At 40.4% G+C, this 72,089-nt stretch overlaps 1 protein-coding gene across 1 annotated transcript; it reads right to left on the minus strand.

Moving 5' to 3' along the window:
• Positions 1-9,321: 9,321 nt before the first annotated feature.
• Positions 9,322-38,956, minus strand: MDFIC (MyoD family inhibitor domain containing). Its single transcript, XM_058190576.1, is given in 8 exon segments — positions 9,322-9,479; positions 17,858-17,870; positions 18,792-18,889; positions 20,343-20,350; positions 36,766-36,881; positions 36,884-36,944; positions 36,946-37,011; positions 38,901-38,956. Coding segments are annotated over 8 exon segments (576 nt in total).
• Positions 38,957-72,089: the final 33,133 nt, after the last annotated feature.

Genomic DNA, 72,089 nt, shown 5'->3' on the forward strand with positions numbered 1-72,089 from the left:
GTGGAAACACTGCACTTGGAAATTATTTTAAGTTTATATCAGGAAATGGTATGAAAACAATGTTTATCGATCATAAAAAGGAATATTAAGTTGTTTATGAGATCCACTTTAGTTTACTGGTTAAAGCATTAGGCTAGAAACCAGAAAAGTTCTATTCCTTCTAGTCTTGCCTTAGGCATAAAACCAGCTGAGTGACCTTGGGCCAGCACTTTCTCTCAGTCTTAGCAAGCAGGTAATGGCTGAAATCCTGCCAAGAAAACTGGTCTAGGCAGTCACCACAAGTCAAGACTCTTGAAGGCACCCCCATACAGACAAAATTTGCATACTGTTAAGCTTTGCATCAAAGAATTCTCTTTCGCTTTTAGAAATGAAACTTTGTTGTGGATATAGTATAGCTTCCTTCATCCAAACCGTCTTAAGATGAGAATTTGCCCATAATTGCAAAAGTCTTCAGTTTTCTTTCCACTACAATGTCAATGCTATTGTAAGATTGTTTCTATGATTTAATCTGCGCCATCCAAATATAATTCAAAGTCTGAAAGTCAAATATACTGGAACTTCTGCGATTCTGCAAGCAAACCAACACATTGGAAATCTACACCATCCACACATCGTCTTTTTTAATATGAGCTGAAAGTAGTTGTAATATTTTTTCATTGTATGATATACTACAGCACTCCTCAATTTACAATTTATTTATTTATTTATTTATTTTATTTGTCGTAACAATATATACAAGCATTGCATAAAGGATTATATAATATATAAACATATATATGAGGAGAAACGAGGTACTATAAACATATATATACATAGGGGAAGAAACAATAGGACAGGAACGGTAGGCACATTTGTGCTCTTAGAGTCCTCTTAGGAAAGTGGTGAGGTCAACCGTGGATAGATTTTGAGTAAAGCTTTTGGGGTTATGAGAAGAAACCACAGAGTCAGGTAATGCATTCCAAGCATATACAATTCTGTTACAGAAATCGTGTCACTAAATGAACAATAGTTCATTTAGTGACTGTTCAAAGTTACAATATTAATGAAAAAAGTGACTTATGACTATTTTTCATACTTGCGACTATAGCAGCATCTTCATGGCAACATGGCCAAAATTTGGATGCTTGGCAACTGGTTCATATTTATGACGGTTGCAATGTCCCTGGATCATGTGAACACTTTCTGCCACCTTCTGACAAGCAAAGTCAATGGGGAAACCAGTTTTATTTAACAACCAGGTTATTAACTTAACAATTGCAATGATTCACATTAGACATAATAAACAAAATAAATAAACTAATTTACAAAACTAATAAACAAAAACTCTCTAGGGGGAAAAGTTAAAGTAGAGTTAAAATAAGGTACATCATTACTAAATGATATGCTTATCATTTAAAATAGATTGTACAAATGTCTTCCTATTTTATATGCAGAATGGTCAGCCAAGACATCTCTAAGATTAAATCTTAGCTTTATAAATCAATATAATAAATAAATGATACGATAACCCATTCCCCTCGTGAAAAGAATCAAGTGTAAAGATATCATAGGGCTGTTCCTAATTTAGGGTGTTAAAATCATATTTCAAAGGTACTAGATTGACAAAAGTTGCTCTTAACCCGTAACAGCTCTATAAATGCAACATTACAATATTGTAACTAACAAAATAAAAATACTATATAAGTATACATTGGGAAAAATGCAATTATTAAAAAGCAAACACTGGAATTTAATCTATAAGTTTCTCAAATTGAGTTGGTAGACAGTGGAATCACTGCCACTACAAATGGAAAAATGTAATTCCTGTCCTATAGTAGATACTACTATCCAGTTCAGCTAGTTAGTAAACACATAAAACTGTAATAAAAACATGGGTAATAGAGGGAGGGTAGATGTTTGTAATGTAAATGTATGCAATTTAGGATTATAAATGGAATGTGCATGGTTGACCTTAGAATGATTTAAAAATACACCTTTAATGAAGTAATCAATGATTTTCTCATAAATGCAGCTGAAGCCTACTTCATCTTTTTTGAAATCAAGGACTCAGTTGTAAGTAAAGCAACAAAAGGTTGGCAGAGTGATTTGAAAACAAGTATTACAGGGCACAAAGGCTCTGACCCCAAAACACTTTATGTTAAACTGATTTTGCATTTCATTTAAAGGCTTCTAAGTACATGTTATATTTTACCCCTTGGATGCTATGAGAATGTTTACTTCTAAATAGATAAAGGTTGGCCTTGGTATAGAAGCTGGAAGTAAAGTGTTAAAATATATAATATAGATTCTTGCTTAGTTTTTAATTGTATAGTTTTGTGTGGAAACATCTCAGTGCAAAAAATAACATGCATTTAGAGAAAGCTTGAAGTATAACAACTCTTAATATTTTAGAACAATACCAAAATTTGAGAGTGGAACAGTGATGTCAGTCCACAGCATGGTAGACAAGCATGGAACGTTCAAAGCCATACTGCAATTTGCTGAGAGAGATTGTCAGGAACTGAGAGTGACATTATAGTCAAAAATCCAGGTCACACATCACTCCAATCCACCCAGTGCATCTCAATCTTGCTTACTTTAAGCTATACGGACTTCAGTTCTGGAAGTTGAAGTCTCAAAGATTGATAAATATTGCCCTAATAATTTGGTTTGTTGGTATAATAACTTGGTATAATTTCTTCAGTGATCTGCATACTTCATTTGCAAACAATGATGTATGGTATGTAACTAAATCTTTTCTGTTCTCAAGCATTCTGATAAGTAGACCAGAGGTTTTTTGTTTTTGTTTGTTTGTTTGTTTGTTTTGATGCCTTTGAGTCAGTGTTGACTTCTGGCAACTGCCAGCATTAGTCTTTACAGTATTTTTTGCAAGGTTTTTCCCCATCCAGAAATGGTTTGCCATTGCTTGTCTTCCAGGGCTGAGAGTAAACAACTGGCCCAAAGTCCCCAACTTCCTTTAAGCCTAAGGCAGAGCTAGAACTCAATCTCCTGGTTTATAGTTTGGTGCTTTAACCACTACATCAGACCAAAGAGTCATAGACCACCTTTAAGACTAACACACACTTTTCCCTAGAAAAGGAGGGTTCCTCTAACTTACTCAATTATAATGGAGTTACTTAATCAATTCAATGTGCATGAGTCAGTCGATAACGAATTGGTGGATAACTGTGGTTAATAAATCAAAGGTAATGTGTTGTCTATCATTTCAACACAATTTTCTAAACCAAATTGAAAGGAGTAGAAGAAGATTCATGACAAGCTATTTCTAAAAATAAAATCCTATGTCATCTCCGGACCCCTACATAATTGGATAGTTGTGTTCCTGTCAAGCAGACAACAAATGGTCAAAATAGGGAACGCCCTATCAAATCCTGCACCTGTTAATAGTGGTGTCCCCCAAGGCAGCGTTCTAGGACCAGCACTCTTCATACTATACATAAATGACCTTTGTGATCATATTATAAGCAACTGCATTCTCTTTGCTGATGATGTAAAAATATTTAACACCACAGACAATTTTTATTTATTTATTTATTTATTTATTTATTTATTTATTTATTTATTTATTTTTCGTATTTGTATACCGCCCTATCTCCCTAGGGACTCAGGGCGGTTCACAGCCAACTAAAAATATACATATAAATACAAAATAAAACATCAGTCAAAAAACTTATTAGAAATGGCCGAATAATTAAAAATGACAATATACATAATAAAACCCATTTAAAACCAATTTAAATTTTAAAATCTAATCCAGTCCTGCGCAGATAAATAGATGTGTTTTAAGCTCGCAGCGGAAGGTTCGGAGGTCAGGAAGCTGACGAAGTCCTGGGGGAAGTTCGTTCCAGAGGGTGGAGGCCCCCACAGAGAAGGCCCTTCCCCTGGGCATCGCCAGCTGGCACTGCCTAGCCGACGGCACCCTGAGGAGTCCCTCTCTGTGAGAGCGCACGGGTCGGTGAGAGGTATTCGGTAGCAGCAGGCGGTCCCGTAAATAACCCGGCCCTAAGCCATGGAGCGCTTTGAAGATAGTTACCAAAACCTTGAAGTGCACCCGGAAGGCCACAGGTAGCCAGTGCAGTCTGCGCAGGAGAGGTGTCACATGGGAGCCACGAGGGGCTCCCTCTATCACCCGCGCAGCCGCATTCTGAACCACCTGGAGCCTCCAGGTGCTCCTCAAGGGGAGCCCCATGTAGAGAGCATTGCAGTAGTCCAGATGGGACGTCACGAGAGCGTGAGTGACCGTGCATAGGGCATCCCGGTCTAGAAAGGGGCGCAACTGGCGAACCAGGCGAACCTGGTAGAAAGCTCTCCTGGAGACGGCCGTCAAATGGTCTTCAAAAGACAGCCGTTCATCCAAGAGGACGCCCAAGTTGCGCACCCTCTCCATCGGGGCCAATGACTCGCCCCCAACTGTCAGCCGCGGTCGCAGCTGACTGTACCTGGATGCCGGCATCCACAGCCACTCTGTCTTGGAGGGATTGAGCTTGAGCCTGTTTCTCCCCATCCAGACCCGTACGGCTTCCAGGCACCGGGACAGCACTTCGATAGCTTCGTTGGGGTGGCCCGGTGTGGAAAAGTACAGCTGAGTATCATCAGCGTACAGCTGGTACCTCACACCGAAGCCACTGATGATCTCACCCAGCGGCTTCATATAGATGTTGAACAGGAGGGGCGAGAGAATCGACACAAGTGAGGCATCTCGGGGCCGACCTCTGCCCTCCTGTCAACACCGTCTGTGACCGATCGGAGAGATAGGAGGAGAACCACCGATAAACGGTACTTCCCACTCCCAATCCCTCCAACCAGTACAGCAAGATACCATGGTCGATGGTATCGAAAGCCGCTGAGAGGTCTAATAGGACCAAGGCAGAGGAACAACCCCTATCCCTGGCCCTCCAGAGATCATCAACCAACGCGACCAAAGCCGTCTCAGTGCTGTATCCGGGCCAGAAGCCGGACTGGAACGGGTCCAGATAGACGGTTTCATCCAGGTGCCGGGGAAATTGACATGCCACCACACTCTCTACAACCTTCGCCGTGAAGCGAAGGTTGGAGACCGGACGATAATTACCTAAGACAGCTGGGTCCAGGGAAGGCTTCTTGAGGAGGGGCCTCACCACTGCCTCTTTCAAGGTGGCCGGAAAGACCCCCTCCAACAAAGAAGCGTTCATAATCTTCTGGAGCCAGCCTCGTGTCACCTCCTGAGTGGCCAGCACCAGCCAGGAGGGGCACGGGTCCAGTAAACACGTGGTGGCATTCAACCTACCCAGCAACCTGTCCATGTCCTCGGGAGCCACAGGGTCAAACTCATCCCAAACAATCTCAACAAGACCGCTCTCCGGCGTCCCACCTGGATCCACCCAATTTTGGTCCAGACCGTCCCGAAGCTGAACGATTTTATTGTATAGATAACCGTTAAACTCCTCAGCACGTCCCTGCAACGGGTCATCCCACTCCCCCTGGTGAAGGAGGGAACAAGTCACCCGAAACAGGGTGGCCGGGCGGTTATCTGCCGACGCAATGAGGGAGGAGATGTAGCAACGTCTCACTTCCCTCAGTGCCACTAGGTAGGTCCTATTATAGGACCTAGTTAGTGTCCGATCAGCCTCTGAACGGCTGGACCTCCAGGAACTCTCTAGGTGTCTTCTCCAGCGTTTCATCCCCCTCAGCTCCTCGGAGAACCGAGGAGCCGGTTGGGATCTACGCCGGGTCAGAGGCCGCAAAGGCACGACACGGTCTAAAGCCCCAGCCGCAGCCCGTTCCCAGGCCATGACTAGTTCCTCAGCCGTGCCGTGAGCCAGACCCTCAGGAAACGGCCCAAGCTCCATCCGGAACCTCTCCGGGTCCATCGGGCGCCTGGGACGGTACCAATGTATTGGTTCCGTCTCCCTGCGGTGTGGAGTGGCGGTCAGAAAGTCCAGGCGAAGGAGAGAGTGATCTGACCATAACAAAGGTTCCGTGACTACATCCCTCAAGTCCAGATCCTTCAACCACTGACCAGAGATAAAAATCAAGTCCAGTGTGCCTCCCCCGATGTGAGTGGGGCCATCCACTACTTGGGTCAGGTCCAAGGCCATCATGGAAGCCATGAACTCCCGAGCTGCTGTCGATGACATACCGGAAGATGGCAGGTTAAAGTCCCCCATGACTAAAAGTCTGGGGGTCTCCACTGCCACCCCAGCAAGCACCTCCAGGAGCTCGGGCAGGGCAGCTGTCACACAGCAAGGAGCCAGGTACGCAATAAACAAGCCCATCTGACACCTATGATCCCACCTCACAAAGAGGGATTCACACCCGGCAATCTGAGGTACAGTGGTCTCCCTCAGCTCTAGACTCTCTCTAATAACAATCGCCACCCCCCCACCCCTACCCTGAGCCCTCGGCTGATGGAATGCACGGAAACCCGGTGGGCACATTTCAACAAGGGGCACGCCCCCCTCAGTGCCCAACCTGGTTTCCATAATGCCTATAAGATCTGCGGCACCCCCCTGAATAAGATCATGTATACAATGCTCCTACCCTTCAAAAAGACCTTGACTTTGTGTTGGAATGGTCAAACAATTGGCAACTCCAAATTTCAACCAACAAATGCTCTGTCTTACACATTGGCAAAAAGAACCAGAACACAAAATACAAGCTGAGTGGACATGACCTTGTAGATGACCCTCACTGAAGTACTCATATCTAATAATCTAAGTGCCAATGTCCACTGTAACAATATCACCAAAAAGGCATTAAGTGTTGTAAACCTAATCTTGCGTAGCTTCTTCTCTGGTAATATCACACTACTAACCAGAGCATACAAAACATTTGCTAGACCAGTTCTCGAATATACCTCATATGTCTGGAACCCGCACTACATATTGAACATTAATACAACTGAACGTGTCCAGAAATATTTCTCAAGAAGAGTACTCTTCTGCTTGCAACAAAATACCTTATGCCACCAGACATAATTGAAATTCTGGGCTTAGAAAACTTAAAACTACGCTGCCTTCAGTATGACCTAAGCATAGCTCATAAAATTATCTGCTACAATGTCCTACCTGTCAATGACAGTTTCAACTACAACAATACATGAGCACATAATAGATACAAACTTAAAATGAACCGCTCCAAACTTGATTGCAGAAAATATGACTTCAGCAACAGAGTGGTCAGTGCCTGGAATGCACTACCTGACTCTGTGGTTTCATTCCAAAACCCTCAAAATTTTAACCTAAGACTGTCTGCTGTTGACCTCACCCCATTCCTAAGAGGTCCATAAGGGATGTGCATTAGAGCACCAGCATGACTACCATCCCTGTCCTAATGTTTCCTCTATTTGTATCTATTTTATGTATCCAATCCATGTTTATACTTATTACCTAATACGTTACAAATAAATAAATATATAAATATATATATATGTGGGACACATCACTTCCAGGAATAAAGTAATTATTTTTTCTGAAATACTATTGAAGATATTTGTCTCAGGCTTTTACAATCTAAGATATAGCTATACTGTAGAAGATGTGCTTCAACCTTTCAAAATTTATAATTAAGAGCATACAGATTGATCTTGTTTACTCAATGTAAACTTTGTTTAAATTTTGTTTAAAATGTTGGTTATTTGATGATCTTTATATTCTGTCAGTATAAATGACACTGCATCCACCCACATTTTTCAGAATCAAAGGGTTGGGCAGAAGTTACTTCTGCTCTTCCCCTAACTCATTTGCCAATGCACTAAAACTCAAGATCAAAGAATTTTATCAAAAGATATCTCACATCTATCAAAGACCAAAAAATAGGTGAAGATCATGAAAAATCAAACAGAAGGCCCTCCTGGGAATGAAACAATTGTTGCAGCACTCTATGAAATAAGAATAGTTAACTTAATTTTCAACATATGCAAGCAGGTACATTGAGAATACTGTAAATTTTCTTGCCGCTAAAAACTTAGCAGCAATTATTGATAAATCACTATTTCTAATTCAGATTTTAATTTTCATTTATCATAAAATGGGTTATTTTTTAAATGGAAATAATTAATAATTGACTGAGATCAAGAAAATGCTGACATAAATGAGAACAGGTAAAAGGATCTCTATAGTATATATAAGCTATTAATTACAATAAAAATTCCAAGAGACATAATTCTGTTCTTTATTAAAAACATTGGACTAGATTTTAATTACTCCATGAGAAGAATTCCGGAATATTTAAATCAAGATATGTATTACCTTTTTCTAAATATATCCTTTCTCCATTAAACAACTTTAAATAGTGTATGAAATCTAAATATAGTTTTTAAATCTCTTGCATAATGGTTTCATACTCTAATGGAAGTTTTCTAAAAATCTATTTAAACCTTTTTTATTCTTTGCATGTAAAAGCATTTTTTGAACATCTAGCTTCATTTTCTTTCAATATAAACTGATTTCCCCCATTCTTGATTATTTGCTTAAATTTATTGACTTCACTGTTTATCATCCAGATGAGGGAGATGAAGGAAGAACCAACCTAACTCTTTATAATATTACATACTCCCTTTTTGTGACCCTGTAGTCTCTTAATTTGGGGTACAGTCAGACTGATTGGATGGAGTTGAGCATTTAATGGCTGGATGCCCTTCCTGACGCCTATGTGGAGTTTGCAGCAGATATGTTGTACTAGGATAGAACATCTGCAGCTACCTAGGATTGAACGCTCAGCTTTCCATGTGGGAGGCAAGCCCCTTCACCACTACACCACTATGCTGCTCTCTTTATAATATTACATATGGTATGAAAAAATTATAGAAGTAAATAGTACTTTAAAGCTGCAGTCATTACTTAGAATAGACATGCACTAGTCTGTACTATAAAATATGAACAAGATTATTCTTCAGACCTTAATAATACAACTAGAGCAGATAAATTAATTTGCCTTCCTGTTAACGTAAAATATATTTAAGACATAACAAATTGTATTTGCTTGAAAATAATTACAAATTTCTCTAAGCAAAAATCATTAAAGTAAATTTTCTTGTTTGATTGTCCAGTTATAAAAAGGAAGATCAAATAACAAAAATTCAAAGAAGTTATCCCTTCTTTCTTTTTCCAGATACAACCATCAAATTGTTTCATTTGTGTGAATTTGTCCTGCATTTATTCCCTATGGCCTAATATTCAAAAATTCTCTTCAATTTTTCACTGAGATTAATAGTGTGTAGCAATTGCTGTGAGGACATTTAATAGTGTCTTTTGAAAGAATTTCTTAGAAATAGAGAGATGCCGAGAACAGCTCTCTCTAGTTTTTCAAAATTCAACAACAAAAACCAGAATAAATAGAAACTTATGATGGGAAACAAATCCCACAACATTCTATACAGATTTCTAAACAGTCTGCTGATTCATAACAGGCATCCATAATGCCACAGTCCATGTCACATGGGCAATTGCAGTCATCTCCCATTTCTTCCCCACAGCAGCAGGCCACCCAGTGGTGGGATTCTACTGGTCCTCACCGGTTTGGTAGAACTGGTTGTTAAGTAGTTAAGCAGTTCTGAGAACCTTGTTAAGTAGTTAAGCAGTTATTTATTTATTTATTTATTTATTTATTTATTTATTTATTTATTTATTTATTTATTTATTTTGTCATAACAATATATGTAGGTATCATACAAAAAGATTATATAATATATAAACACATATATGAGTAAATATAAGGAGGTATAAGCATATATGTATATAGGAAGAAGAAAAGAAAAAACAATAGGACAGAAAAGGTAGGCATGTTTGTGCACTTATGCACGCCCCTTATGGTCCTCTTAGGAATGGGGTGAGGTCAATAGTAGAGAGTTTTTGGTTAAAGCTTTTAGGATTATGGGAAGAGACCACAGAGTCAGGTAAAGTATTCCAAGCACTGATGATTCTGTTACAGAAGTCATATTTTCTGCAATCTAGATTAAAGCGGTTGACATTAAGTTTAAATCTATTGGTTGCTCTAGTATTATTGCAATTGAAGCTGAAGTAGTCTTTAACAGGAAGGACATTACAATAGATGATTCTGTGAGTTAAACTTAGGTCTTGTCGAAGGCGACGGAGTTCCAAGTTTTCTAAGCCTAGGATTTCAAGTCTGGTGGGATAAGGTATTTTGTTGTTTTCAAAGGAATGGAGAACTCTTCTTGTAAAATATTTCTGGACACGTTCAATTGTATTGATGTCAGAGATGTGGTGTGGGTTCCAAACGGGCGAGCTGTATTCTAGAATTGGTCTAGCAAATGTTTTATATGCTCTGGTTAGTAGTGTGGTGTTTTTGGAAAAGAAGCTACACAAGATTAGGTTTATAACTCTTAGAGCTTTTTTTACTATGTAGTTGCAGTGGGCTTTGGCACTTAGATCATTTGACATGAAAACTCCAAGGTCTTTGACGGGAATGGGGTCATCTGTAAGGTAATGTCCATCTAGTATGTACTTAGTGTTTGGGTTCTTTTTTCCTATATGTAAGACTGGTTGTTAAAAGAAATCTCCTTTTGTTTTTTTCCACTTTACAGGCTTAATCCTGTAAGGAATTACAACTTTCTGTGTTGTTTTCTAGTCTAATCTTTATTGCCCTGCTTACAAAAAAGTGCCTCTCCATTAACCCTTATTACATTCTTGGCAATACTTCTGGTTCTGGAGCTTCTCAGAGTTTTCTTTTCTTTTCTTGACTTTCTTAAAGGGGAAGGGTTATTTTAAGCTTTTTACACCACTGTTGGGAGGAAATACTCCCCTGTTGGAATTCTTCTGGCCAGGATGCAATGATCAGCACTTTGAAGAAATAATTGAATAACAAAGCAGAAGCTTTTAATGATAAAGAACCAAGCTGAGTGACATTCAGCAAGGCTTATTGGCTAGCTAGAAAGATTGACATTCAAACGTGAGTTTACATAACCCTTTCTGACTTTCAGTCTAAAACTGGCTTTTGGTGAAGTTTAATTCTGTGCTTGATGATGAGATAATTTTCCCTATTTAGCTTTGTTTGGAAAGAAAAAGTTAATCTCTGTTCCTGAAAAGAAGCTGCTTCAAATATCTGACTAGTTCCTGTGTCTATTTGTTCTGGTAATTGGTTTAACAAGCAACAGATACTCTGTTTGCTCCTTTGGTTCATTCTGGAGAGCTTAAATGACCTCTCTAGTGCTAAAGGGTTTCACTTTATGAGCAAGAGTTGGTTGCTGATAGTTATCCTTGCATTTTAACTATTTTTATTTGTCAAGGTGTTCTGACACCCTGCCTGATTTGTAACTCCAATTTGCAGGTATTTCTAATCTAATGATTGGTATTTAGGGCAGCTTTTTGCAAGCAAAGAAGCTTTTTGTATTTTTGTACAGGTAATCCTTGACTTACAATAGTTTCAATGGCACTGAAAAAGTGACTTATGACTGTTTTTCACACTTACGACCATTGCAACAAACTGTCATTAGGGCAAAGAAGCTATGTCACATGACCACCTGGCCATGCCTACCCGGTCACATGAAGCACTCATTGTGAAATGACTGACATGGTTGTTAAGAATGCTGCAATAGGAGACTTCCGGGTGGCTCCACCTCTTCGCTGAGCCCTAATTAAAGGGGCTCCGCACTGAACATCGTAAAGCCAGGAAAAGCCGGCTTTAATCTTTTTCCCTGGATGAAAGGGGAAGATAAGAGCAGCAGGAAATGTTGGTAGACCTCCCCAGAGGCTTTGTTTTAATTAAGCAGAGCTTCAAAGGGTCGACGGGTCCCATAAATATTCCTGCCATAAGCTCCGACTTCAGTGCGCTTCTGCAAAAGCAGGAAAAGAAGAAAGTGTCCATCTCTGCTAATTGTCTTATCTTTATGGATCTCTTTAAGCAGACGGAATGAGTGCCAGCGGACAGTTATTGGATTGCAAGTATTTTTGATTTCCTGACTTCTACCTTCTAAAAAAGAGAAAAAATTTTTTCCTTTGTTTTAATTGACTCTTAAAGATGGCGCCTGAACGGGAGTGAAAGTGACGAATGGAATTTCAAACAGTCTGTGCAATTAAGAAGATAAGAAATGTTATGTGTGGATTTTAATGAAGTGAACTGAGCTCTCCTATACTTAAAGGGGAAAAGAGAAGTTTCTAGACTTATATTTTGTGAATTTTAAAACTGAAATGGCTACTAAACCACCTAAGACTGGGGGCAGAAGGGGTTCTGAACCAGCTTTAGAAGATCTGATTAAAGAGCAAGGGAAAGTGTTTGAAGAAAGGTTTAAGGAGATTATGGATAATAATGAGAAAATAAGAGAAGAAATAAAAGAGAATAATAAAAAAATAAGAGAAGATATCTTGATGGCTTTTCAAGGTTTGGCAAAAAGACTGGAGGAGGTGGAGGAGGAGGTGCAAGAAATTGTTCAGTCAAATCAACAAATAGAAAATAGAATGGGGGGAATGCAAATCAAATTGGATAAAAATGAAGATCAAGTGGTGGTGATGCAGTATAGAATGATGGAAGGAGCTCTGAGAATTAGAGGTTTGAATGAGGACAAAGGGGAAGATTTAAAAAAATTTTTATCAGAAGCTCTGGCTGAATTTATTGAACTTGATCCACAAGAGGTTGCTTATCAAATTGACAAAATTTATAGAGTTAATTCTTGGATTGCTAGGCAAAAGAAACTTCCTAGAGACATTGTGGTTTATTTTTTGAAAAGAACAGTGAGGAATCAAATTTTGCAAGTTGCTTTTCAGAAAAACTTGAAAATAGGGAACAGGAGTTGAAGGTTTTGAAAGAGATTCCTCCCAAGATGTTAAGGGATAGAAAGGACTTTACATTTTTCACTCAAGAACTTAAGAAATACCAGATTCAATTTAGATGGGAGGTTCCAGTTGGCTTGACAGTGTATTATCAAGGAAGGAGACATTGTATTGACACAGTGCTTAAGGCCAAAGATTTTCTTTCTACAGTGTTGAAATTTGAAATAGAAATAATAGAAAAAAGAATTCAAGAGACTCAAATGGGTGTGGAAGCTGAGGTGATTCCAGTGATGTTACCATCAGAGGAACAACCACAAGAACAAAGACTGACGAGGGAGCCCTTGCGTAAAGAAAAGGAGCAACAAACTCAAAGTAAAGTTCAGGATTCTGCTACAGAAGCGGTGGAGGAGCACGGCCAAGATACGGGAGGACGATCTTCAGTTGATTGCTCAAAGGCTTCAGCAGCCCAGTAATGGCAAATAAAATCTTGACTTGGAATGTCAATGGTTTGAACTCAGCTCAGAAGAGAAGAAAAATATTTCATTATTTGAAACAATTTAAAATGATGTTATTTGCTTACAAGAAACGCATATTAAATTATCAGATCAAAAGTACCTAATAAACTCAAAGTTAGGTAAACATTTTGTTGCTTCAGCTTTGGAGAAAAAACATGGCATAGTGGTTTATTTGAGAAAAGATATACCAGCCAAGTTAATAGAGGCAGATATTCACGGAAGATATATTGCTATTGAACTTACAATAGAAACAAAAAGGACTCTCTTGCTTGGTATATATGCACCCAATCAGCAACAAGAAAAATTTTATAGAATGTTATATGATAAGTTGAATCTATGGGATTATAAATCGTGCATTATATTGGGAGATTGGAATGGAGTAATAGATACACGAAAGGACAAGAGAATTTCTTCCAAGAAGATACCTGCACATGCAAAGCTGCCTAAATCCTTTTTTGATATGATAGAAGATTTTGAGTTAAGAGATGTATGGAGACTGCGGAATTTGGAGGAAAGAGACTATACTTTTTTTTCTGATAGGCATCAATCCTTCTCACGTATTGATTTTATTTTAATTTCTAATGATTTGCTTTTTAGGGTGAAGAAAACTAAGATATTTCCAAGATGTTTGTCTGATCATAGTCCTGTTTGGATGGAATTGCAATATGGAAAAGAGGGTAGAAGAACTTGGAGATTAAATGAAAATTTGTTTAGATATCAGGATAATGTAAATCAATGTAAAAAGCAGATGAAAGAATTTTTTGATTATAATTTGAATAATGAAACATCGATAGAAATGGTTTGGGACTCCAGTAAAGCTTTTATGAGAGGTGTATTAATATATCTTAATAATAGACAGAGAAATAAGCAACAAAGACAGCGTAGGTATTTAGAAGAGGAAATTTATAAGAAACAACAATTATTAATACATAATCCACATGATCAAAAACTTAAAGATGCAATAAAGTTACTACAGAATCAATTTAATATGATAATGGCTGATCAGGTGGCAACAAATATACAATATGCCAAACATAATACTTTTTGTAACGCAAATAGACCTGGTAGGTGGTTAGCATACACTTTAAGGAAAAGACAAAAACAACGTACTATAGAAAAAATAGAATATAAAGGTAAAGAGAGATATCAACAGGATAAAATTAAAAAAGCTTTTTTAGAATATTATACAAATTTATATCTTAAAGATAATATATTGAATAGGGATATTGATAATTATTTGAAGGAATATAAGGTTAAAAATTTAACTTTAGAACAAACGGATGAACTGAATCGGCCTATAACTTCGGAAGAAATTATTTTGGTAATTAAACAATTAAAAATGGGGAAAGCTCCTGGTACGGATGGGCTCACAGTTAGTTATTATAGGAATTTACAGGATGAGATGTTAGGTCCACTTAAGGAATTATTTAATCAGATACAACTAGGAGGGGGAATTCCCCCCTCATGGAGAACCTCTTTTATTTCATTGATACCAAAAGAGGAACAGGATTGTTCTAAACCTGGGAATTATAGGCCAATCTCACTTTTAAATAATGATTATAAGATTTTTGTTAAAATAATAGCTAATAGATTAATGTTGATTCTGCAGCGAAGAATTCATAATGATCAATCTGGATTTATAAAAGGGAGACAGATGAGGAATAATGTTAGGCAGATTGTTAATTTACTGGAGTACTTAGAAAAGAAAAATTTTATTCCAGCATTTATTTTCTCGATGCAGAGAAAGCTTTTGATCGATTGCATTGGGATTTTTATTTAAATTAATAGAAAAGATGCAATTTGGAGATGGTTTTTAAGAATAATTAGGCAATTTATGGAGAGCAAACAGCACAGATTATAATCAATGGTAGTTTAACAGAACCTTTTAAGATTGCGAAAGGAACAAGACAGGGATGTCCTTTATCACCATTATTGTTTATTTTAACTCTAGAACCATTATTGGATAAAATACGAAGTAAAGGAGATAGAGGAATTAGAGTTAGACAGTATGAATATAAGTTAAGAGCTTTTGCAGATGATTTGGTGATTACTTTAACAAACCCTATAAATTCTAGTAAATCTTTGTTGGAAATAATTGATCAATATGGGAATGTCTCAGGGTTTAAGGTAAATCAGAAAAGACAAAAGTGATAATAAAAATATGGCCAGACAACAGAAAGAAAAACTAGAGGAAGTAACAGGATTTGAAATTGTAAAGAAGGTTAAGTACTTAGGGTTTATATTACGTCAAATGTGAAATTGTATAAGAATAACTATGAGGTTTTATGGCAAAAGTTCAGAAGGAGTTGATTGTTTGGAAAAATTGCAATTATCTTTGTTGGGAGAATTGCTGCTATTAAAATGAATGTTTTACCTAGATTTTTATTCCTCTTTCAGATGATACAAATAATTAAGAAAGATAAGAATCTTGAGGAATGGCAGAAGGGAATTAACAAATTTATATGGGAAGGTAAAAAAGCTAGGGTTAAAATGAAAATAATTCAAGATTCTCGGAAAGGGAGGTTTAAAATGCCTAATTTTAAATTATATTATGAAGCAGCTGCTCTCTCTGCAATAAGTGATTGGTTTAATTTAACAGAGGACAGAATTTTGAATATAGAAGGTTATGATTTGCTATATGGATGGCATGCATATTTAATTTATGACAAAAAAGTGGATAAGGCCTTTAAAAATCATGTGCTAAGAAATGCCCTTCTGTGTTTGGAAAAAATACTCTTATAAACTAAATTATAAGGTTCCTATATGGGCAAGTCCTAGACATACAGTAGAAAATATAAACATAGAACAGAATCAGGAAATGATTACATATAAAGATCTTTTGTATACTGAAAGAGGTAATTTGCAGTTAAAATCTCTGCAAGTATTAAGAGAGGAAGGGAAAAATTATACTTGGTTTCAATATGAGCAACTACGTGCTAGATGGAAGGGAGATCAGAAAATTGGTATAGAGCAGAACGAGGGAAATTTGGTAAAGCAAATTAGAAATCAGTCTCAGGAGCATATAAAGAGATTGTATAATGTGTTACTTGAAATAGATTCTGAAAGGGACTTGGTAAAGGACTGTATGATAAAGTGGGCACAAAATTTTCAGGAGCCAATATTATTGGAAACGTGGGAAAAAATTTGGGTTAGAAATGTTAAATTCACGAGGCACAGAATCTGAGGAAAATTTTATAAAATGTTTTATAGATGGCTTCTAGATCCTAAAAAATTATCGTGTATGTATCCAGAAATGCAAGCAAAATGTTGGAGATGTAATTGTGATGACGCTACATATTTTCACATTTGGTGGACTTGTAAGGACATAAAGGCCTTTTGGATAAAAATTTGGTGGATTTTACAAAATGTTCTGAAAAAGAAGATAAAGTTCCTGCAATTTTTCTTGTTGGGAATTATTACGGATTGTACAGTAATTGAGACTAAATTGATTTTAAATCTAATAACTGCAGCAAGATTACTAATAGGACAATATTGGAAGAAAAAAGAAGTACCAACAATACAAGAATGGATATTGAAAGTTGCCAATTTGGCTGAGATGGCGAAGATATCAGCCTTTTTGAAAGACAATAAGAAAGATAAGAATCTTGAGGAATGGCAGAAGGAATTAACAAATTTATATGGGAAGGTAAAAAGCTAGGTTAAAATGAAAATAATTCAAGATTCTCGGAAAGGGAGGTTTAAAATGCCTAATTTTAAATTATATTATGAAGCAGCTGCTCTCTGCAATAAGTGATTGGTTTAATTTAACAGAGGACAGAATTTTGAATATAGAAGGTTATGATTTGCTATATGGATGGCATGCATATTTAATTTAAGACAAAAAGTGGATAAGGCCTTTAAAAATCATGTGCTAAGAAATGCCCTTCTGTGTTTGGAAAAATACTCTTATAAATTAAATTATAAGGTTCCTATATGGGCAAGTCCTAGACATACAGTAGAAAATATAAACATAGAACAGAATCAGGAAATGATTACATATAAAGATCTTTTGTATACTGAAAGAGGTAATTTGCAGTTAAAATCTCTGCAAGTATTAAGAGAGGAAGGGAAAAATTATACTTGGTTTCAATATGAGCAACTACGTGCTAGATGGAAGGGAGATCAGAAAATTGGTATAGAGCAGAACGAGGGAAATTTGGTAAAGCAAATTAGAAATCAGTCTCAGGAGCATATAAAGAGATTGTATAATGTGTTACTTGAAATAGATTCTGAAAGGGATTTGGTAAAGGACTGTATGATAAAGTGGGCACAAAATTTTCAGGAGCCAATATTATTGGAAACGTGGGAAAAAATTTGGGTTAGAAATGTTAAATTCACGCAGGCACAGAATCTGAGGGAAAATTTTTATAAAATGTTTTATAGATGGCATCTAGATCCTAAAAATTATCGTATGTATCCAGAAATGCAAGCAAAATGTTGGAGATGTAATTGTGATGACGCTACATATTTTCACATTTGGTGGACTTGTAAGGACATAAAGGCCTTTTGGATAAAAATTTGGTGGATTTTACAAAATGTTCTGAAAAAGAAGATAAAGTTCCTGCCGCAATTTTTCTTGTTGGGAATTATTACGGATTGTACAGTAATTGAGACTAAATTGATTTTAAATCTAATAACTGCAGCAAGATTACTAATAGGACAATATTGGAAGAAAAAAGAAGTACCAACAATACAAGAATGGATATTGAAAGTTGCCAATTTGGCTGAGATGGCGAAGATATCAGCCTTTTTGAAAGACAATACGCAAGAAAGATACTTAAAGGAATGGAAAAAATGGATTGACTATATTCAACGTAGATATCAGACTAAGAGTTATCAGACTGTTTTGAATGATTATGATGTATTATTTTGATTGCTTTTGGGGAAGTTAGGAATTGATGATTGTAGGGTACAATTAAGTTGGGATGAAAATTTTTAGCATATGTTTGTTTTATTTTAACTATACCTTGTGCTCGTTCCGGAAGTCGGGGGAGGGGTTGTGAAGGGAGGGGGGAGGAGGGGGGGAAAGGGGGAAAAAAAATTTTGTAAAACTTTTTGAATAAAAAAAAAAAAAAAAAGAATGCTGCAATAGGCATAAATGATGACTAGTCATAAGTGCGAGGACTTGTCAGAAATCACTTTTTTCAGCCCTGTGGGTAGTCCCTATGTGCATAGTGACTACTCAGAGGGCTGAAAAAGTTATTTTTGACCTGTCCTTGCACTTTTGACCAGTCCTCACACTTACGACTGTTCTCATATTTTACGTTTTGTGCCCTATCTTGTAACCGTGGTGAAGAGAAGCAGTTGTGAAATGAGTGACATGGTTAAGAATGCTACAACGGCATAAATATGAGGATGGTCATAAGTGCGATGACCAGTGAAAAGTGCGAGGACTAGTCAGAAATAACTTTTTTTTAGCCCTCTGAGTAGTTCCTATGCACATAGCCATGGCCACCTTGTCATATGACCAGCTAACTACACCCACACAGTCACATGACCAAGCCATGCTCCAACATAAGCCATGCCCATAGAACCGGTTGTTAAAAAATTTGAATCCCACCACTGAGGCCACCCCTGGGCAGATTCCACATGAGGTTTGCTCCAGGATGAGGCCACAGAGGGTGACGAATTCACAGAACAAGCAGGCCAAAATACAGTGTACACAGCAATCTTGAGAAAGTAGACAGGGAGGGAAGGAATAAAGAGAAGAAAAGAAATTTCATACTACATTCTGAATGATCGTTCTGGAGAAAACAAAACACCTTAAGAGTAAACAGAACCATTTTCTTTTTTTCCACATTACATCATATACATGCATAATATGAGAAGCACTTTTGCATGCCAGCTCACCTTCCTTTCAATAGTCTACTCATCAAGAAGAATACCCCCACTTTCAATTAAAACCTTTTTTGGATTGCTTTTGCTGATTAAGATGTCTATATTGATTAGTTTGGTTTCATTATATTACGTTGTATATTGGGCTGGATTTTATATGTGCCTAAAACCTCTGGAGCAAAGTAATTCATGAAGCAAATAATAAAAATGAATCAATAAATAAATGCTACAAAAAGATGAGAGGCACATCAGTAAAGTTGGGCTCAATTGTGGTCGTAAGTCAAAGACTACCTGTAATGCAAACAATGTTGGGAGAGATGCATGTTTGATTCATCCACAATCAAAATAAATTAGCTACTGAAGTTACATAAGCATTTTTGTTTAAATTGTTAGTTTATCTGTTAGCTCATTTCTATAAATAATGGATAGTAATACATAAATATGATGAATAGAAAATGTTCATTGGTAACCAAAAAAAGGAACGAAAACCAGCAAGTAAGAAGAATGCTTACATACATTAAATGATGTTTTTCATGAAGAATAACCATACCTACAAGTGACCTTCATCCAGTGCTTAGCAGAGATGACACATGAAATGAAGTTGAGGAGTACAAGTTCAGTGAAGAAAACCAAAGCCAGATTGATGGGGATTAATTAGACTGTTGTCATGGAGACTGTCATGGAATAAAACTAACAATTTCCTCTAATGGTTTTTTAAAAATAATGTAAATGAGGAATAGTTAAGAAGAAATAGGTGTCTCAGTGTGGATGAGTATCATTGCTTGCCTGCTGATTGGTATAATTTAAGGTGCCTATTATAGTTTTTTTTTAGGTTCTTGGATATGCCATCCTCAATTTATGACCATTCAGTTAGTGACTGTAGTTACAATGGTGTTGGACAAAATGATGGGTCTTTAGAGTTCTGGCCATCCCAGCACTTACAACCAGTTGCCAAGTGGCCTGCAATCACATAGTTGCCTTTTGCAAACTTCCCAGCTAGCTTCTCCAGAATGTCAATGGGGAAGCTAGCAGAGAAGGTTGAATGCCACTGGGATAAGTCGCCCCAACCTGTGCACCATTCCACAGACCCTCTGTGTTCATATCATGCTACCCACTTGCACAGGACTGTATACACCACAACTCTCGCCCAACCCACAATGATCCTACTGCATATCTCCTTACATTCTTCCACTCACTCCTCGCTCTGTGTAGAAATTCTTGTGCACTCTCCCTGACTTCCTCCATGCCCCTTCACGCTCTCCCCCACCAGCAGTAGACGCTTACTTACCTAGAGGCCTGGAACTTGCAACTTCCTGCCAGATTCCCCATTAACTTTGGTTGTGGAAAGCCAGTAAGAACTTGCTTTGCCTAACAACAGTGGGATTCAGTTAATGATAACAATTGGGAATTCAGGGATTGCCATCCCTAAGCAATACAAGAAGTCAACAACACATATTTTTTGTTTTAGAAAATGAATTGTACACTATATTTTTCAATTTAAATCAGACATGATTATTGCACTATAGCAGCAGCAGGTACAGTAATACAAACCTGATGCGAGACTGTGAGAATACTGTGAGAGAAGCAGAAAAGTGACATTTAAATTACTTCAGTGAATGGTGGGAAGCACCAGAGTATGTAAAAGAGAGAAGGAAAGTACAAATTTGCAGAGGCTGAAAGCAAGAGCTTCAGACATTGGCATATCATAAAAACTACATACAGAACCTGAAGGATCAGAAAGGTGACTGGAGATGTGAGATGACATAATTCTCGCAAGCAAACAAGAGCTCCTCTTGACAAGATGTCGAGCTGAAAACATCAGTTTCTAAACAAACAAGATGCTACATACATTTGGTGATCATGCATATAAAATTGTATTCTTATATTTATCTTTGTTTTGTAATACCTTGAAACATTCTCTGTGATTTATTACTGTTGATTGATAATGTTTTGAAAATCATTTGCATCCCATTTATAATTTGTATGATATTTATTCTACTCTTTCTTAGGTTAGTTTTTTAAGGACAAACCCTTCCCTCACTACAGTATTGAATAATTCCATAAAATCTTGTTCCATATATCAAGATTTAACCAATTGATTGTTAGGCAGCCAATTCAAATATATCTATATAACATGATTCCATTTTTTAATTTTTTTTTTAATTTTGTCACAACAGTATACGCAAACATTGATATAAAACAACAACACATCATAAAACATATATATAAGCAAAAGTATGCAACAACTATATTAATTTGATATAATGAAGGGAACAACAGAACAGGAACGGTAGGCACTTTTGTGCTCTTATGCACGCTCCTTATAGACCTCTTAGGAATGGGGTGAGGTCAATAGTAGACAGTTTTTGGTTGAAGTTTTTGGGATTTTGAGAAGAGACTACAGAGTCAGGTAGTGAGTTCCAAGCGTTAACAACTCTGTTACAAAAGTCATATTTTCTGCAGTCAAGGTTGAAGAGGTTAACATTAAGTTTGAATCTATTGTTTGCTCTTGTATTATTGCTCTAGTCTTTTACAGGAAGGATATTGCAATAGATGATTCTGTATGTTAAACACAGGTCTTGCTGGAGTCGGCGGTGTTCTAAATTTTCTAATCCCAGGATTTCAAGTCTGGTGGTATAAGGTATTTTGTTGTTTTCAGAGGAGCGGAGAACTCTTCTTGTAAAATATTTCTGGACGTGTTCAGTTGTATTAATGTCAGAGATGTGGTATGGGTTCCAGACAGGTAAGCTGTATTCAAGAATAGGTTTAGCAAATGTTTTGTATGCTCTGGTTAGTAGTGTAGAGTTTTTGGAAAAGAAGCTGTGTAAAATTAGGTTTACAACTCTTAGAGCCTTTTTTGCTATGTAGTGGCAGTGGGCTTTGGCACTTAGGTCATTTGATATGAAAACTCCAAGGTCTTTAACAGGGTGGGGGTCATCTGTAAGGTAATGTCCATCAAGCTTGTACTTATTGTTAGGGTTCTTATATTATATTCTTATGTTATTCTTATGTTCTTATATTATATTATTATATTATATAATATAATATACAGATACAGATACAGTACAGATTTTTATTTATTTATTTTGTGCCTTAAGGTCAGTGTTAACTCCTAGCAACTGCATAGGTTAGTCCCTGCAGTTTTCTTGACTATATTTCAAGAGTGGTTTTCCATTGCCTGCTTCCTAGGACTGAGAGAGATCAGCCAAAATTACTTAAGCTGATAATTGACCCAGCCCAGCTTTGCGCCTAAGGAAGAACTAGATTCATGGCTTCTGTTTTGCAGCCTGATGCCTTAACCAGTACACCAAATTGGTTCTCAATACATAGTAGAGGTATGAGTGTGCAGTGGTGGGATTCAACTGATTGACACCTCTTCGGCCAAACCAGTTGTTAAATTATTGGCTGGCCCATCCCTGCCTACTGGGGCTTACTATTGAGGATGGGGAAACTGCAGGGGCATGATTGAGAGCTGCACTGGTCAGCTGGGAGGCTGCAAATGGACCAGCTGAACCAATCAGCTGGAAGGCTGCGACCTCCACCCCTGCAGTCCGTTTTTAACCTGGAGAGCTTACTGCAGATTCCTGCAGCAACCACCATTCCCTCACTAACTTGCTTTCCAGCTCAGTTCTCTGTCATGCAGGGCAACAAAAGACCATGTGACAACCACTTTTTTTAAAAAAACTTCAATCAGATCTTCCAACTTCAGGATATCTCTCCTGCCCCCCCCCCCAAGTTGGAAGGTCTGACTGAAGTTTTTTAAAAAACTGGTAGTCACATGGTCTTTTGTTGCCCTGCAAGCAGGAGAATGGAGCTGGAAAGCAGGTTAGTGAGGAAATGGTGATTGCTCTGGACTGGTGGAAGTGGAGATTTTGCATTATGATTGCTCATTAAGTAAATAGGAACCAGTAAAAAGGAATGGAAATCCTTATCTGCGGATCAGCATTTTTCAGTCTTGGCAAGTTTAAGATGAGTGAACTTCATGCTGCCTGTGGAATTCTGGGAATTGAAGTCCATGCACCTTAAAGTTGCCAAAGTTAAGAAGCATAGGTCTACACTACAGTTTAGGATTTTCCATTCCTGTTTTATTTAGAGTTTGGTGCAATTAAATAAATGAGTTGTGGTTTCCCTAATAGTGATTAAAACGATATGAACCATTACTGGACTTTTTGTGAGAAACTGAAATTAAAAGTTAATCTGTGCATTGATGATTAGATATGAGATTATGGAAATAATATAGACAAATGTTAATCTTAGAGTAAGAGTTTGATATATTTTGTACTTATATCTGTACCAAAGAAACTTGGAAGCATTCTTTTTCAGTTTTCCTTTTTTTCTCTTTCTTTCTTACACTTTCACTCTTTTTCTTTTCTTAATCTTTTCTTTTTTCATATCTGTTTTTTATTTGTTTATCCCTTAGCTTTGTATTTTTTTGATGTATGAAGGATCAAATAGTCATTATAATTCTACATTCCTTATTTACAGAAATCATATTAAAATTTAAAATGAAATTCACTGGGAGCCATCTCATATAAGGCAGGCTCTGAGTCCCTCTAACCAAAAATTGTTTATTGATAGAAGAGAATATTTGTAGCTCAGGGTTGAACTGTGGGGTCCTTGGTGCTCTCTGAGCTTGATAGTTTTCTTGTAGATGTTTCATTACCAAGTAACAACATCAATACTAGAAGGGAGAGGAGTTTGCTCTTATTTTCATATACTAGTGGCTTACCTTGTCAATGCTGATCAGTTGCTTCACAAACAGTGTTTTGATTGGTGCCAGGTCTCTATAGCCTCAGGCAGAGAAGGGCTATTCTGCATCCCTCCCTCAAATGTTCTTTAAAATACAGAGTTTCCCAGCTTTCCTTTAGGAATCTCCAACATGCAAACTGTGGTTACTCATCCTAAATTGAATCCTCTTTATCTGGAGCTTCAAAATTTGCTATTTGCTAGGAAGATGTGTAGCTAAAAGTCAGTCTACGTTTAGTGTTCATCTGACTTTGGGGATATTTCTTCATAATGAAACAGAAGTGTATTTTCTGTACAGTTCACACCCCTTGCTCACTGAGTCTGGACGTCACAAAACAAAGCCCACATTTTGTAATTAACCCCCGTGCCCCATTGACTGGCAGTGTGCTGTAGGAGGCTGAGTGCTGTCACGCCCCCTGCCCACGCCCACCCAGCCACGCCCACCCAGCCAGTTATTAGGGCACAGAACCAGTTGTTAAAAATTTGCAGCCCACCACTGTTCCAAGGTACTTTCTGATTCTAAAGTCTCCAAAACAAGGGAATTTGCTTAAGTTGAGTGTGTGTGTGTGTGTGTGTGTGTGTGTGTGTGTGTGTTTCTCAGGAATAATGGAATAACAGAGTTGAAAGGGACTTTAGAGGTCTTCTAGTCCAACCCTCTGCTCAGGCAGGAAAACTGAGGATGCCAAAATCTGAATGGAGGGCCTGGGAAAGGTGTCAGAATAACAGAATAAGACTTAGAAGGGACTTTTGAGGGGACCCTATACCATTTGAAATGGCTGTCCAGTTTTTTCTTAAAAACTTCCAATTATCAAGCATCCAGAATGTCTGGAGACAAGTCGTTCCACTGGTTAATTGTTCTCATTGTCAGGAAGTTTCTCCTCAATTTTAGGTTGCTTCTCTCTTTGTTCAATTTCCATCTATTGCTTATTGTTTTACCGTCTGCTTCTTTGGAAAATATATTGCTCCTCCTTCTTTGTGACAGACACTCAAAAACCTGTTTTGTGACCGGCCTATCACACTCTTGGGCAAAGCATGTGAGCCATTTCCTCCTTTTAGTCCATGAAAGTACATCTATAGTACGTAGATGCAGATAATAAAGTTGAAAAAAGGTGAACTATTATTATTATTATTATTATTATTATTATTATTATTATTATTATTATTATTATTATTATTATTAATTCGATTTTTATACCGCCCTTCTCCCGAAGGACTCAGGGCGGTGTACAGCCAAAGTAAAAACAGACAATACAATATACAATTTAAAATACTAATTAAAAAACTTATTTTATAATTGGCCTAAAAAAACTTTAAAATATATAAAAAACTAAAAATCCGTAAAATTACTAATAGAAAATTTAAAAATCAATAAAATTTAAGCCAGCCCCGCGCGAATAAAAAGATGTGTCTTCAGTTCGCGGCGGAAGGTCCGAAGGTCAGGTTTTGGCGTAAACCCGGGGGAAGTTCGTTCCAGAGGGTGGGAGCCCCCACAGAGAAGGACCTTCCCCTGGGGGCCGCCAGCCGGCATTGCTTGGCGGACGGCACCCTGAGAAGTCCCTCTCTGTGAGAGCGTACGGGTCGGTGGGAGGCATGCGGTAACAGCAGGCGGTCCCGTAAGTACCCAGGCCCTAAGCCATGGAGCGCTTTAAAGGTAGTAACCAAAACCTTAAAGTGCACCCGAAAGGCCACAGGTAGCCAGTGCAGTCTGCGCAGGAGCGGTGTTACGCAGGAGCTACGCGAAGCTCCCTCTATCACCCGCGCAGCTGCATTCTGGACTAACTGAAGCCTCCGAGTGCACCTCAAGGGGAGCCCCATGTAGAGAGCATTACAATAATCCAAGCAAGAGGTAACGAGCGCATGAGTGACTGTGCACAAGGCATCCCGATCAAGGAAGGGGCGCAACTGCCGAACCAGGTGAACCTGATGGAAGGCCCTCCTGGAGACGGCCGTCAAATGATCTTCAAACGACAGCCGTTCATCCAGGAGGACACCTAAGTTGCGCACCCTATCCTTTGGGGCCAATAACTTGCCTCCAACAGTCAGCTGCAGCTGCAGCTGACTGAATCGGGGCGCCGGCATCCATAGCCACTCCGTCTTGGAGGGATTAAGTTTGAGCCTGTTTCTCCCCATCCAGACCCGTACGGCTTCCAAACACCGGGACAGCACTTCGACAGCTTCATTGGGGTGGCCCGGGGTGGAAAAGTACAGCTGAGTGTCATCAGCGTACTGCTGGTATCTCACCCCAAAGCCACTGATGATCTCACCCAACGGCTTCATATAGATGTTGAACAGAAGGGGTTAGAGGATCGACCCCTGCGGCACCCCACAAGTGAGGCCCCTCGCGGTCGACCTCTGCCCCCCTGTCAACACCGTCTGCGATCGGTCAGAGAGATAGGAGGAGAACCACCGATACACGGTGCCTCCCACTCCCAATCCCCCCAACCGGCGCAGCAAGATACCATGGTCGATGGTATCAAAAGCCGCTGAGAGGTCTAATAGGACCAGGGCAGAGGAATAACCCCTGTCCCTGGCCCTCCAGAGATCATCCACCAATGCGACCAAAGCTGTCTCCGTGCTGTATCCGGGTCGGAAGCCCGACTGGAATGGGTCTAGATAGACGGCTTCATCCAGGTATTGGGGTAGCTGTCGCGCCACAGCACTCTCTACAACCTTCACAACGAAGCGAAGGTTGGAGACCGGACGATAATTACCCAAAATAGCTGGGTCCAGGGAGGGCTTCTTGAGGAGGGGTCTCACCACCGCCTCTTTCAAGGCGGCAGGGAAAACCCCTTCCAACAAAGAAGCGTTGATAATCCCCTGGAGCCAACCTCGTGTCACTTCCTGAGTGGCCAGTACTAGCCAGGAAGGACACGGGTCCAGTAAACATGTAGTGGCGTGAAGCCTCCCCAACAACCTGTCCACGTCCTCGGGAGCCACAGGGTCAAACTCATCCCAAACAGACTCGACAAGACATGCCTCCTCTCCCTCGCTTGGTCCAGACCATCCTGGAGCTGAGCGATTTTATCGTATAGATAACCACTAAACTCCTCGGCACGTCCCTGCAAAGGGTCATCCCGCACCTCCTGATGAAGGTGGGAGCGGGACACCTGAAACAGGGCGGCCGGGCGGCTGACGCAATGAGGGTGGAGGCGTAAGAATGCCTCGCCTCCTTCATTGCTACTAGGTAGGTCCTAGAATAGGACCTAACTAGTGTCCGATCAGCTTCGGAACGACTGGACCTCCAGGTGCTCTCTAGGCGTCTTCTCCGACGTTTCATCTCCCTCAGCCCCTCAGAGAACCAAGGGGCCGGACGAGACCTGCGCCGGGTCAGAGGCCGCAAAGGTGCGACACGGTCCAAGGCCCCAGCCGCGGCCTGTTCCCAGGCCGCAACTAGTTCCTCAGTCGAGCCGTGGGCCAGATCCTCAGGAATTGGCCCAAGCTCCGTCAGGAACCTCTCAGGGTCCATCAGGTGCCTGGGACGGAACCAACGTATAGGTTCCGTCTCCCTGCGATGGTGGGTGGCGGTTCGGAGGTCTAGGCGAAGGAGAAAATGATCTGTCCATGAGAATGGTTCTGTTGCTAAGTCATCTAATTCCAGATCATTTAACCACTGTCCAGAGATATAAATTAAATCCAGCGTGCCTCCTCCCATGTGTGTAGGGCCATCGTTTACTCGAATCAGGTCCAAGGCCGTCATGGAAGCCTGGAACTCCCGAGCTGCAGTCGATGACAAGCCAGCTGATGGCAGGTTGAAATCCCCCATAACCATAAGACTGGGGGTCTCAACCGCCACACCGGCAAGTACCTCCAACAGCTCGGGCAGGGCTGTGTTCACGCAGCAAGGAGCCAGGTACACGATCAACAAGCCCAACTGATTCCTATGGCCCCACCTCACATAGAGGGATTCACAGCCGGCAATCTGAGGAACAGTGGCCTCCCTCGGCTCTAGATCCTCCTTAATGACAACCGCCACCCCCCCACCCCTACCTTGGGCCCTCGGTTGAGGAAATGCTCGGAAACCCGGAGGGCACAGCTCGACAAGGGGAACCCCCCCCTCTGGGCCCAGCCAGGTCTCCATAATGCCCATAAGGTCCGCGGACTCCCCCTGAATAAGGTCACAAATCAGGGGAGCTTTATTAACCATGGACCGGACATTACATAACATCAACCGAAGATCCAAGCTCTGAGGGTCATGGCCGCCCAAGGAACGGGTAGGGACTGAGGGGCCAGAGCACGTGATCGCTTTCAAGCAGCTAGCACGTGCTCCCAACACTCGATACGCCCCCCCCCTCCGCCATATCTGCCTCTCCCACTTACCGTACAGATGGAACAACCCTCTAATCCTGGAACGAACCCCTCCCCCCCTGCCTTCAGACCAGATGCCCTGATGCCGCGAACCAGCACAGGGGCTGGATTCCTCCCCGACGGGTTCTTTCCCCCACCCGTCATATCCCTCCCCCCCTTTAAAAAACCCTTATTTACAAATCTATTTAAAAAACCCAACAAATTCTTCTTGGCCGCATGCCACCTCTCTGGGTCCCAAGACCCTTCGTTAAGGTAAGCCCTCGATAACTTGGAGGGCCATTCCTGCGAGGCGGGGGAACCTCACAGTCGTAATAGTTCGGCAGACGAGGATCTCATGGAGGAGTAGTCAATAAAATGGCAAAAGAGTGTCCATCCCTAATCGGCAAAGATGTTCCAGTCGTTCCGATAGTTCACCAAGACCCAATATTAAACGGTCAACCGTATGGGCCATAGTCTGTAGAAATCCAAAGGGTCCAGGACAACCAACGGATCCGGGGGTCCAGTCCAAATCCAAGGACCTCCCTCTCGGAAGCTGGTATGACAGTATTCCCTCGGTTGATCCCTCGGCTGCTAAGGTGGAAAATCGGCAGTCGGATAAAAAAGGTCTCTCACTTGGATTCCCGGCAAAGCACCATCACGGGGCAGAACCCGTGCGGTACGGTGATTGGAACGACATTTGCCGATGCCGTCAATGCCGTCAATACCGCCACCATTAAACCGCAGTTTATGCCACTGGGCCCAATATGGGACCAGCATGCCGTTGTTAAAAATGTCCAGGCCGGGCCGCCTATCAGTTACTGATGGAGAGAGCGACCGAGATAACATGCCGCTGAATGGTAATAGCGGCACGGCAGGCCACGGCCAAAAGACAAACTGCGGGAAGGGAATGGGGCGATACTCCAGCGATGTTCAGGCCCATGAGGGGGGGGCGATATCCAGGCCCATGAGGGTACCGCCCGACGGCCCAACATACCGCCGCTGATGTTACCTGCGGCCCAGCTCACAACATATCGAAGTTCTCCCGACACGTTGGTATTCTCCACGGCCAAAACAGCCATAAACAGCTGAAACAGGCTGGGGCATCTCCTCACACCACCCCAGCATGGCTGCCGCCATCCGCTGCTCAATCATCCTCCAGCTCCATATTCACCGGCCGAGAGCCCAATGAGGTCAAAAGACCTCACCCTCGACCACCGAGAAGATCAAAAGTCCGGGGCCGGAGGCCAAGCAGCCCGGCGGTTGTCAAGACGGCCGACATTCCAAAGAACAGCTGAGTCAGTCTGAGCTAATCCAGGTGTTCTCCACTCCCCCCAACATGGCCGCCGCCGTCCACTGCTCCTCCGGCTCCAAACTCAGCAGCCGAGAGCCCAATGAGGTCCAAAAACCTCGCTCTCGGCAGCCGAGAAGCTCACCAACCAGGAGCCGGAACCCAAGCAGCCCGGCGGCTGGCAGAACGGCATCGCCGCGAGATCACCCAGCCGCTGCCTCCGCGAGGATCAAAACGCCGCCGCCATAACGTGCATGTGCATACATAGAAATGTTTTTACAGAACTATAGATATGTTGAGGCAGGGTATGACAAGGACTGGCTGGGAGGGGAGGGGCCAGATGAAGTGCCTATTGATGTGAGTGATGGTTGAATTGGCGACACGTACCCAGTCATGGATGCGTGTGGCCAACTCTTCAAACCCTTCATGGATTACTGCCTTGTTGTGGCGAAGGGGCTTGCATAGCTCAATGAAGTGCAGGGGCACCCAAGACAGACAGGTCATAGCGGAGAGTTCTGACAAAACATGACCCACTGGAGAAGGAAATGGCAGCCCACTCCAGTATCTTTGCCATGAAAACCCCATGGAAAGGACCAAAAGGAAAAAAGATATGACGCTGGGGAAGAGCAGAGGGCTAGTACTAGTAGCGCCAGAAAGAATGAAACGACTGGGCCAAAGCCAAAAGGACGCTCAGTTGTGGATGTATCTGGTAGTGAAAGGAAAGTCCAATGTTGTAAAGATTTTTTCTCCATAGGAACCTGGAATGTAAGATCCATGAATCAAGGCAAGCTGGATCTGGTCAAACAAGAGATGACAAGACTGAACATTGACATCTTAGGAATCAGTGAACTAAAATGGACACGAATGGGTGAATTTAATTCAGATGACCATCAGGTATACTACTGCAGGCAAGAATCCCTCAGAAGAAATAGAGTAGCCTTCATAGTCAATAAAGGAGTAGGAAAAGCAATACTGGGATACAATCCCCAAAATGACAGAATGATCTCAGTTCGAATCCAAGGCAAACCATTCAATATCACAGTAGTTCAAGTCCATGCCCCAACCACTGGTGCTGAAGAGGATGAAATTGACTGGTTCTATGAAGCCCTACAGCACCTGATAGAATTAACAATTAGAGAGCATTTCACCGAGGCAGCCTTCGTCGGCGCCATCTTGAAAACAAGCTGTAAGCTCAGTAAGCTCAAACTGCCCAAGGAGCTGCAGATTCAGTTCTACAGAGGAATTATTGTGTCTGTCATTTGCACCTCTATAACTGTCTGGTTCAGTTCTGCAACCCAACAAGAAAGACACAGATTTCAGGGGATAATTAGAACTGCAGAAAAAATAATGGCTACCAACCTGCCTTCCACTGAGGACCTGTATATTGCACGAATCAAGAAGAGGGCCGTGAAAATATTTACAGATCCCTCACATCCTGGACATAAACTGTTTCAACTCCTACCCTCAAAACGACACTATAGAGCACTGCACACCAGAACAACTAGACACAGGAACAGTTTTTTCCTGAAGGCCATCACTCTGCTAAACAAATAATTCCATCAACACTGTCAAACTATTTACTGAATCTGCACTACTATTAATCTTCTCATCGTTCCCATCATCAATCTCTTTCCACTTACGACTGTAACTTTGTTGCTGGCAATCCTTATGATTTATATTGATTATATTGATATATTGACCATCAATTGTGTTGTAAATGTTGTACCTTGATGAACGTATCTTTTCTTTTATGTACACTGAGAGCATATGCACCAAGACAAATTCCTTGTGTGTCCATTCACACTTGGCCAATAAAAAATTCTATTCTATTCTATTAACACCAAAAAATGATGTCCTTATCATCATGGGAGATTGGAATGCTAATGTAGGAAGCCAAAAGATTACCGGAATAACAGGCAAGTTTGGCCTTGGAGTACAAAATGAAGCAGGGCACAGGCTGATAGAATTCTGTCAAGATAATATGATGGTCATAGCAAACGCTCTTTTCCAACAACCTAAGAGACGACTCTACATATGGACATCAACAGACAGTCAACACAGAAATCAGATTGACTATGTGCTCTGCAGCCAAAGATGGAGAAGCTCTATACAGTCAGTAAAAACAAGATCAGGAGCTGACTGTGGCTCAGATCATGAGCTTCTTCTTGCAAAATTTAGGCTTAAACTGAAAAAAGTAGGAAAAAGCACCAGACCACTCAGGTATGAACTAAATCATATCCCTGAGATGACAAATAGATTTAAGGAATTAGATCTGATAGACAGAGTGCCTGAAGAACTATGGACAGGCAGAAGCAGAAGCAGAAGAGATTAAGAAGAGGTGGCAAAATTACACAGAAGAACTATACAAGAATGAGCTTAACGTCCCTGATAACCACGATGGGGTGGTCACTGACCTTGAGCCAGACATCCTAGAATGTGAAGTCAAATGGGCTTTAGGAAATCTGAGCAACAACAAAGCTAGTGGAGGAGACAGTATTCCAGCTGAGCTATTCAAAATCTTAAAAGACAATGCAGTAAAAGTGTTACACCCAATTTGCCAGCAAATTTGGAAAACTCAACAATGGCCACAGGATTGGAAAAGGTCAATCTACATTCCAATTCCAAAGAAAGGCAATGCAAAAGAATGTTCAAACTATTGCACCATTGCCCTCATTTCAGATGCTAGTAAGATTATGCTTAAAATCCTACAAGCTAGGCTCCAGCAGTATGTGGATTGAGAACTACCAGAAGTGTTCTGTCCCACCACCTCACCTAAGAAAACACACGCACCGAAGGACGTCTGCCAGTAATTTATCTACAAGTTGATTGTATTGTTATTTACTGGTTTCCTTTGGCAGAGGAAAGTTCTGGCAGCTACTTTCCAAGTGCCTGCCAAGTTTCTTATCAGGAGACAGAGTGTTTGCAGTTTGTTGCCGGGGCAACCAGGAGTCTAAAGAATGATCAAGAATTACTCACGAAAATCCAAGCCTTAAATCCAAAAACTGTCTGCAGCTCACACGATGCAGTTTTTGTCCGTCACAAGGGCTACGGAGCAACTCCATCTGCTTTTATCCCCTGTGGGGTGTGGCTCAGTGACTCAGCACTCTCTGGGCCTGCCACACCTCTTCCTTTCCTGTGCACGCCTCTCTCTCCGATGCTGTCTGGGATCAATCCAGGATTGATCCTCCTCGCCCTCTGTCGGTGGGGGCTCCGACACGCCTTCTTCCTGGCCTTCAGCTGGCACCTGTGGCATTGCCAGAAAGGAAGGACCTGGAGAGGGAGGCCTTGTCGGCTCCTCCCCCTCACTCTCCGAGTCATCCTCCTCCAGGAGGCCAGTCTCAGGAGCCGGAGTTACAACAAGAAGTATAGGCAGGATTTCGTAGAGGCAGAGGAACTAGAGATCAAATTGCCAACATACGCTGGATCATGGAGAAAGCTAGGGAGTTCCAGGAAAACATCTACTTCTGCTTCATTGACTATGCTAAAGCCTTTGATTGTGTGGATCACAACAAATTGTGGCAAGTTCTTAAAGAGATGGGAGTACCAGACCATCTCATTTGTCTCTTGAGAAGCCTGTATGCTGGTCAAGAAGCAACAGTGAGAATTGGACACGGAACCACTGATTGGTTCAAAATTGGGAAAAGAGTCCGGCAAGGCTGTATACTATCACCCTGTCTATTTAACTTATATGCAGAGCACATCTTGAGAAAGGTGGGGCTAGATGAATCAAAAATTGGAATTAAGATTGCCGGAAGAAATATCAACAACCTCAGATATGCAGATGATACCACTCTAATGGCAGAAAGCGAAGAGGAACTAAAGAGCCTCTTGATGCGGGTGGAGGAGGAGAGTGCAAAAGTTGGCTTGAAACTCAACATTAAGGGAACTAAAATCATGGCATTTGGCCTTCTCAATTCCTGGCAGATAGGTGGGGAAGAAATGGAGGTAGTGACAGATTTTATTTTCCTGGACTCCAAGATCACCACAGATGGGGACTGCAGCCAAGAAATTAAAAGACGCTTGCTCCTGGGGAGGAAAGCTATGACAAATCTAGACAGCGTATTAAAAAGCAGAGACATCACCCTGCCAACAAAAGTGTGTATAGTCAAGGCTATGGTTTTCGCAGTTGCAATGTATGGCTGTGAAGGCTGGACCATAAGAAAGGCTGAGCGCCAAAGAATCAATGCCTTTGAACTCTGGTGCTGGAGAAGACTCCTGCGAGTCCCTTGGTCCGGTTTCCGGCCCGGTTACAGCACGGAGACGGCTTTGGTCGCGTTGGTGGATGATCTCTGGAGGGCCAGGGATAGGGGGTGTTCCTCTGCCCTGGTCCTATTAGACCTCTCAGCGGCTTTTGATACCATCGACCATGGTATCCTGCTGCGCTGGTTGGAGGGATTGGGAGTGGGAGGCACCGTTTATCGGTGGTTCTCCTCCTATCTCTCCGATCGGTCGCAGACGGTGTTGACGGGGGGGCAGAGGTCGGCTCCGAGGCGCCTCACTTGTGGGGTGCCGCAGGGGTCGATTCTCTCGCCCCTTTTGTTCAACATCTATATGAAGCCGCTGGGTGAGATCATCAGTGGCTTCGGTGTGAGGTACCAGCTGTACGCTGATGACACCCAGCTGTACTTTTCCACACCGGGCCACCCCAATGAAGCTATTGAAGTGCTGTCCCGTGTCTGGAAGCCGACGGGTCTGGATGGGGAGAAACAGGCTCAAGCTCAATCCTCCAAGACAGAGTGGCTGTGGATGCGGCATCCCGGTACAGTCAGCTGCAACCGCGGCTGACTGTTGGGGCGAGTCATTGGCCCTGACGGGGAGGGTGCGTAACTTGGGCGCCCTCCTGGATGAACGGCTGTCCTTTGAAGACCATTTGGTGGCCGTCTCCAGGAGAGCTTTTTACCAGGTTCGCCTGGTACGCCAGTTGCGCCCCTTTCTGGACCGGGATGCCCTATGCACGGTCACTCACGCCTCGTGACGTCTCGCCTGGATTACTGCAATGCTCTCTACATGGGGCTCCCTTGAAGGGCATCCGAGACTGCAGTTAGTCCAGAATGCGGCTGCGGGTGATAGAAGGAGCCTCGTGGCTCCCGGGTGACACCTATCCTGCGCAGACTGCACTGGCTACCTGTGGCCTTCGGGTGCGCTTCAAGGTGTTGGTGACCACCTTTAAAGCGCTCCATGGCATAGGGCCGGGCTATTTACGGGACCGCCTTCTGCTACCGAATACCTCTCACCGACCCGTGCGCCTCACAGAGAGGGACTCCTCAGGGTGCCGTCAGCTAGGCAGTGCTGCCTGGCGACGCCCAGGAAGGGCCTTCTCTGTGGGGGCTCCCGCCCTCTGGAACGAGCTCCCCCCAGGACTTCGCCAACTCTCGGACCTTAGAACCTTCCGTCGTGAGCTTAAAACACACTTATTTAGGTGCGCAGGACTGGACTAGGTTTTTTAGATTTTTAAATTTTTGAAATTTTAAATTTTATATTGATTTTAATTGGTTTTGGTAATCAGGCTGGTTAGAATAAGTTTTTTATTTGTGTTTTAATCTGTATTTATATGTCCTTTTTATATGCCTGTTAACCGCCCTGAGTCCCTCGGGAGATAGGGCGGTATACAAATGTGATCAATAAATAAATAAATAAATAAATAAACAAGTCAGTCCTAGAGGAGATCAACCCTGACTGCTCTTTAGAAGACCAGATCCTGAAGATGAAACTGAAATACTTTGGCCACCTAATGAGAGGGAAGGACTCACTTGAGAAGAGATTAATGCTGGGAAAGATTGAGGGCAAAAGAAGAAGGGGACGACAGAGAACGAGGTGGCTGGATGGAGTCACTGAAGCAGTAGGCATGAGCTTAAATGGACTCCAGAGGATGGTAGACAGGAAGGCCTGGAGGAACGTTGTCCATGGGGTCGCGATGGGTTGGACACGACTTCGCAACTAACAACAACAACAACCCAGTCACAGGACCATCCAGCAATGCCCATCCAGTGACATGATCACCAAGCCAGCTGATAAAAAATTTGAATCCCTCCACTCTGTGTTTGTGTGTGTGTGTGTGTGTGTGTGTGTGTGTGTGTGTGTGTGTGTGTGTGAGAGAGAGAGAGAGAGAGAGAGAGAGAGAGGGAGAGAGAGAATCTTATAGGTGGGAATTTGTCCTCTCATTATAATGAGAATTGTGTGGATCCTGTGATCAAGCCAATTAATAAAAACTGCTTCAACTAGTAATCTATAAAAGAAAGTTTATAAATTTGCCAATGTACATTTGAAATGGAGGAAATAGAGGAAACTGCCAAGATGATCAATTTTCCAGAACAATTGTTTCTGGCATATTCACAATAATGTTGAGAGAAGATTATGAATGGGGCTAAAATGATATTTTGCTTGTTCTCCTTTTCTTTTTTAACTTCTGCTGCTCTTTCTATAGTAGTTGGATCAATAGATTAATCGCAGGCTCTAAAGAAGCAAGAATAAAATTAATTTATATATTGAGGGTATGGAAATAAATATTTACAGGTAATCCTTGATTTACAATCACAACTGGGTCTGGAACTTTCATCACTAAGTTGCTAAGTAAGTCTTGTCCAAATTTTTGGTGAGGTGGTTAAGCAAATCACATGGTTGTTAAATGAATCCAACTTCCCCCATTGACTTTGGTTCTTAGAAACCAGCTAGAAAAGTCACAAATCACAATCATATGACCCTGAGACACTGCAACCATCATAAATACACGCCAGTTGCCAAGCACCCAAATGCTGATCATGTGGCCTTAAGCAACTGAAACAGTTGTAAGTGCAAGGACAGTTGTAAATAAGCTTTTTCAGCACCACTGTAACTATATGAACTATATGATCCTCTACTAAAAACCATTCATTTAGTGACAGTTCACAGTTACAATAGTGCTGAAAAAAGTCATTTACAACCAGTCCTTGCACTTACAACTGTTTCAGTGTGTGTGTGTGTGTATGTGTGTGTGTTTGTGTGTGTGTGTATTGATATATATTTAGGTTTCTATATGGAATATAGATTTTTGGGAATGTACTAAGCCCTGGTCAATAACAAAATAACAAGTTATTACACATTTCAAAATATTTGCTTGTTTTCTAAATACAAAACATTTCTATCTTGCCTCTGTAATGATACTGCCAGTTAGCAATTAAAAAAAACTCCACAATCAGTAGTGAGATGAACAAATATCTGAAAGCAGGAAATACCTCTCATTTCTTTCAAATACTTGCTGTAATTTCCACTGAACATTTTCCTTTGGGGAAATAAATTATGTTTTATAGTAATGATTTCTACTTCCTTCTGAAACATGACTCAAGATTCTTCAATTATTTTTAGACGATTGCTCACTTATTATCAGGAATGGCCTTTGTTATCAATTTAGGATAACAAAGGACCTAGTTTATGAGAACAAGCAGAATTTTTCTTACTGTTTTCAGTGTTGACTGACAGGCTGGACTGAATTTTTCTGTGTACCTTTGGGGAAATAGGTGTAGAAATATTTGGTTATCAACTTTGATTCCACTGCAAAATCCACTTTCACTATTCAGACTTCTGGGGCTATTTTTTTTTTCTGGTTCCTTCCTTATACTTGTCAAGAGGCAAAGCATTTGGCTGAGGCAAACACTGAGGTGTGCTTTAAAAATATGTTAAAGAAAAGAAAGAATTAGAGCAGTTAACTGTTGTAATGATGCCTATTTAAACAAAGTTTTCCAACGTTCAGTCACATTTACATAACTATGACCTGGAACACTGGTAAAGACCCTGCTGACTATGAAAGTTCATCAGATTAAAAGTACTGATTGCAATAGATTAGATTATAAATTGCTTTAACTAATACATTTGGGGGTTTTATTATAAGTTATATTATCTTTGATTATAAAATCACATTACGCAGGACTAATAAAGTCATCAAGTGTCTGCTAATATTTGATTACTAATGAACAATCTGAATATATATTTAAAAAACTTAAGATCATTGTAGCAGTGTCACTGAATGCAGAAACAATATTTTATACAATGCAGTGAAAATTTCTGGAACAAGTTTTCTGTAAATATGTATTTCTCCTACTTTAATTGGATTAGTATGTCTAGTTTACTTTCTGTTGGATTTACTACAAATGGAATTTCATCTATAAGGAGTGTCCATGTATTGTTATTCTTTCTTGTCATATGTTTTTTGTCAATGTATGTTATGTATTGTTGTTCTTCTTTGTTAAATCATAAAAAATATATATTAAAAAAAAGGAGTGTCCAGGACTCATCCAGGGAGTTCCTCAAATCTTTTTTATTTTTAATTTGGTATTGGAGCAAATGGTCTGCTGTATTACACAAATATATTTAGGTATAATACTGGCTGGAGTTTGAGATAAATTGCTACAACATACCAATGATGATATTCCAGTTTTCAGTTGTGTGGAATTCAATGTCCCAAAATCCCTACGTTAATTCATTCCACACATTTTAAGTTGCCATGTTTGAGAAACACTGCTTTAAAGACTAACTATGGATTTAATTTTGGTCTCCCAGTGAAACCATGTTAAGAGATTTACTTATTTACTGTAAGAAATTAATACTTTAAGGATTTAAAACCTCAGAGATTGTTAAATATTCTGAGTCAAACCAAGTTTCTCTAAGCACAGATTAAAAATTAACCTATCTGTAGGCAACAAGTTCCCATGGCTGTTAAACTAAAATTAGAATTTTAAAAAATCATTAAGACAATATTGCTAAAAGAGCAAAAAAAAATTATACTTTATAAAGGCAGAATATAAAAACTAAAAGAAAAAAATGAGACTCCCCCCTCTTTATATAATACATAATACACAATTAAATATTTACAGTAGAAGTAATCCAGAAAAAAAAAATATTTTGGTTCCCTTTGAAAAAAACACCAAGGCAGAACTCTGAAACCACTATACCTATTTTTTATTATAGAAAATTTGCTTTAGGAAATGAACAGTTTATGCATGTGGAGCTCATAAAGTACACTTCCTAAGACAACTAGGATAGAAATCCTTTGGGCTTTCAATAAACAGATTCTGATGAAAATATTTTAAAATGTTTCATATAGTAGTGGAATATATTACCTAATTTTTGGATTATACATAAAGTAATCCTTGCATATATTACAGATGTATGCCCAAGCTACTAAAAAGTAAATGACAGGACAACTGCTTTACAAGCCTTCCAATTTTGTCAATTTCAAGATTAGAAACCTCTTTCTATTGATTGCTAGGGGGAAAGTTTTGCATCCTTTTTGAGGGTTTAAGATTCTTTCTATGGAGTTATTCAGAAATGTACAGTATTTAAGTGAGGCATGTCTAGAACTGGATGGTAAGAACTTCACTATGGAGAACAAAACCAAAAATATTGAGAGGTTGTGCTGGGCTGGTTCAAATCATCCTGATTTTTTAAAAGTTCTCTTACAATCAGTCTTTTGAACTAAGAGAAATTTTACACACTGGTATATTAACATTGATTAACTATTAAATAAATGAAACAAGCACCAAAATATGAAGTTACTTCTTCACTGAGACTCTTTTTATCTCAGTAGGACCTGAATGAACCTCTGATAACATCTAGGGACAAAGGTAGCAAGAATTCGGAATCTCAATCAATCAATCAATCAGAATAGAGCTGGAAGGGACCTTCAAGGTTTTCTAGTCCAACTCCCTGCTTAAGCAGGAGACCCTATACCATTTCAGACAAATGACTATTCAGTCCAGTCTCTTCTTAAAAACTTCTAGTGATGAAGCTCCCACAACATCTGATGGCAAGCTATTCCACTGGTTAATTGCCCTCACTGTTAGGAAGTTTCTCCTTAATTCCATTAGTTACTTCTCTCCTTCATTAGTTTCCATCTGTTGTTTCTTGTCCTGCCCTCTGATGCTTTCAAAAATAAGCTGACCCCTTCCTCTTTGTGGCAATCTCTCAAATACTGGAATACTACTATCATGTCCTCCCAGTCCTTCTTTCCTCTAAACTAGCCAAACCCAAATCCTGAAACTGTTCTTCATATGTTTTTGTCTCCAGGTCTGTAATTTTCTTAGTTGCTCTTCTTTTCCAAAGTCTCAATATATTTTTGTAATGTGATAACCAAAACTGGATGCAGTATTCCAGGTTCTTACTAAGACTTTATAAAACAGGAGTAATACTTCATGTGATTTTGATTCTGTGCCTCTGTTTATACAACCATAATCTAATAATCATAACCATAATCATAATAACCATAATCACAAATCTAGGTCTTGAACAACTAGCAACTAACAATACAAGAATTAACAACTGCCTTGACCTCATCTTCTGCAACAACCCAAACTCTTTATGGACTATAAATAAAAGAACCCTTTTCCAACAGTGACCACAGCATGATAGACTTTTGTCTCAATATACGCCATTACAAAAATCATCATAATAATAGTATTCCAAACTACAATTTCAAAAAAGCCAACTATGACCTTATAAACACCTACCTCTCATTTCTTGACTAGCAAAATCTATTCTCATCCTGTATCACTGCTGAAGACCACTATAGAGTTTTCCTACTTGAAATCAATAGAGTCATTAAACTCTACATACCACAAACTACCACAAAAATTAAAAAAAAAACAAATTACCCATATCAATAAAAAAGCTTCAATCCAAAATAAAAATCCCTTTGGAGAAAAAACAAAAAGGGACATGTAGCAAATTTCAAAAACCGATACAGAGATATATGCAAAACCAAATAAAAATTGAATGCACCAATTACCACACCAAGCAAGAAGAAGACCTTCTGCGCACAAATTCCAATCGTGCTTATTATAATTTTGTGAACAACAAACTTAATGACTCGAGATCTATCCCACCACTAAAAGAATCTAACGGCAAAGAAATGATGAAACAGTTAAAGCAAACCTCTTTAACACATTCTTCGGCTCAGTCTTTGTTAACAGTAATGGCTCATACCCGACATTCCCCAACCGCACCAACAACGACCTAACACATATAGATTTCACTGAAGAAAATGTTGAAAAAGCTCTTCGCAAACTGAAACCATCCCTATCTATAGGACCTGATGGACTATGTGCATACTTCTTAAAAAAGTTTTCCACTAATATGGAAGCATAATCTTTGGAAAAGCCTTCTGGAAAAGCCTTCACGACCAGTTCCCTTCCCAAACTTTGGTCACTAGCCACGGTCATCCCTATCTTCAAAAAAAGAGACCCCAGCTTAGTTGAAAATTACAGACCAATCTCTCTATGCTGTGTCACCTGTAAAGTTATGGAATCTATCATCAACCAATCCATTATCCTCTACCTAGAAACAAACAATCTACTGTCTAATAAACAATTTGGTTTCAGAAAAAAATTATCATGTAACTTACAACTTCACTGCAAAAACATATGGACTACAAACCTTGATCAAGGCAAAACAATAGATGCAATTTACATAGACTTCTGTAAAGCTTTTGACTCAGTGGTATATGACAAACTTCTCCTAAAACTAAAATCCTATGGCATTTCCGGATCCCTCCACAATTGGATATCAGCATTCCTATCAAACAGACAAGTGGTCAAAATAGGCAGTGCCCTATCAAATCCTGTTCCTGTCAATAGCAGCGTTCCCCAAGGCAGTGTTCTTGGACCAACACTCTTCATATTATACATTAATGATCTCTGTGACCATATTAAAAGTAATTGTGTTCTTTTCGCTGATGATGTCAAACTATTTAACACTACCAACAATACAGCTACCCTTCAAAAAGATCTTGACTTTGTGTCAGAATGGTCAAAAACTTGGCAACTCCAAATCTTAACCAGCAAATGCTCAGTCTTACACATTGGAAAAAAGAATCCAAACACTAAATACAAACTCAATGGACATTACCTTACAGATGACCCCCACCCTGTCAAAGACCTTGGAGTTTTCATATCCAGTGATCTAAGTGCCAAAGTCCACTGCAACTACATCGCAAAAAAGGCTTTAAGAGTTGTAAACCTAATCTTACGTAGCTTCTTCTCCAGAAACACTACATTACTTACCAGAGCTCATTTGCTAGACCAATTCTTTTTTTTTTTTAATTTTTTTTTTTTTTACAACTAATAGATTTAAACTTAATGTCAACCGCTTTAATCTAGATTGCAGAAAATATGACTTCTGTAACAGAATCATCAGTGCTTGGAATACTTTATCTGACTCTGTGGTCTCTTCCCATAATCCTAAAAGCTTTAACCAAAAACTTTCTACTTTTGACCTCACCCCATTCCTTTTTTTTTTATTCAAAAAGTTTTACAAAATTTTTTTTCCCCCTTTCCCCCCAACCCCTTTCCCTTCACAAACCCCCTCCCCCTCCCCCCCTGGCTTCCCGGAACAAACACAAGGTATAGTTAAAAATAAAACAAACATATGCTAAAAAAAAATTTTTTTTTCCCAAAACTATTATACCAATTCTCCCTCTCTATTTTTATTTATTTATTTATTTTATTTGATTTTTATACCGCCCTTCTCCCGAAGGACTCAGGGCGGTGTACAGGCAGAAGTAAAAAAGACAATACAATGTACAATTTAAAATGTGAATTAAAAAACTTATTATAATTAGCCCGAAACTTTAAAATATATAAAAACTAAAATCCCATTTAAGATTAATATTAAAAATTTTAAAAATTTAAAAAACCAATAAAATTCAATAAAATTCAAGCCAGCCCCGCGCGAATGAAAAGATGTGTCTTCAGTTCGCGGAAGGTCCGAGGTCAGGTATTTGGCGTAAACCCGGGAAGCTCGTTCCAGAGTGTGGAGCCCCACAGAGAAGGACCTTCCTGGGGCCCCCAGCCGGCATTGCTTGGCGGACGGCACCCTGAGAAGTCCCTCTCTGTGAGAGCATACGGGTCGGTGGGAGGCATGAGGTAACAGCAGGCGGTCCCGTAAGTACCCAGGCCCTAAGCCATGGAGCGCTTTAAAGGTCGTAACCAACACCTTAAAGTGCACTCGAAAGGCCACAGGCAGCCAGTGCAGTCTGCGCAGGAGCGGTGTTACGTGGGAGCTACGAGTAGCTCCCTCTATCACCCGCGCAGCTGCATTCTGGACTAACTGAAGCCTCCGAGTGCACCTCAAGGGGAGCCCCATGTAGAGAGCATTACAATAATCCAAGCGAGAGGTAACGAGCGCGTGAGTGACTGTGCACAAGGCATCCCGATCAAGGAAGGGGCGCAACTGCCGAACCAGGCGAACCTGGTGGAAGGCCCTCCTGGAGACGGCCGTCAAATGATCTTCAAACGACAGCCGTTCATCCAGGAGGACACCTAAGTTGCGCACCCTATCCTTTGGGGCCAATAACTCGCCGCCAACAGTCAGCTGCGGCTGCAGCTGACTGAATCGGGATGCCGGCATCCACAGCCACTCCGTCTTGGAGGGATTAAGCTTGAGCCTGTTTCTCCCCATCCAGACCCGTACGGCCTCCAAACACCGGGACAGCACTTCAACAACTTCATTGGGGTGGCCCGGGGTGGAAAAGTACAGCTGGGTGTCGTCAGCGTACTGCTGGTATCTCACCCCGAAGCCACTGATGATCTCACCCAACGGCTTCATATAGATGTTGAACAGAAGGGGCGAGAGAATCGACCCCTGCGGCACCCCACAAGTGAGGCACCTCGCGGTCGACCTCTGCCCCCCTGTCAACACCGTCTGCGACCGGTCAGAGAGATAGGAGGAGAACCACCGATACACGGTGCCTCCCACTCCCAATCCCCCCAACCGGCGCAGCAAGATACCATGGTCGATGGTATCAAAAGCCGCTGAGAGGTCTAATAGGACCAGGGCAGAGGAATAACCCCTGTCCCTGGCCCTCCAGAGATCATCCACCAATGCGACCAAAGCTGTCTCTAGCTCTGACTTCCTCCTTACATAACCAAATCCTTCAAAAAATTAACAATAAACAATAATAAAATATATAAATCAGTAGAACAAACTAATCCTAAAATATTTAAAACCAGCTAAAACGTAAAAATCCAATCCAATTCAGAGAATATCTCCCTTATAGCTTCTATAACCATATAACCATATAATTCTTTCGGGGACACAAATATTTTTGTCTATTAATATTTTAAAAAAACCTTGTTTCAAAAATAATACTATTGTCTCTTGCCATTTTTTTTGGTGCATTAATCTCTGTCTTTCCTTCGTTGCTCCTTTTAAAAAGTCAATCACAATATTTCCTAGTAATTCCTTATGTCCAGAAATCCAAAAATTACTGCCGATATTCCATCAGTCCAAAAGAGAACTCTTGGGAAACATTAAGCTTGTGAATCTTTTCCATTTGATGGACAATCTCCTGTAGCATAAATTCAGGCAGCTCATCCAAACTATATAACGAAAACTTCTTTAGATCACCTTGTTTCTTCACGATCAAATCTTCATATTTATCCACTTTTATTTGTATATCCTCCATTCCATTTTCCGAATAATTGCACTGGTTAATTTTGTCCAAACTCTCCTCCAAAACCTTCCCATTTTTATCAATTTGTATTTTTGAATAATTAAATACATTCTTTCTGTGTAGTCCTGTATAACGTCCCGAACCCATTCTTCTGAAAGAACCTCCATAACAAAATTCCTGCTGAGAATCCCCTTGTAACGTACTTAAACAGCGTAATACAGCGTAAAAAAAACAGTCCACAGTCAAACACAATAAGATAAGATCTCCATTCAGTTTCGATTCAACAGCAAAGCTCCCTTTGATGTATCGCTCTGCTTTCAGTTTCTCTAAAACGAAACTGAAGGGGGGGAGGAAGTCAGAAAATCAAAAATACTTGCAAACCAATAATTGCTCCTCACATTTGTTCCGCCTGCTTTTCGTATCCACAAAAAAAATCAATTGCTAGCAGAAGTGGACATCTTCCTCTTTTCCTGCTTTTTCAGGAGCGCAGAGAATACTGGAGGTGGGGGAGGGGTAAATAAGGGGATTCACCGTTCAGGACTTTGTATTACAAAAACAAAGCCCCTAGGGGAATCTACCCAATTCCTCCCCCTTGCTCTGTCTCTCTCTTTCAACCAGAGAGAGAAATGAAGCCGGGATCAGTTGTTAAATCCGGCTTTTACGGTATTCAATGCGGAGTGCCATAAATTGGCACCCAGCGAGAAAGATGGCGCCACCCGGAAGCCTCCTAGACCAATTCTTGAATACAGCTCACCTGTCTGGAACCCATACCACATTTCAGACATCAATGCAATTGAACGTGTCCAGAAATATTTTACAAGAAGAGTTCTCCACTCCTCTGAATACAACAAAATACTTTATGCCACGAGACTTGAAATCTTGGTTTTAGAAAACTTAGAACTCCGCCGCCTTCAACGGTGTTTAACTCATAGAATCATTTATTGCAATGTCCTTCCTGTTAAAGACTACTTCATCTTCAATCACAACAATACAAGAACAAACAATAGATTTAAACTTAATATTAACCACTTCAATCTTGATTGCAGAAAATATGACTTCTGTAACAGAGTTGTTAATGCTTGGAACACACTACCTGACTCTGTGGTCTCTTCTCAAAATCCCCAACTGTCTACTATTGACCTCACCCCATTCCTAAGAGGTCTGTAAGGGGCATGCATAAGAGCACAAACATGCCTACCGTTCCTGTCCTGTTGTTTCCTTTCATTATATCCAATTAATATAGTTATTACATACTTATGCTTATATATATATGCTTATATATTATATAGTTACTTTCATGCTTATGCTTATATATACTGTTGTGACAAAATAAATAAATAAAATAAATAAATAAAATAAACCAAGAATTGTATTAGCTTTTTGCCTGCTGCCGCACCCTGCTGGCTCATATTACAGTCATCGTCCATTTGGATTCCAAGATCCCTCTCACAGTTTTTTAGGCAGGTTTTGCCTAATCTGTACTTGTACCTTTGGTTTTTCCTGCCTAAGAGTAGAACCTTGCTTTTTTCCACATTGAATTTCATTTTGTTGGATAGGGCCCATTATTCAAGTCTATCAAGCTCTTTTTGGATCCTGAGTTTGTCTTCTGGGGTATTGGCTATTCCTGCCAACTTAGAGTCATGTGCAAATTTGATGAGTTCCCTTTCTATTCCCTCATCTAAGTCATTTATGAAGATATTGAAGAGTACTGGGCCTAAGACAGAACCTTGTGGTATCCCACTGCTTATTTCCCTCCATGTAGATGTAATACCATTAAGGACGACACGTTGATTATGGTTTGCCAGCCAGTTACAAATCCATCTGTTGGTGATATTGTTTATCCCACATTACCAAGAAGGCTAGGTTGTGGTCTACTTTGCTGAATGCAATGCTGAAGTCTACTATGTCCACAGCATTTCACTTGTCTACTAATTTAGTCATTATGTCAAAGAATGAAATAAGATTGGTTTGGCATGATCTGTTTTTAACAAACCCAAGCTGATTTTTAGTTATAACTTTATTTGTTTTTAGATATTCGCAGATATGTTTTTTGATTATTTTTTCCAGTATCTTCTCAGGTATTGATATTAAGCTGATTGTTCTGTAGTTTCCTAGGTCTGTTTTTTTCCATTTTTGAAGATGGGAACCACATCAGCCCTTTTCCAATCCTCAGGTAATTTACTGGTGTTCCAGGATTTTTGAAAGATATGGCACAATGGTTCTGAGATACTTGGAACTCCGTCACCTTCGACAAGACCTAAGTTTAACTTACAGATCTATCTATTGTAATGTCCTTCCTGTTAAAGTCTACTTCAGCTTCAATTGCAATAATACTAGAGCAACCAATAGATTTAAACTTAATGTCAACCGCTTTAATCTAGATTGCAGAAAATATGACTTCTGTAACAGAATCATCAGTGCTTGGAATACTTTACCTGACTCTGTGGTCTCTTCCCATAATCCTAAAAGCTTTAACCAAAAACTCTCTACTATTGACCTCACCCCATTCCTAAGAGGATCATAAGGGGCATGCATAAGCGCACAAACGTGCCTACCGTTCCTGTCCTATTGTTTTTCTTTTCTTCTTCTTATATACATATATGCTTATACCTCCTTATATTTACTCATATATGTGTTTATATATTATATAATCTTTTTGTATGATACCTACATATATTGGTGTGACAAAATAAATAAATAAATAAATAAATCTGTCAGGTCCCAGTGATTTATATTCATCAAGATCAGATTGACGTTCTTTAACCATTTTATTGCTTATTTTAATTTTTATTTCTAGTCTGTCCTTTATAGTTATATTTTTGGTAGATTGGACTATAATTTCTTTTTGAATGAAGACTGATGTAAAGAATGAGTTAAGCAGTTCAACTTTCTTTCTCCTGTCTGTTACTTCCTTGCCATCTATCACTCTTTCTCTGTTAGTAAGAATTAGGTCCAGTATAGCTCTAGTTCCCTCCTCCATTTTGGATGATAAAGTTGTCAGCTAGCTTGGTTAGGAATCTGTTTGATCTCTCACTTGCTGCAGAGTTTGTCTCCCAGTTGATATCAGAGTAGTTAAAGTCTCTCTGCCAAGGCTCCAACTAATGAACTCAAGCAAATCACAACCTGAGTCTTGGCTGCTTCTCAAAGGTCTTCTTTAATGAGTACATCATGTTAGTACAGTTTTAATGGAGAGCCAAATCTAAATCTTTCCTACGGTTTCAGTACAATTAAACTAGGAAATAATCCCACCCCCAAGTGGGGTTACGTTGGCCAATTAACTTAATTGGCGGGCTCTTCAGGCACTCCTTTCCCAACCTTAACTGTTGCCAGTGGAGATGACCTTGGTTCTCATGAGAAAGCTCTTTGTTGTGTCTAGTAATGCATTCCAATCTCCTTCCCCCCTGTGTAGCAACTGAGGAACAGAGAGATGACTGTGGTCAGGTTCAGTTCGAAGTTGATAGTCGGCTTTCTCCCCCTAGTTTTAAGGAGTATGTCAGCCCCAAAGTTGGCTGAATTGTGGCCATTTTCTTTTTGTGTAGTTGCTAGAGAGGTTTCTTTTCTCACAACTTCAGGGCTGACACAGCCTGGTGTGAAGGGGCTAGGGAGGGCATTGGTAGAGATTAGCTGGGGTGTTGTAGTCTAAATAAAATTCTTTCCCCTGGAATCAAGAACGTTCGTGCAGGTGTCTCCAGGACGGAGGCTGAGGTCATCTTGCAACTGGACTATACGCTGATTGGATCATGTAACTAAGACTCTGGGAAGGAAAATTATGAAGTTTTACTATATGTATGTATGTATGTATATAACGGAAGAAACAGAGATGAGCACCGCCCCCTAGAGTCGGCAATGACTAGCACGTATGTGCGAGGCGAACCTTTACCTTTATGTGTGTGTGTATATATCCTGGCATTCCACTTGCCATGAAACAAAGGTAAAAACAAAATAACATATTACTATTTTAAACAGTGTTAGTGTTGTACAGTAATTGCTGACCATCATATTCTAGTATGTCAACTTATCTATCATTCTTATACCTATATTCTAATACCTACATAATGTCTGTTTCCATGTCCACCTAACCTGATTCTTTCGCATTCCAACTTCTACCTCGTTTTTCTAACCATTGATAGAAACTATCCCATGTAGCATAATATTCTGTATCTCCTTTATCTTTTATTTTTAGGGTTAGTCTGTCCATTTCTGCACAGACTAGTATCTTCCTTATTGACTCCTCCTCTGAAGGGGTGCTTTCACTCTTCCACTGCTGCACATACACAATTCTTGCTGCAGTCAAGATGTGTAATATTAGGTATATTGTCCCTTTATCATAACCATCTGATATAATACTAGTAAAAATAATTCTGGCTTAAACTCTATATGTTGTCGGATCATTTTTTCTAACGACATATGATTTGTATCCAAAATTTCCTTGCCTTTATACAGGTCCACCACATGTGGAAATATGTGCCAGGTATTTGTTTATATTCCTAACAGTTTCAGTAATGGCAACTATATCATATTTATTTTCGTTTAAATAAATTTTATTTTTAACAAAAAGAAGAAAGAAAGAAAAATCATTCACATCAAACAATTTCCATATGCTGAAGGGGTGTTTACATATCTTCTTGTGCAATCTCAAGATGAACATCTCTTCCATAAATATATCTTTATTTTTCTAACATATTTTCCCATCTAGCCAATTATAGAATAAATCCCATATTTTATAATATTACTTGTCTTCTTGATCTCTAATTTCAAAAGTCAATTTACTCATCTCTGCACATTCCATCATCTTCCTAATTATTTTGTCTTGCAAAGGTATTTTCTCATTTTTCCAATTTTTGGCAAACACAATCCTGGCTGCTGTAATAATATTCAGAATCAAATATTTTACATCTCTAGTATATACTCAGGAATAATTCCCAACAGAAAGACTTCTGGCTTAAAGTCTATGTGTTTTTTAATCATTTTCTCCAACCAATGTGTATTTTAGTCCAATATCTTTTCGTTTCAATGCATGTCCACCAAATATGGTAGTATGATCCAGGTGTCTGATGACACTTCCAGCATTTTTCAGATTTGTCTTTAAATATTCTTGCAATTCTTGTCGGGGATAAATATCATCTGTAAAACATCTTATATAAATTCTCTTTATATGCTGTAGACATTGTCATTTTATAATTATACATCCATAGTTTTTGCCAGGCATCTAGATATATCCCATGACCAATATTCTTCCCCCAAGCATATATCATATTTATTTTCATGCATTAGTACGTCAAGTTCATCCTGTTTGTTCCCTAAACTTTGAACATTTGTGTATATGAATTTGAGTCCTTTATGAGTCTTGGGTATGTTTCTTATATCTCCTACTTTGTATCTGGGTTTTCCATCCTTTCCATTACACTCTACTTCATTGTGTTTTCTTTTCTTCTCCTTCTTCTTCTTCCTCTTTATTCCCTATCTCCTTATATGATTGGTTATCTAATGGTTTTTGCTTGGAATTAGGTTCTAAAGGTCTTGAAGATTGCCCCCCCCTCATTTTTAGTTTAAAGCTCTTCTGATAAGATGAGCCAGTTGTTTTCCAAATATATTCTTTCCAGTTCTTGTGAGGTTCACTCCATCCCTTGCCAGTAGCCCTTCATGTAGGTAACACAAACCATGGTGTAGGAAACCAAAGTTCTCTTGATGACTCCAGTTTTTAAGCCAGTGTCTCCTTTGTAAAATCCTTTTGTCCCTCATTGGATCTTGGCCTTTTGTATAGATGGAAACACCACTTGAGCTCCTAATTCATCAACTTTCTTCCCAACCTGTTCACAATCTCTTATTGTTTTCAGATTCATTGTTGCGTCATTGGTCCCTATGTGTAGGAGAAGAAAGGAGTGGTAATCCATGGGATTGATTATTTTAGTAAGGTTCTTAGTTACATCTTTGATTTTTTCTCCAGGGAAACAACGTACCTCCCTAGATTGACTGTTCGGTCTGCAGACTATAGTTTTTATCCCCAAAGAATCAAATCTTCTATCACCAATATTCACCTTTTTTTCCTAGGGAAGTCTGGGATACTATTCTTCCTATCACAGGAATGTTGGGATGTATCTCCTTTTCAGAAACTATTGGTAACTGTTCTTTTATAGGTGTCTGTATATTTTCTTCCATGGGAGGCTATGAAAGCAATTGTTCAGTTCCAGAGGGACTTCACTGGAGTGGACTAGGATAGATAGTAGGGGTGTTGCTCGTTCTTGCTGTTTTCTTCTAAAATAACATGTTTCCATTGGTCTTCTTCTTTAGGTTTTTTTCTGAAGCTGTTTGTTTCCTACTGTGTTCAGTTTGGGTGTATCGGTTAACTTCTTTTTGTCATTTCTTTATGGTGTCATTTTTTAAAAAGCTGTTTGCTCCCTATTCTGTTTAATTTTGATGTAGTCTTCTTGTTTAGGTTGGGAGTTCTTGCTTTATTCATTGAGTTTCAGAGTGGTTAGAGTTCCTTCTAGACTCTTTACTTTTTCTTTTAGTAATTTATATGATCTACATTTGATATATATATATAGTTTGGGTCTTCTGTAGCAGGAGACCCTACCCCATTCTGACAGGAGGCAGCCCAGTCTCTTCTTGAGAGCTTCCAGTGGTGAAACTACCACAACTTCTGAAGGCAAGCTATTCCATTGGCTGATTGTTCTGTCAGAAAATTTCTCCTTATTTCTAGGCTGAATCTCTCCTTGATCAGTTTCTATCCATTATTCTTTGTCTGGCCTTCAGGTGCTTTGGAAATAGGTTGACCCCCTCCTCTTTGTGACAGCCCCTCAAATATTGGAACACTCCTATTATGTCTCCTCTGGTCCTTCTCTTCACTAGACTAGCCATGCCCAGTTCCTGTAACTGATCTTGATTGAATCCCTCTGTTAATGCAACTTAGGATTCCATTCCCTTTCATGGATCACTGCCTTGTCACGGGGAAGGGGCTTGTGCAGCACAATGAAGCTATGAGCTATGCCGTGCAGGGACACCCAAGATGGACAGCAGAGAGCTCTGACAAAATGTGATCCACTAGAGAAGGAAATGGCAACCCACTCTAGTATCTTTGCCATGAAAACCCCATGGAAAGGACCAAAAGGAAAAAAGATATGATGCTGGAAGATGAGCCCCTCAGGTCGGAAGATGTCCAATATGCTACTGGGGAAGAGCAGAGGGCTAGTACTAGTAGTGCCAGAAAGAGTGAAGCAACTGGGGCAAAGCTGAAAGGACGTTCAACTGTGGATGTATCCAGAGGTGAAAGGAAAGTCCGATGCTGTAAAGATCTATACTCCATAGGAACCTGGAATGTAAGATCCATGTATCAAGGCAAGCTGGATGTGGTCAAAGAAGAGATGACAAGACTGAACATTGACATCTTAGGAATCAGCAAACTAAAATGGACAGGAATGGGTGAATTTAATTCAGATGACCATCAGGTATACTAATGCAGGCAAGAATCCCTCAGAAGAAATAGAGTAGCCTTCATAGTCAATAAAAGAGTAGGAAAAGCAATACTGGGATACAATCCCAGAAATGACAGAATGATCTCAGTTCGAATCCAAGGCAAACCATTCAACATCACAGTAGTCCAAGTCTATGCCCCAACCACTGGTACTGAAGAGGCTGAAGTTGACTGATTCTATGAAGACCTACAACACCTTCTAAAATTAACACACAAAAATGGTGTCCTTATCATCATGGGGGATTGGAATGCTAAAGTATGAAGTCAAAAGGTAACTGGAATAACAGGCAAGTTTGGTTTTGGAGTACAACATGACGCAGGGCACAGGCTGAATTTTGTCAAGACAATATGATGGTCATAGCAAACACCCTTTTCCAACAACCCAAGAGATGTCTCTACACATGGACATCACCAGACTGTCAACACAGAAATCAGATTGACTATGTGCTCTTCAGCCAAAGATGGAGAAGCTCTATACAGTCAGTAAAAACAAGACCAGGAGCTGACTGTGGCTCAGATCATGAGCTTCTCCTTGCAAAATTTAGGCTTAAATTGAAGAAAGTAAGGGAAAGCACTAGGCCATTCAGGTATGAATTAAATCATATCCCTGATGAATGTACAGGGATCTATAGAGGTGACATAGATTTAAAGAATTATATCTGATAGACAGAGTGCCTGAAGAACTATGGATGGAGGTTCGCAACATTGTACAAGAATAGAATAGAATAGAATAGAATAGAATAGAATAGAATAGAATAGAATAGAATAGAATAGAATAGAATAGAATAGAATAGAATAGAATAGAATTTTTTATTGGCCAAGTGTGATTGGACACACAAGGAATTTGTCTTGGTGCATATGCTCTCTGTGTACATAAAAGAAAAGTTACGTTCATCGAGGTACAACATTTACAACACAAATGATGGTCAATATATCAATATAAATCATAAGGATTGCCAGCAACAGAGTTACAGTCATACAGTCATAAGTAGAAAGAGACTGGTGATGGGAACGATGAGAAGATTAATAGTAGTGCAGATTTAGTAAATAGTTTGACAGTGTTGAGGGAATTATTTGTTTAGCAGAGTGATGGCCTTCGGGAAAAAACTGTTCTTGTGTCTAGTTGTTCTGGTGTGTAGTGCTCTACAGCGTCGTTTTGAGAGTATGAATTGAAACAGTTTATGTCCAGGATGTGAGGGATCTGTAAATATTTTCACGGCCCTCTTCTTGATTCGTGCAGTATACAGGTCCTCAATGGAAGGCAGGTTGGTAGCAATTATTTTGTCTGCAGTTCTAATTATCCTCTGAAGTCTGTGTCTTTCTTGTTGGGTTGCAGAACTGAACCAGACAGTTATAGAGGTGCAAATGACAGACTCAGTAATTCCTCTGTAGAACTGAATCAGCAGCTCCTTGGGCAGTTTGAGCTTACTGAGTTGGCACAGAAAGAACAGTCTTTGTTGTCCTTTTTTGATGATGTTTTTGATGTTAGCTGTCCATTTTAGATCTTGCGATATGATAGAACCTAGAAATTTAAAGGTTTCTACTGTTGATACTGTGTTGTCAAGTATTGTGAGAGGTGGAAGTATGGAAGGGTTTCTCCTAAAGTCTACCACCATTTCTACGGTTTTGAGTGTGTTCAGTTCCAGATTGTTTTGGTTGCACCACAAGGCTAGTCGTTCGACCTCTTGTCTATATGCGGATTCGTCATTGTCTCGAATGAGACCAATCAGTGTTGTGTCATCTGCGAACTTCAGTAGCTTAACAGATGGATCATTGGAGATGCAGTCATTGGTATACAGAAAGAAGAGAAGTGGGGAGAGCACACAGCCTTGGGGGCCCCCTGTGATCTTGCTTAGCTTCACCTGCTGCTTCCTGATTGTTAGGAAGCTTGTGATCCACTTACAAGTCTGTTCCGGTACCTGTAGCTGGTTTAGCTTAGTTAGAAGAGTGTCTGGAATGATGGTATTGAATGCTGAACTAAAGTCTACAAAGAGGACCCTTGCATAGGTCTTTGGAGACTCAAGATGTTGTAGGATGTAGTGCAGAGCCATATTAACAGCATCATCTGTTGATCTATTTGCTCGGTATGCAAATTGCAAGGGGTCTAACAGCGGATCTAACAACAGATTTAGTTGCAACAGAGGTAGCAACTAAAACCATTCCAAAGAAAAAGAAATACAAGAAAGCAAATGGCTGTCTGAGGAAGCTTTGCAAATAGCTGAGGAAAGAAAGGAAGTGAAAGGCAAGGGAGAAAGAGAAAGATACAGCCAATTAAATGTAGAATTTCAGAGAATAGCTACAAGAGAGAAGAATGCCTTCTTAAATGAACAGTACAAAGAAATAGAAGAAAACAATAGAATGGGGAGGACCAGAGATCTCATCAAGAAAATTGGAGATCTCATCAAGAAAATATGAAGGGAACGTTTCATGCAAAGATGGGCATGATAAAGGACCAAAGTGGCAGGGACCTAACAGAGGCAGATGAGATTAAGAAGAAGTGTCAAAATTACACAGAAGAACTATACAAGAAGGAGCTTAGCATTCTTGATAACCATGATGGGGTGGCCACTGACCTTGAGCCAATATCCTGGAATGTGAAGTCAAATGGGCCTTAGGAAGTCTGAGCAACAACAAAGCTAGTGGAGGTGACAGTATTCCAGCTGAGCTATTCAAAATCATGCAGTAAAAGTGCTACACTCAATATGCCAGCTAATTAGGAAAACTCAACAGTGGCCACAGGATTGGGAAAGGTCAGTTTACATTCCAATTCCAAAGCAGGGCAATGCCAAAGAATGCTCAATCTACTGCACCATTGCACTCATTTCACATGCTAGCAAAGTTATGCTCAAAATCCTACAAGCTAGGCTCCAGCAGTATGTGGACCAAGAGCTACCAGAAGTGCAGGCAGGAATTCAAAAGTTTTTGCTAGAGATTCTGTGGCTTGGTGGGTGTGGCTTGGTGGGCTTTGCAGGGAAAGGATACTATAAAATCTCCATTTCCATCCCACCCTACTCCAGGGCAAGGGAAGGATTCTGTAAAATCTCCATTCCCTCCCCACCCCACTAACCTGCTTTCCAGCTCCATTCTCCTGTGCAGGGCAACCGAAGAAGTCCCAACTGATCAGCTGGGACTCGGGAGGCAGCAAATAGATTGGGGGGCAGGGCCAGCCAGAGGTGGTATTTGCCAGTTTTCCGATCAAGGTGCGGTTTTTCACCATGGCCCAGGAAGGGGCCACCCTCCATAATAATACTCCAGAGCTGAAAAACGTCAACTCAGGGCTAGATGGTGAAAATCCTTCCCAGAGAAGAAAGGTGCAACGAAGTCCCAGTCAGGTTCCCTGAGACTGCAGCACTGTTCAACTGCCTATTTCAAATGTGGAAAGGAGTGGCACTGGGCCTCCTTTCCACATATACTTACGAAGTGTAAGTCCAAATGGCCAGCCCAAAAGATGGAACCTGCAGGAAGTGTTTAGCCAGGATTCGGATGAGCTACCACCCCACTGGCTCACTGACTGTTCCATAGAAATACTGCCAGGAGTTAAACTGCTCAAGACCAAACTTTATTTGATGACTCCCAGAAACTAGAGGAGTTAAGGACTGTTATAGATAAAAATCTGAAATGGGGATTCATCCAACTGGCCTGGCCCAGGGTGCTGCCCCAGTCCTGTTTTGGGAAAAGAAAGACAGGTCCTTTCTCTTTTGCATTGACTATGGAGGGCTAAATGTTGTGGGGTTCAAGAACGTCTACCCATTGCCACTGATGAAAGACATACTTGCCCAACTAGCAAAAGGTAAGCTTTTTACCAAACTGGAATTATGAGAAGCATATTACGAAGTCTGAATTAAAGACGGTGATGTGTGGAAAACCACGCTCAACTGCCCCTTGGGATGTTTCCAATTCTGAATTCTCCCTTTTGGACTACAAGGGGCCCCTGCTCTTTTCATTCAGCTAATAAATGAGGTGCTGCATGAGCATCTATATAAAGGGGTGTTGGATAACTTGTGTGACATATTGGTTTACACCAAAACCATGGCAGAGATGTGAAACTGGTTAGAGCAGTATTCAAAAACCTTCGGGCTGCTCAGCTATACAGTAAACTCTCCAAATGTGAATTCCATCAGAGCAAAATCGACTACTTAGACTACTGCACTACTGCATCTCTCACAACGGGATAAAGATAGATATATATCCTGAGAAAGTCTAAGCCTTGTTAGAAAGTAACTGCAAAGCTTTTTGGAGTTTGCAAACTTTTCTCACCAATTTATCCCTTCGTTGGCCCAAATTGCAAAATCCCAAGGTGCAAAGATGTTGTGAGAACTTCAGGCTGATGAGAAGGTGATAACAGGCAGTTCCCAGGTGCAGTGATCTTCCTCCTCTGATGGTGAGACAAAACAAATGACCCAAGGCACTTTCTTTCCCCCCTCCCAACATCCCAAAGGTACATTAAAGTAGAGAAAAGGAACAAAGAAAACCGCATGCAAGCATAACCCAAAACCTTCCCCTCCGAACAAAATGGCAAGTTCCCTATAGAGATCAATGAGACCTGACAACACCATTCGTCATTCAGGCAGATGCCAATGATGTAGCTGTAGGGGCAATACTCTTACAGAAAAATAAGCAAGTGCCTCACAACCGTGCACATATACTTCCAGAAAACTCACCAAAACCGAGCACCAGTGGGCAGTCTGGGAAAAGGAGGCTTACGCAGTATGCTGGGTGCTCCTATCTTGGTGGCATTTCCTAAGAGGAGGCAAAACAACTTTGTCACCCAAACAAGTCCGTTGGGCTCAATACTTTAACTGGTTTAATTTTACCTTGCTGTACATCCCGGGAGGAAAAAAATTCTTGGCAGATGCCCTATTCAGGATACCACAATATAACAACACCAAAACAGAGGTGATTTGGCCAGTTATTCCATCCCACGAACTTGCTACACCAGTCACCATCTGTGCGCAAGACAAAATGAAGCCTCAAATAGGCAAGGATGTAGAAACAACCATAAAGGTGGCACTAGAAAATGACAAGTGGTTCCAAAACCATAGAAATGAATGCACAATGCAAAACAGTTTAGCCTGGGTAGGGGCTAAACTGTATATCCCTGCAAGCCAATATAGTAAGAATACAGCAGGAAGGGTCCTTGGAGGTCTTTTAGTCCAACCTCCAGCTCAAGCAGGAAACCCTATACCATTTTAATTAGGTGGTTGTCCAGTCTTTTCTTAAAAATCTTCAGTGATAAAGCACTTTTGAAGGCAAGCTGTTGCACTCGTTAATTGCCTTCACTGTTAGGAAGTTTCTTCTTAATCCCAAGTTGCTTTTCTTCTCGATTAGTTTCCCTCCATTGTTTTTTGACTTGCTGTCTGTTGTTTTGGAAAATAAGTTGACTCCCTCTTCTTTGTGGCAGCCCTCAAATACTGTAATACTGCTATCATGTCACCCTAGTCCTACTTTTCTCTAGACTGGCCATACCCAACTGTTCTTCATATGTTTTCGTCTCCAGGCCCTTAATCATCATAGTTGCTCTTCTTTACAAGTTTCAAAAGTCTCAACATCTTTTTTGTAATGAGGTGAAAACTGGATGCTGTAATCCAGAAGTGATCTTACTAAGGATTTATAAATAGGTACTACCATTTCACATGATTTTGATTCTATGCCTGTGTTTGTACAATCAAAGATTGTATTTGCTTTTTTGGCTGCTGTCACACACTGCTGGCTCATGTTTAAATGATCATCCATTAGGACTCCAAGGTCTCTCTCACAGTTACTGTTTTTGAACCAGGTTTCACCTAATCTGTACTTGTGCCTTTGGTTTTTCCTGCCTAGGTATAAAACCTTGCTTTTCTCCACATTAAATTCTATGTTGTTAGATAGGGCCCATTGTGTGGGAATTTAGGAGATGGTATGCCAGCTGAAGAAAATCATAACATCACAGGACTGGTTCGTGCTAAGGGGTCTTCAAGGCCATTTGCCCTGAGTATGGAAAGTTACCAGTCAAAACCCTTCAGAGTTCTCAAAACATCCAGGCGGTACCATACTGGCCGTGTTTGGACTACTCATAGGGGGAGGGATGGAACTGAGTGGAATATTCTTTTGTCTTTTTGCAAGGGAACTTAGATTCTGCCTGGCTTTACTGCAGATAGCATCTCTTAGTAAAAGTACCTTTACTTCAATCAAATAGAGTCAAGAGTTTTTCCTCCCTAAGGGATCAGACTGGGACAGGTCTGAGAATGGCGTTGTTCTGTCCCCCCCTAACCACAACTAAGAAGACACGCAAGCTGACTATAACTGCCAGCAATTTATTCCTACGACAGATATCAGTTCTGGCAACGAACCCGCAATTGCCTACCAAGTTCTCTTATCTCCTCAGAAGCCAGCGTAATTGCAGTTCGTTGCTGGAGCAACCAAGAGTTCAGAAATAAACAGAAATCCAGAAGCCAAATTCTTAGTCTCAAAATATTGCAGCCAAAGTTTCCAAGAGTCAGTTTTTGTCCATCGCAAGACGCTATAGAGCAGCTCCTCCTGCTTTTATACCCTGTGGGGTGTGGCTCCGTGACTCAGCACTCTCCAGGCCTGCCCCACCCCTTCTTTTGTTGTTCCTGCCTCTCCTTTCTGCGATGCCTGGGATCTAACCAGGACTGATTGTCAGCAGCTGGGTCTTGAGGCGTTGCCTGGGAGGGGGAAGGTGCGGGAGAAAGAGGCCTCGTCATCTCCTCCACCTGGCCTGCCTCTGGAACCTGGAGCGGAGCCAGAGAGGAAGGTCCTGCAGAGAGAAGCCCTGTCAGTTCTTCCCCCTCCCTCTCTGAGTCACTCTCTGCCAAGAGGCCAGGCTCGGGAGCCGAAGACACAACAGGCATACAATAATTTATACACAGTAGTATTTAGATTCACCTGCTTTCAAGTAGCCTGAGTTCGTGTCTATACCAGAACTCCCTCAAGAAAACTCTTCAATGACATGAAGGCTTGCAACCATGACTTGCAATGGAAATTCCAGGCTCCATTACTTTCATAACTCAAGAAATACTTGTGATTGATATTTCTCCCCATCATAAATGTCACTTCCAATACAAAGCATCAAAGTGATACAACTTACAGAATGAGGGAGGAGGTTCGTTCTCCAAGCTTTTGGGTGTGTTTCCAAATTTATTTATTTATTTATTTATTTATTAAATTTTTATACCGCCCTTCTCCCGAGGGACTCAGGGCGGTGTACAGCCAAAAGATAAGAAATATAAAAAATATACAATTAAAACAACAATTTAAAACCGAGCAAATTAGAAAAAATGGCCAGTATTAAAAAATATAAAATTTCAAATTTCAAACCCTAAAATGATAAAACCCCAGTTAAAATTTAAAAATATTAGGCCAGTCCCGCTTGAATAAATAAGTGTGTTTTCAGCTCACGGCGAAAGGTCCGAAGATCAGGCACTTGACGTAATCCAGGGGGAAGTTCGTTCCAGAGCGTAGGAGCTCCCACAGAGAAGGCCCTGCCCCTGGGGGCCGCCAGCTGGCATTGTTTGGCGGACGGCACCCTGAGAAGACCCTCTCTATGTGAGCGTACAGGTCGGTGGGAGGCATAAGGTAACAGCAGGCGGTCCCGTAAGTACCCGGGCCCTAAGCCATGGAGCGCTTTGAAGGTGGTGACCAGGATCTTAAAGCGCACCCGAAAGACTACAGGAAGCCAGTGCAAGCCGCGCAGGATTGGTGTTACATGGGAGCAACGAGTTGCTCCCACTATAACCCGCGCAGCTGCATTCTGGACTAGCTGCAGCCTCCGGGTGCACTTCAAGGGCAGCCCCATGTAGAGAGCATTGCAATAATCCAAACGGGAAGTGACAAGAGTGTGAGTGACCATGCATAAGGCATCCTGGTCAAGGAAGGGGCGCAACTGGTGGACCAAGCGTACTTGGTAAAAAGCCCTCCTGGAGACGGCCGCCAAATGATCGTCGAACGACAGCCGCCCATCCAGGAGGACGCCCAAGTTGTGCACCCTTTCCATTGGGGCTAATAACTCACCCCCGACAGCCAGCTGCGGCTGCAGCTGGCTGTACCGGGGTGCCGGCATCTACAGCCACTCCGTCTTGGAGGGATTGAGCTTGAGTCTGTTTCTCCCCATCCAGACCCGTACTGCTTCCAGACACCGGGACAGCACTTCGACAGCTTCGTTGGGGTGATCCGGGGTGGAAAAGTACAGCTGCATATCATCAGCGTACAGATGGTAACTCACCCCAAAACCACTGATGATCTCACCCAACGGCTTCATATAGATGTTGAACAGGAGAGACAAGAGAATCGACCCCTGCGGCACCCCACAAGTGAGGCGCCTCGCGGTCGATCTCTGCCCCCCTGTCAACACCGTCTGCGACCGGTCGGAGAGATAGGAGGAGAACCACCGATAAACGGTGCCTCCCACTCCTAAACCCCCCAACCGGTGCAGCAAGATACCATGGTCGATGGTATCGAACGCCGCTGAGAGATCTAATAGGACCAGGGCAGAGGAACAACCCCTATCCCTGGCCCTCCAGAGGTCATCTACCAACGCGACCAAAGCTGTCTCTGTGCTATGACCGGGCCGGAAACCGGACTGGAACGGGTCTAGATAGACGGCTTCATCCAGGTACTGGGGAAGCTGCCATGCAACCACACTCTCTACAACCTTCGCCACAAAGCGAAGGTTGGAGACTGGACGGTAATTACCCAAAATAGCTGGATCCAGGGAAGGCTTCTTGAGGAGGGGTCTCACCACCGCCTCTTTCAAGGCGGCGGGGAAAACCCCTTCCATCAAAGAAGCATTTATAATTCCCTGGAGCCAGCCTCGTGTCACCTCCTGAGTAGCCAGTACTAACCAGGAGGGACACGGGTCCAGTAAACATGTGGTTGCATGTAACCTCCCAAGCAACCTGTCCACGTCCTCAAGAGCCACAGAATCAAACTCATCCCAAATAACCTCAACAAGACGGGACTCCGTCATCCCGCTTGGATCATCGCAATTTTGATCCAGACTATTCCGGAGCTGAACGATTTTATCATATAGATAACCGTTAAACTCCTCGGCACGTCCCTGTAGGGGGTCATCCCGTCCTTCCTGATTAAGGAGGGAACGGACCACCTGAAACAGGGTGGCCGGGCGGTTATCTGCCGATGCAATGAGGGTGGAAACGTAAGAACGTTTCGCCTCCCTCATTGCCACTAGATAGGTCTTAGTAAAAAACTTCACTAGTGTCCGATCAGCCTCGGAATGACTAGACCTCCAGGTGCTCTCTAGGCGTCTTCTCCGGCGTTTCATCTCCTTCAGCTCCTCGGAGAACCAAGGAGCCAATTGAGATCTACGCCGGGTCAGAGGCTGCAAAGGCACGACACGGTCCAAAGCCCCAGCCGCGGCCCGTTCCCAGGCCGCGACTAGTTCTTCAGTCGTGCCGTGGGCAAGATCCTCAGGGAACGGCCCAAGCTCTGTCTGGAACCTCTCAGGGTCCATCAGGTGCCTAGGACGGAACCAACGCATTGGCTCCGTCTCCCTGTGATGGTGAGCGGCGGTCCGAAAGTCCAGGCGAAGGAGAAAATGATCTGACCATGACACCGGTTCTGTCACTAAATCTCCTACTTCCAGATCATTAAACCACTGTCCAGAGATAAAAATCAAGTCTAGTGTGCCTCCCTCGATGTGTGTGGGGGGCCATCAGTTACTTGAATCAGGTCCAAGGCTGTCATGGAAGCCTGGAACTCCTGGACCACCGTTGATGACAAGCCGGCCGATGGCAAGTTGAAATCCCCCATGACTAAAAGTCTGGGAATCTCAACCGCCACCCCGGCAAGCACCTCTAGTAGCTCAGGCAGGGCTGTAGTCACGCAGCAAGGAGCCAGGTACGCGATCAACAAGCCCATCTGATTCCTATGGCCCCACTTCACAAGGAGGGATTCACAACCAGCTATCTGAGGCACAGTGGACTCCCTCGGTTCTAGACTTTCTTTAATCACAACCGCCACCCCCCCCACCCCTACCTTGGGCCCTCGGCTGATGGAATGCGCAGAAACCTGGAGGGCACAGTTCAACCAGGGGTACACCCCCCTCTGTGCCCAACCAGGTCTCCGTAATGCCCATAAAGTCCGCGGACTCCCTCTGAATAAGGTCACAGATCAAGGGAGCCTTATTAGCCATGGACCGGGCATTGAATAACATCAGTCGAAGACCCAGGCTCTGAGGATCCTGACCATCCGGGGAACGAGTAAGGACTGAGGGGCCGGAGCACGTGATCGCTTGTAGACATCGACCACGTGCTCCCAAAGAACGATACGGCCCCTTGCCTCCACCATATCTGCCTCTCCCACTTACCGTACAGATGGAATAACACTCTACGCTCGGAACACCCCCTTCCCCCCTGTCTTTGGACCAGATAAAGTGCTGCCGTGAGCTGGCGCTGGGACTGGACATACCCTCCCCAACGGGCTTCTCCCCCTACCCGTCACACCCTTCCCCCCTTTAAAACCCCTTATTTAAAAACCTATTAAAAAACCCCCAAAGGTTCTTCTTCGATGCATGCCATCTCTCTGGGTCCCAAAACCCGTCATTAAGATAGGCCCCCGATAATGTAGAGGGCCATTTCTGCGAGGTGGGGGCACCTCGCAGACGACGGAGTTCCAACGGAGAATATCTCATATCTCATATCGGGCATAACAAGAGTTCGTCCAATGTCACTGATGGTAATACAGCAGTCATTTTTTGAGGGCGGGAGGCGTGAAGCCCACAAAAGATAAGATGATAAAACAAGATGATAAAGGCAGGATAAATGCTCTCAAAGCAGTCCTTGAGCATAATCTCTTCCGCAGACCATCGAGGTGGAAAGGGAGAAATAGCCGGTCTAATAAACATCCCAACAGCCCAGATAACAACCTCCACTCCACAGGGCCCGTGGGGGGGCTCGATGGGATGCTGAAAATCCGTAGCTTAAACCAAAGTTAAACCCAGGTTAAGCTGGGATTCCTGAGTCGAGTTCTTAAGGGGCAGTTCAAGACAACCCTCATCCAAACTGCAAGTACCGTCGCCCCAAAAGGCCGGAGAAGCTGGGATAAACGCTGCCTAAGAACGGGCCGGAAAACAGGCCGTCCAATAGGCCGGGCATCACCGCCCCACCCCATCGACACCGCTGCCATTTCACCGCCCCGTTTCTGCCGACTCTGCTCTGTTCCTGGCCCGGAACTCGGCAACCACAAATACCTCGAGGGCAAAACCCTCCCATGGTCACCAAGCAGATCATCCAGCCAGCCAGGCAGGCAGGTCGGTCCGATCGATTTCCAGCAAAATACCAGCCTCAGCAGTCGGCGAACAGGAAATCTCCGCCGAGAAAGAAGGCCGGGAAAGCAGGCCGGAGCCTCGCAGCCCCGCCCTAACAGAGCCGACGCCATTTCATCGCCCTTCCGCCCTTTCCGCCGACTCGATTCGACTGGCTCGGCACTCAGCAACCGCAAACTCCTCGAGGGCGAAAAACCCTCCTGCGGTTGCTGAGTAGATGATCTATCCGGCCAAACCGAGCCAAGTTGGCTAGAACGTCCAACGCTGCTTCTGGACACAGGACATCTCGCCAGCACCTGCTCCGAGACCTCGTTAGGCAGCCATCTTGGACATGCGCAGAAGAAGAAAATGTTTCATTATCAGGCTAGGTAACATCTTAAGTGAAGTTTAGGGGATGTCAGTGTTGGTATTCTGTTTATAAAGGTTTTATGTGGACATTGGGTCTTATGATGGGAAGGTCACATCAGGTGAAGTAAGACCTTCACCTGACATGACCCACACCTGACCCATCACAAGACCCATTACAAGAACCTCATCTGATGTGACCTCACCTAACCCTAACCCTAACCCTAACCCTAACCCTAACCCTAACCCTAACCCTAACCCTAACCCTAACCCTAACCCACACCCAGGGGTGAAATTCAGCTGGTTATCTGGCTCAGGAGAACTGGTAGCGGTGGCTGTGGGAGGCTCCGCCCATCCACACGGACATCATTATGTCACTTTTTTTGCAACATTTTAAGCCTCTGCACATGCTCAGAAGGCTTTGCAGATGCGTAGACACGCACATTTGCAAACCGGTAGGGAAGGTAAGTGAATTTCACCCTTGCTTTAATCCTAACCCTAACCAATCCAGGAGCTCAGAGGACCCTCATCCAACACCCGAGCTACAGATATTCACCACATCACAGACTTACAAAATGTCTTAGCTTCAACTTATATTAGAACAGATGATTTTCATGGCTGGCCAAGAAATCCAGAGAAGTGTGTTGGTGGAGGTTACTTGGACTGACACCTTAAAATCAGTTACTTGAGAATCTTCAATAAACTTCTCCTAAAATAAACTAAATAAACTAAAATAAATAACAATAAAATAAATAAACTAAAATAAACTTCTAAAACTAATATCCTATGGCATCTCAGGACCCCTTCACAAATGGATATCTGCTTTTCTGTCTAATAGACAACAAGTGGTCAAAATTGGCAATGCTTTATCAAATCCTGTTCCTGTCAAGAGTGGCGTTCCTCAAGGCAGCGTCCTTGGACCAACACTCTTTATACTATAATTAATGATCTTTGTGACCATATCTCAAGTAATTGTGTTCTCTTTGCTGATGATATCATTTAACACCACAGACAATACTTCTATCATTCAAAACGACCTTGATCATCTAACCGCTTGGTCTAAAAATTGGCAGCTCCAAATTTCAACCAGCAAATGCTCAGTCTTACATATAGGAAAAAAGAACCCAAACACTAAGTACATACTAGATGGACATTACCTTACAGACGACTCCCATCCCATTAAAGACCTTGAGTTTTCATGTCAAATGATCTAAGTGCCAAAGCCCACTGCAACTACATAGCAAAAAAAGCTCCAAGAGTTGTAAACCTAATCTTGCGTAGCTTCTTTTCCAAAAACAACACACTACTAACCAGAGCATATAAAACATTTGCTAGACCAATTCTAGAATACAGCTCACCTTTTTGGAACCCTCACCACATCTCTGACATCAATACAATTGAACGTGTCCAGAAATATTTTAGTTCTCCATTCCTCTGAAAACAATAAAATACCTTATCCCACCAGACTTGAAATCCTAGGCTTAGAAAACTTGGAACTCCGTCGCCTTCGACAAGACCTAAGTTTAACTCACAGAATCATCTATTGTAATGTCCTTCCTGTTAAAGACTACTTCAGCTTTAATTGCAATAATACTAGAGCAACTAATAGATTTAAACTTAATGTCAACCGCTTTAATCTAGATTGCAGAAAATATGACTTCTGTAACAGAATCATCAGTGCTTGGAATACTTTACCTGACTCTGTGGTCTCTTCTCATAATCCTAAAAGCTTTAACCAAAAACTTTCTACTATTGACCTCACCCCATTCCTAAGAGGACCATAAGGGGCGTGCATAAGCGCACAAACGTGCCTACCGTTCCTGTCCTATTGTTTTTCTTTTCTTCTTCCTATATATATATATATATATATGCTTATACCTCCTTATATTCATATATGTGTTTATATACTATATAATCTTTTTTGTATGATACCTACATATATTGTTGTGGCAAAATAAATAAATAAATAAATAAATAAATAAATAAAAAATAAATAAACATCAGCTCAAATCTACCTTCATAACGCAGCATATTAACCATTAACATTGCAAATTATTTACAATGAGAAGATTTCCCAAGAGTTGCTGAAAGATGACTAATATTATAGGTTTCAGGATGCTAGAAAACAAGCTGCAGCAAGTTATAAAAAATAAAATTATATAGTAAGTGCCCCTTAAAGTGTAATAATGCAAGTTCAGGGAAAATATAAAGCTGAAATGCACTGAAAATTTATTGGCAGAAGCTTATATATTAATACTATTTTTTTAAGCATAAATTTAATTATGGACAAAGGAAACCTTAGATATTGAACTCTACTTTCTATAGGAGACTCATACATTAAAACATTTATCCTAACTCTTATCAGGTGAAAAAAACAATCACTTTCAGTTCTAATGTGTGCAGACCGGTGGTGGGATTGAGCCAGTTCTCATCACTTCAGGAGAACCGGTTGTTAAATTACTTGAATTGCAACTGCACTGGTGCAGACAATTCAAAATCATTCACTCACCGAAAACACAATTCTCATTTGTAAAAGCACCTTATCTAAAATATCTTTGTATAAAATAAAGAAAAATATTTGTCAAAACAGTCAGACACGTCTGATGGTCTTCCCACGAGCATGAAATACCTCTAGGCAGATAAACAGTAGTTCTGCAAAAGAAAAGAAAAGAAAAGAAAAGAAAAGAAGAAAAGAAAAGAAAAGAAAAGAAAAAAAGAAAAAAAATCCCCTGGTTCCTTGTGTTAATTTAAGTCGCATGGCAAACTTTGTATATGTATGGACAGGCAGGCTATATAAAGGAGGGGGGATGTTCTTTTGTGGTCTTATTTGCAAGACTGATAACTAAAAATGTAATTCAAATTCTAAAAACAAAACAGGAAAGCCTCACTCATTCACCAAAACAATAAATTTCCATCAAGCATCTTCAGTGAATAGAAGTATACTGGCAATTCACCAACAAAAGAAAATCTCAAAAGATATTAAAATAGGATCACTTTTATACAGAAGATTCCATTTACATGGGTAAGTAGACACAACTTAATCAATCACAAGCTCAGATTAGAAGCCAACATTTTTTTCCTATGGAAGAGTATCATGATCTACTTCCATTTTCATCCTAAATCAGTATTGATAAAAGTGTAAATATTTCCTGAATATGCAAACATCTTGTCATTTGGTAGTCTAACAGAGAAGTATATTTCCTAGAATTTCTGGATATAAAATCATATGCTTTCAACATTCAGTGATTCAGTGTTTATTTTGTTTGTTTGTTTGTTTTAATCTTTAAATGTATTTGCTGCCCATCTCATTTCAAAGTGATTCTGGGCAGCTGTTGGAAAAGCTCTAATCCTTCGTCAATAAGTAAATGGCAAAAACATAGGAAAAAGTCTAGAAACCTAAATGAGAGTTATTAGAATTGACAGTGATGTTTTAGACCAGGTATGTCAAACTCGCGGCATCACATTGCCGTCACATGACGTAGGTGCTTGGGTAGGGATGGCCTGTGCATGACACATCTGACCCAAGGGCCACCAGTTTGACATTCCTGCTTTAGACTATTGATAGATTGGAAGTGGTTGTTTGCAACTATTTATTTTTCAATATCTTATTATAATGTATCACATATGTTCACTAGTTTCATATTGCAATTAATATGCAATATGAAATCTCCACGAAAAGCAAACCCTGTGTAATTGTCTTAGTTTAATTTTATGATTTCATGATTTCAATTAGAAAATAAATAAATAATGCTTCCAAGTAGACTTATTTTTTTCAACATTAGCATATAACATTTTAGTTGAATGGTTTTGGAGTATTCAGAAATGATATACAAGTCAAATAAAAAATGAGTAAGAACCCCCCCAAAGTATTAATTATAGCAATTTAAATTTATTTTAACTATCAATCATTTTTCACTAAAGATACTTGAATCTTATGCTTAAAATGCACTTGAAACCAATTAGAATCTACATATATGCCTGAATTCTAATATACAGAACAAAAAACATTTGAAAGTTTTTATGATTAAGCCACTATAATTCAAATTAAAATAGAAATGTTTTCCCTTATTTTTAAAGGCCAGGTACAGGTAAAAAAAGGGAAAAAATAATGAAAAGCTTAATATGAGGAAACGACACAATGCTTTCTTAAAACACAGTGATGCCAAGGGACTCTCACTCTCTCTTTAATGATCCACTACTCTCATTCAGCTGTCTTTCTTTTTAAAAAAATCTTTACATATATGACAGCTCTCAAAAGTAGACCATAGACCATCTGGCATTTTCAGAGGTGTAACTTGTGCAAATTCAGCCCTACTGGGAACACAATGCTATCTTCTGCCTGTGTTATAAAAGATACAGTAGAATGTAGAACTTATGAGTTGTTTTGAATTATTCATTTTTTGCCTGTATATTGAATTTTTTTTTTACAAACTCTGCATTTTGTACTACATAATCACATGCGTTAAAGGTACAAAGAAACTTTTTGACACCTCTTTTCTATAGTAAGATGGCATTTTGTTTGATATGTGAACATGCAGTGTCTGTTATATCATTCCAAACAGACCATGTGCCGCTACAAAAGATTCCATTTTCCACTATGCATGAGCAAAATGTTATTCTTCCCATTCAATAACTAATGCAATGTCTATCAGAATTCCAATATTAGATTTAGGAACATTCAGCACCTTAAATCCAGGATAGCACTGGACAAACATTTTTTTAAAACCCAAAACAATGTAGAATGCTAAAATATTACATATCATATATTTAAAAAGAAACTGTGCTTCCATTGTTAAATTGTTCTCATGATATTACAAAACAAGTGGATTTTGTTCAATATTTTACAGTGTTATTACTAGTAAAAATTTTATCAGGATTAGATTGATTAATGAATGAATCATTTCTGACAGAAAAACAGCAAATAATATTCCAAAAACAATATATTGCTATAGCATATAATCTATTAGCATGTTTCACTGAAGCACTCTTATTAGCCTCTTCATAAGCACACCTTAATATAGTAATTTGCGTGTTACTTATCCAACATTACATTGTAATTTATTGTGTGGTTACTAGATAGCATAAAAGAGTTCTGAGTATTTAGTATGTATTTATTACCAAGATTTCATAAACATGAAACAAAAAAATTAATAGTCCCTATTTAGATTTTAAATTCATATCCAGCTAACAAAAACATCTGCCTATTTACATTTTGTTATGTAAGCTTATATAGTCTCTTTCACTGCAAATTAAATATTAAACTTTCAAATAATTTTTAAATTCATGAAATACAAGCTTAGTTGTATTCCATTTTCAGTGTAGAAGAATACTACCCACACCACACAAAATTTATCCTATTAAAGAGAAAATAAATCAAGCAATCTATCAATTATGTTTTTTATTTGGATGAATTGTTTTGTGATTGATTCATATACATATAATAGTTTTGAAAAAGCAAACTATCTGTAATAAAACAAATAAATAAAAATTATAAAGATGGATCTGATTCCTGATTACCACATTTATATAGTTTTCTTAGCTGTTAAAGAAAAATACAGGCATAAAATTTAGTCTATATACAGTATATATTTTATAAAAAGAAAAATAATTACTGTATTTTCTAACAAAACTATAATCAGCACCATATTTACCAAGCTTCCTTACCAAGCAACTATGCAAACTATAGTGACAAACCAAAACTCCAGAAAAGTAAAAGTAAATGATGGCTTATTTACAAGTGAAGATGATGGAGTTTTTGAAAATTTGCTCTAGTTCGTAAGGGTATAAGGTTCCCCTCGTACATATGTGCTAGTCGTTCCCAACTCTAGGGGGCAGTGCTCATCTCCGTTTCAAAGCCAAAGAGCCAGCGCTGTCCGAAGACATCTCCATGGTTATGTGGCCAGCATGACTAAATGCCAAAGGCGCACGGAACGCTGTTACCTACCCACCAAAGGTGGTCCCTATTTTTCTACTTGCATTTTTTACATGCTTTCGAACTGCTAGGTTGGCAGAAGTTGTAAGGGTATAGGAGTTATTATATCATCTTCCTCTCAATTCAGTTTTCCTTTGATTATATCATTTAAACTTTCTGGGAGATGAAGTTCAGCCCTCCTTAATTTTGGGAAGGCTGTGTGAAATTGGTTCATAGCATTATGGTCCATTCTATATCCTTTAATCCAATGGTTTGGAAATTAACTTTAGAATGTATAACTGTAAGCTCCCAGAATTCTCTAGATCTAGAGGATTTACAAAACTGCACCCATATCCACAATCATGAAATTCACTGGAAAACTCTTGGCAACCATTTTAATTATTTATATCAACCAGTCCTAAATTCACTAAAACTCGTGGTAGTATACATCACACATTAGATTATTGTTGTGTTAATTGTCAGTCATTCTTATTAATACCATTTTTAAAGTAATTGGAGCATCAAATTAGAACTCACAGTGTCATCTAACCTTTTTCCATCCTGATTCATATGGTGTGCTTCGCCAAAATTGTGGATCGATTTGTTCTTGGTTTGTGTAAACATAGGCACTATATTTATAATCCATAATTTATGGCTTAGCTGTATTGGTTCACACCTCCGTCTCCATCAAGTTACATTAGACCAAGAATATATAACATGGCATTTTATAATACTGGTTGGGCTTCAGGTATCATTGAATCATTACTCCTTGCTTCCGTCTTAATTTACCATTGTAGCTGAAATTTCTGGTAATTAGTGGGGTTATACAAACTATTCAGAGGGATGCTTCATGAATGTGACAAGGTAGCCCAGACAAGGTGATAGCCTGGGAAAGAATCTCTCTGAAGCTCTTCCCAGTTTTTTAAAATGTCTCTCTAAGTGGTTTGCATAACTCTAAATTGTAATTCAGGAATATGTGGAAGATTACATACAGTATTTCACCTTTAGACTGCTGATAGATATATGTGAACTATATTGTGCTATTTTAAGTACAACAATAGATCACATATTTTAACTGGCAACTTAGCTTAGAGGAGACTTGATTATGAGGGGTCCAGAGCTACAAATATTCTCCTTTATTAGACTTGATTATATTATCACCAGGAGGAGTAAAAATTGAAAATTTCTACTCAAATGCCAATAGTGGTTTACAAGAAAAGAGTGAAGATTCAAGTTGCTATAAAGTTATGACTTTACAACCACCATTCTTCATTTTGTTTATCACAACTATGAATTAAAATATTTCTTATTTAATTTCTAGACCATGCAAAACTTTATGATATACTAAATTCTTCAGAAGATAAAACTAACATTGAAACTGAACCTGATAAAAAACAAAAACTGGGGCAAACTATTAAAATGATATTCAACAGACAAAAATGCATTTAAGGTACAGAAAATCAAATCAAACAAAACAAATACATCTCATTCAGTTTCAAATAACTCGTCACAATGAATGCAAGCTATGACTTCTAGTAAATGAATATTGAAGTTTCATTACCAGATCCTAGTTGCCTCTAGTTTTAAACATATGCATTGCATTGCTGATTTTATGACCAGCTACAATAGTGATCAACTAATTTATAATCTAATATTTTATATATTAGTATTCTTGATCAGTATATTACACTTTCATTAATCACATTATCAAGGGTGTTTTGTTTTTGTCATAAAAATTTATGAAATCTCAAGATAAGTCAGTTAATTATTCTTCTAAAAATTACTTTCCTTATTTTTTTTTCTTTTTAATATGCTAAAATAAGTTGGGGCTTATTTTAATTTGTTTTATAGTAGTACTTTAACCAAGCTAAATGTAAGCTAAAATACACTAATAATATGTATAAATGCTACAAATTATACTAGATAGGTTCAAATGTAATTATTGAAAGGGGACTGTGACCTTAAATGTTTACCATTCTTTTGGAAGCTTTCTGATTAGGGATGCATGCTACCTATATTTTCTTCATGGAAATAAAACAGACATGTAGAAAAGGACATATAGTTCTATGATACAAAAAACATGCATAAACTTTACACATAAACTCCCTTTATATATTAATATATGCAGTGGTGGGATTCAAATTTTTTAACAACTGGTTTTGTGGGCATGGCTTATTTTGGGGCATGGCTTGGTGATGTGACTGGGTGGGCGTGGCTAGCTGGTCATATGACCGGGTGGCCGTGGCAAAAAAAAAGTCATTTCTGACCAGTCCTCATACTTTTGACCAGTCCTCGCACTTATGATCATCCTCACATTTATACCCATTGCAGCATTCTTAACAACCATGTCTTTTCACAACTGTAGTGCTTCATGTGACCAGGTAGGCATGGCCAGGTGGTCATGTGACATAGCTTCTTTGCCCTAATGACAGTTTGTTGCAACGGTTGTAAGTTTGAAAAACAGTCATAAGTCACTTTTTCAGTGCCATTGAAACTATTGTAAGTCAAGGATTACCTGTACAAAAATACAAAAAGCTTCTTTGCTTGCAAAAAGCTGCCCTAAATACCAATCATTAGATTAGAAATACCTGCAAATTGGAGTTACCAATCAGGCAGGGTGCCAGAGCACCTTGAGGAATTAAAATAGTTAAAATGCAAGGATAACTATCAGCAGCCAACTCTTGCTCATAAAGTGAAACCCTTTAGCACTAGAGAGGTCATTTAAGCTCTCCAGAATGAACCAAAGGAGCAAACAGAGTATCTGTTGCTTATTAAACCAATTACCAGAACAAATAGACACAGGAACTAGTCAGATATTTGAAGCAGCTTCTTTTCAGGAACAGAGATTAACTTTTTTCCTTCCAAACAAAGCTGAATAGGGAAAATTATCTCATCACCAAGCACAGAATTAAACTTCACCAAAAGCCAGTTTTAGACTGAAAGTCAGAAAGGGTTATGTAAACTCACGTTTGAATGTCAATCTTTCTAGCTAGCCAATAAGCCTTGGTGAATGTCACTCAGCTTGGTTCTTTATCATTAAAAGCTTCTGCTTTGTTATTCAATTATTTCTTCAAAGTGCTGATCATTGCATCCTGTCCAGAAGAATTCCAACAGGAGAGTATTTCCTCCCAACAGCGGTATAAAAAGCTTAAAATAACCCTTCCCCTTTAAGAAAGTCAAGAAAAGAAAAGAAAACTCTGAGAAGCTCCAGAACCAGAAGTATTGCCAAGAATGTAATAAGGGTTAATAGAGAGGCACTTTTTTGTAAACAGGGCAATAAAGATTAG

This window comes from Ahaetulla prasina, chromosome 7 (genome assembly GCF_028640845.1).
Source record: "Ahaetulla prasina isolate Xishuangbanna chromosome 7, ASM2864084v1, whole genome shotgun sequence".
Taxonomy (NCBI): Eukaryota; Metazoa; Chordata; class Lepidosauria; order Squamata; family Colubridae; genus Ahaetulla; species Ahaetulla prasina.